This window comes from Hyla sarda, unplaced genomic scaffold (genome assembly GCF_029499605.1).
Source record: "Hyla sarda isolate aHylSar1 unplaced genomic scaffold, aHylSar1.hap1 scaffold_897, whole genome shotgun sequence".
Lineage (NCBI taxonomy): Eukaryota > Metazoa > Chordata > Amphibia > Anura > Hylidae > Hyla > Hyla sarda.
In genome coordinates, this window is record NW_026610926.1 from 83,516 (window position 1) to 147,082 (window position 63,567).

The following is a 63,567-nucleotide window of genomic DNA, read 5'->3' on the forward strand; positions in this document are numbered from 1 at the left end:
GCTCTTCCTCTATCATTGGGGCAGTCGGCTCCTCCTCTATCATTGATGCAGTCGGCTCGTCCTCTATCATTGGGGCAGTCGGCTCGTCCTCTATCATTGGGGCAGTCGTCTCGTCCTCTATCATTGATGCAGTCGGCTCGTCCTCTATCATTGATGCAGTTGGCTCGTCCTCTATCATTGGGGCAGTCGGCTCGTCCTCTATCATTGGGGCAGTCGGCTCGTCCTATATCATTGATGCAGTCGGCTCGTCCTATATCATTGATGCAGTCGGCTCGTCCTCTATCATTGATGTAGTCGGCTCCTCTATCATTGGGGCAGTCGGCTCGTCCTCTATCATTAGGACAGTCGGCTCGTCCTCTATCATTGGGGCAGTCGGCTCGTCCTCTATCATTGATGCAGTCGGCTCGTCCTCTATCTTTGGGGTAGTCGGCTCGTCCTCTATCATTGGGGCAGTCGGCTCGTCCTCTATCATTGAGGCAGTCGGCTCGTCCTCTATCATTGGGGCAGTCGGCTCGTCCTCTATCATTGGGGCAGTCGGCTCGTTCTCCATCATTGGGGCAGTCGGCTCCTCCTCTATCATTGGGGCAGTCGGCTCCTCCTCTATCATTGGGGCAGTCGGCTCGTTTTCCATCATTGGGGCAGTCGGTTCCTCCTCTATCATTGGGGCAGTCGGCTCCTCCTCTATCATTGGGGCAGTCGGCTCCTCCTCTATCATTGGGGCAGTCGGCTACTCCTCTATAATTGGGGCAGTCGGCTCGTTTTCCATCATTGGGGCAGTCGGTTCCTCCTCTATCATTGGGGCAGTCGGCTCCTCCTCTATCATTGGGGCAGTCGGCTCCTCCTCTATCATTGGGGCAGTCGGCTACTCCTCTATAATTGGGGCAGTCGGCTCCTCCTCTATCATGGGGCAGTCGGCTCGTTCTCTATCATTGGGGCAGTCGGCTCGTCCTCTATCATTGATGCAGTCGTCTCGTCCTCTATCATTGGGGCAGTCGGCTCGTCCTCTATCATTGGGGCAGTCGGCTCGTCCTCTATCATTGAGGCAGTCGGCTCGTCCTCTATCATTGAGGCAGTCGGCTCGTCCTCTATCATTGGGGCAGTCGGCTCGTCCTCTATCATTGGGGCAGTCGGCTCGTCCTCTATCATTGGGGCAGTCGGCTCGTCCTCTATCATTGGGGCAGTCGGCTCGTCCTCTATCATTGATGCAATCGGCTCGTCCTCTATCATTGGGGCACTCGGCTCGTCCTCTATCATTGATGTAGTCGGCTCGTCCTCTATCATAGGGGCAGTCGGCTCCTCTATCATTGGGGCAGTCGGCTCGTCCTCTATCATTAAGACAGTCGGCTCGTCCTCTATCATTGGGGCAGTCGGCTCATCCTCTATCATTGGGGCAGTCGGCTCGTCCTCTATCATTGATGCAGTCGGCTTGCCCTCTATCATTGGGGCAGTCGGCTCCTTCCTCTATCATTGGGGCAGTCGGCTCGTCCTCTATCATTGGGGCAGTCGGCTCGTCCTCTATCATTGGGGCAGTCGGCTCATCCTCTATCATTGATGAAGTCGGCTCGTCCTCTGTCATTGGGGCAGTCGGCTCGTCCTCTATCATTGGGGCAGTCGGCTCGTCCTCTATCATTGGGGATGTCGGCTCGTCCTCTATCATTGATGCAGTCGGCTCGTCCTCTGTCATTGGGGCAGTCGGCTTCTCCTCTATCATTGATGCAGTCAGTCGGCTCTTCCTCTATCATTGATGCAGTCGGCTCGTCCTCTATCATTGGGGCAGTCGGCTCGTCCTCTATCATTGGGGCACTCGGCTCGTCCTCTATCATTGATGCAGTGACTCGTCCTCTATCATTGGGGCAGTCGGTTCGTCCTCTATCATTGATGCAGTCGGCTCATCCTCTATCATTGGGGCAGTCGGCTCGTCCTCTATCATAGGGGCAGTCGGCTCCTCTATCATTGGGGCAGTCGGCTCGTTCTCCATCATTGGTGCAGTCGGCTCCTCCTCTATCATTGGGGCAGTCGGCTCGTCCTCTATTATTGGGGCAGTCTGCTCGTCCTCTATCATTGGGGCAGTCGGCTCGTCCTCTATTATTGGGGCAGTCGACTCGTCCTCTATCATTGGGGCAGTCGGCTCGTCCTTTATTATTGGGGCAGTCGGCTTGTCCTCTATCATTGATGCAGTCGGCTCGTCCTCTATCATTGGGGCACTCGGCTCGTCCTCTATCATTGATGTAGTCGGCTCGTCCTCTATCATTGATGTAGTCGACTCGTCCTCTATCATTGGGGCAGTCGGCTCGACCTCTATCATTGGGGCAGTGGCTCGTCCTCTATCATAGGGGCAGTCGGCTCCTCTATCATTGGGGCAGTCGGCTCGTTCTCCATCATTGGTGCAGTCGGCTCCTCCTCTATCATTGGGGCAGTCGGCTCGTCCTCTATTATTGGGGCAGTCTGCTCGTCCTCTATCATTGGGGCAGTCGGCTCGTCCTCTATTATTGGGGCAGTCGACTCGTCCTCTATCATTGGGGCAGTCGGCTCGTCCTTTATTATTGGGGCAGTCGGCTTGTCCTCTATCATTGATGCAGTCGGCTCGTCCTCTATCATTGGGGCACTCGGCTCGTCCTCTATCATTGATGTAGTCGGCTCGTCCTCTATCATTGATGTAGTCGACTCGTCCTCTATCATTGGGGCAGTCGGCTCGACCTCTATCATTGGGGCAGTGGCTCGTCCTCTATTATTGGGGCAGTCGGCTCGTCCTCTATCATTGGGGCAGTCGGCTCGTCCTCTATCATTGGGGCAGTCGGCTCGTCCTCTATCATTGGGGCAGTCGGCTCGTCCTCTATCATTGGGGCAGTCGGCTCGTCCTCTATTATTGGGGCAGTCTGCTCGTCCTCTATCATTGGGGCAGTCGGCTCGTCCTCTATTATTGGGGCAGTCGGCTCGTCCTCTATCATTGGGGCAGTCGGCTCGTCCTCTATCATTGGGGCAGTTGGCTCCTCCTCTATCATTGATGCAGTCGGCTCCTCCTTTATCATTGGGGCAGTCGGCTCGCCCTCTATCATTGGGGCAGTCGGCTCCTCCTCTATCATTGGGGCAGTCGGCTCCTCCTCTATCATTGGGGCAGTCGGCTCCTCCTCTATCATTGATGCAGTCGGCTCGTCCTCTATCATTGATGCAGTCGTCTCGTCCTCTATCATTGGGGCAGTCGGCTCCTCCTCTATCATTGGGGCAGTCGGCTCGTTTTCCATCATTGGGGCAGTCGGTTCCTCCTCTATCATTGGGGCAGTCGGCTCCTCCTCTATCATTGGGGCAGTCGGCTCCTCCTCTATTATTGGGGCAGTCGGCTCCTCTATCATTGGGGCAGTCGGCTCGTTCTCCATCATTGGTGCAGTCGGCTCCTCCTCTATCATTGGGGCAGTCGGCTCGTCCTCTATTATTGGGGCAGTCTGCTCGTCCTCTATCATTGGGGCAGTCGGCTCGTCCTCTATTATTGGGGCAGTCGACTCGTCCTCTATCATTGGGGCAGTCGGCTCGTCCTTTATTATTGGGGCAGTCGGCTTGTCCTCTATCATTGATGCAGTCGGCTCGTCCTCTATCATTGGGGCACTCGGCTCGTCCTCTATCATTGATGTAGTCGGCTCGTCCTCTATCATTGATGTAGTCGACTCGTCCTCTATCATTGGGGCAGTCGGCTCGACCTCTATCATTGGGGCAGTGGCTCGTCCTCTATCATAGGGGCAGTCGGCTCCTCTATCATTGGGGCAGTCGGCTCGTTCTCCATCATTGGTGCAGTCGGCTCCTCCTCTATCATTGGGGCAGTCGGCTCGTCCTCTATTATTGGGGCAGTCTGCTCGTCCTCTATCATTGGGGCAGTCGGCTCGTCCTCTATTATTGGGGCAGTCGACTCGTCCTCTATCATTGGGGCAGTCGGCTCGTCCTTTATTATTGGGGCAGTCGGCTTGTCCTCTATCATTGATGCAGTCGGCTCGTCCTCTATCATTGGGGCACTCGGCTCGTCCTCTATCATTGATGTAGTCGGCTCGTCCTCTATCATTGATGTAGTCGACTCGTCCTCTATCATTGGGGCAGTCGGCTCGACCTCTATCATTGGGGCAGTGGCTCGTCCTCTATTATTGGGGCAGTCGGCTCGTCCTCTATCATTGGGGCAGTCGGCTCGTCCTCTATCATTGGGGCAGTCGGCTCGTCCTCTATCATTGGGGCAGTCGGCTCGTCCTCTATCATTGGGGCAGTCGGCTCGTCCTCTATTATTGGGGCAGTCTGCTCGTCCTCTATCATTGGGGCAGTCGGCTCGTCCTCTATTATTGGGGCAGTCGGCTCGTCCTCTATCATTGGGGCAGTCGGCTCGTCCTCTATCATTGGGGCAGTTGGCTCCTCCTCTATCATTGATGCAGTCGGCTCCTCCTTTATCATTGGGGCAGTCGGCTCGCCCTCTATCATTGGGGCAGTCGGCTCCTCCTCTATCATTGGGGCAGTCGGCTCCTCCTCTATCATTGGGGCAGTCGGCTCCTCCTCTATCATTGATGCAGTCGGCTCGTCCTCTATCATTGATGCAGTCGTCTCGTCCTCTATCATTGGGGCAGTCGGCTCCTCCTCTATCATTGGGGCAGTCGGCTCGTTTTCCATCATTGGGGCAGTCGGTTCCTCCTCTATCATTGGGGCAGTCGGCTCCTCCTCTATCATTGGGGCAGTCGGCTCCTCCTCTATCATTGGGGCAGTCGGCTACTCCTCTATAATTGGGGCAGTCGGCTCCTCCTCTATCATGGGGCAGTCGGCTCGTTCTCTATCATTGGGGCAGTCGGCTCGTCCTCTATCATTGATGCAGTCGTCTCGTCCTCTATCATTGGGGCAGTCGGCTCGTCCTCTATCATTGGGGCAGTCGGCTCGTCCTCTATCATTGAGGCAGTCGGCTCGTCCTCTATCATTGAGGCAGTCGGCTCGTCCTCTATCATTGGGGCAGTCGGCTCGTCCTCTATCATTGGGGCAGTCGGCTCGTCCTCTATCATTGGGGCAGTCGGCTCGTCCTCTATCATTGGGGCACTCGGCTCGTCCTCTATCATTGATGTAGTCGGCTCGTCCTCTATCATAGGGGCAGTCGGCTCCTCTATCATTGGGGCAGTCGGCTCGTCCTCTATCATTAAGACAGTCGGCTCGTCCTCTATCATTGGGGCAGTCGGCTCATCCTCTATCATTGGGGCAGTCGGCTCGTCCTCTATCATTGATGCAGTCGGCTTGTCCTCTATCATTGGGGCAGTCGGCTCCTTCCTCTATCATTGGGGCAGTCGGCTCGTCCTCTATCATTGGGGCAGTCGGCTCGTCCTCTATCATTGGGGCAGTCGGCTCATCCTCTATCATTGATGAAGTCGGCTCGTCCTCTGTCATTGGGGCAGTCGGCTCGTCCTCTATCATTGCGGCAGTCGGCTCGTCCTCTATCATTGGGGATGTCGGCTCGTCCTCTATCATTGATGCAGTCGGCTCGTCCTCTGTCATTGGGGCAGTCGGCTTCTCCTCTATCATTGATGCAGTCAGTCGGCTCTTCCTCTATCATTGATGCAGTCGGCTCGTCCTCTATCATTGGGGCAGTCGGCTCGTCCTCTATCATTGGGGCACTCGGCTCGTCCTCTATCATTGATGCAGTGACTCGTCCTCTATCATTGGGGCAGTCGGTTCGTCCTCTATCATTGATGCAGTCGGCTCATCCTCTATCATTGGGGCAGTCGGCTCGTCCTCTATCATTGGGGCAGTCGGCTCCTCTATCATTGGGGCAGTCGGCTCGTTCTCCATCATTGGTGCAGTCGGCTCCTCCTCTATCATTGGGGCAGTCGGCTCGTCCTCTATTATTGGGGCAGTCTGCTCGTCCTCTATCATTGGGGCAGTCGGCTCGTCCTCTATTATTGGGGCAGTCGACTCGTCCTCTATCATTGGGGCAGTCGGCTCGTCCTTTATTATTGGGGCAGTCGGCTTGTCCTCTATCATTGATGCAGTCGGCTCGTCCTCTATCATTGGGGCACTCGGCTCGTCCTCTATCATTGATGTAGTCGGCTCGTCCTCTATCATTGATGCAGTCGGCTCGTCCTCTATCATTGATGCAGTTGGCTCGTCCTCTATCATTGGGGCAGTCGGCTCGTCCTCTATCATTGGGGCAGTCGGCTCGTCCTATATCATTGATGCAGTCGGCTCGTCCTATATCATTGATGCAGTCGGCTCGTCCTCTATCATTGATGTAGTCGGCTCCTCTATCATTGGGGCAGTCGGCTCGTCCTCTATCATTAGGACAGTCGGCTCGTCCTCTATCATTGGGGCAGTCGGCTCGTCCTCTATCATTGATGCAGTCGGCTCGTCCTCTATCTTTGGGGTAGTCGGCTCGTCCTCTATCATTGGGGCAGTCGGCTCGTCCTCTATCATTGAGGCAGTCGGCTCGTCCTCTATCATTGGGGCAGTCGGCTCGTCCTCTATCATTGGGGCAGTCGGCTCGTTCTCCATCATTGGGGCAGTCGGCTCCTCCTCTATCATTGGGGCAGTCGGCTCCTCCTCTATCATTGGGGCAGTCGGCTCGTTTTCCATCATTGGGGCAGTCGGTTCCTCCTCTATCATTGGGGCAGTCGGCTCCTCCTCTATCATTGGGGCAGTCGGCTCCTCCTCTATCATTGGGGCAGTCGGCTACTCCTCTATAATTGGGGCAGTCGGCTCGTTTTCCATCATTGGGGCAGTCGGTTCCTCCTCTATCATTGGGGCAGTCGGCTCCTCCTCTATCATTGGGGCAGTCGGCTCCTCCTCTATCATTGGGGCAGTCGGCTACTCCTCTATAATTGGGGCAGTCGGCTCCTCCTCTATCATGGGGCAGTCGGCTCGTTCTCTATCATTGGGGCAGTCGGCTCGTCCTCTATCATTGATGCAGTCGTCTCGTCCTCTATCATTGGGGCAGTCGGCTCGTCCTCTATCATTGGGGCAGTCGGCTCGTCCTCTATCATTGAGGCAGTCGGCTCGTCCTCTATCATTGAGGCAGTCGGCTCGTCCTCTATCATTGGGGCAGTCGGCTCGTCCTCTATCATTGGGGCAGTCGGCTCGTCCTCTATCATTGGGGCAGTCGGCTCGTCCTCTATCATTGGGGCAGTCGGCTCGTCCTCTATCATTGATGCAATCGGCTCGTCCTCTATCATTGGGGCACTCGGCTCGTCCTCTATCATTGATGTAGTCGGCTCGTCCTCTATCATAGGGGCAGTCGGCTCCTCTATCATTGGGGCAGTCGGCTCGTCCTCTATCATTAAGACAGTCGGCTCGTCCTCTATCATTGGGGCAGTCGGCTCATCCTCTATCATTGGGGCAGTCGGCTCGTCCTCTATCATTGATGCAGTCGGCTTGTCCTCTATCATTGGGGCAGTCGGCTCCTTCCTCTATCATTGGGGCAGTCGGCTCGTCCTCTATCATTGGGGCAGTCGGCTCGTCCTCTATCATTGGGGCAGTCGGCTCATCCTCTATCATTGATGAAGTCGGCTCGTCCTCTGTCATTGGGGCAGTCGGCTCGTCCTCTATCATTGGGGCAGTCGGCTCGTCCTCTATCATTGGGGATGTCGGCTCGTCCTCTATCATTGATGCAGTCGGCTCGTCCTCTGTCATTGGGGCAGTCGGCTTCTCCTCTATCATTGATGCAGTCAGTCGGCTCTTCCTCTATCATTGATGCAGTCGGCTCGTCCTCTATCATTGGGGCAGTCGGCTCGTCCTCTATCATTGGGGCACTCGGCTCGTCCTCTATCATTGATGCAGTGACTCGTCCTCTATCATTGGGGCAGTCGGTTCGTCCTCTATCATTGATGCAGTCGGCTCATCCTCTATCATTGGGGCAGTCGGCTCGTCCTCTATCATAGGGGCAGTCGGCTCCTCTATCATTGGGGCAGTCGGCTCGTTCTCCATCATTGGTGCAGTCGGCTCCTCCTCTATCATTGGGGCAGTCGGCTCGTCCTCTATTATTGGGGCAGTCTGCTCGTCCTCTATCATTGGGGCAGTCGGCTCGTCCTCTATTATTGGGGCAGTCGACTCGTCCTCTATCATTGGGGCAGTCGGCTCGTCCTTTATTATTGGGGCAGTCGGCTTGTCCTCTATCATTGATGCAGTCGGCTCGTCCTCTATCATTGGGGCACTCGGCTCGTCCTCTATCATTGATGTAGTCGGCTCGTCCTCTATCATTGATGTAGTCGACTCGTCCTCTATCATTGGGGCAGTCGGCTCGACCTCTATCATTGGGGCAGTGGCTCGTCCTCTATCATAGGGGCAGTCGGCTCCTCTATCATTGGGGCAGTCGGCTCGTTCTCCATCATTGGTGCAGTCGGCTCCTCCTCTATCATTGGGGCAGTCGGCTCGTCCTCTATTATTGGGGCAGTCTGCTCGTCCTCTATCATTGGGGCAGTCGGCTCGTCCTCTATTATTGGGGCAGTCGACTCGTCCTCTATCATTGGGGCAGTCGGCTCGTCCTTTATTATTGGGGCAGTCGGCTTGTCCTCTATCATTGATGCAGTCGGCTCGTCCTCTATCATTGGGGCACTCGGCTCGTCCTCTATCATTGATGTAGTCGGCTCGTCCTCTATCATTGATGTAGTCGACTCGTCCTCTATCATTGGGGCAGTCGGCTCGACCTCTATCATTGGGGCAGTGGCTCGTCCTCTATTATTGGGGCAGTCGGCTCGTCCTCTATCATTGGGGCAGTCGGCTCGTCCTCTATCATTGGGGCAGTCGGCTCGTCCTCTATCATTGGGGCAGTCGGCTCGTCCTCTATCATTGGGGCAGTCGGCTCGTCCTCTATTATTGGGGCAGTCTGCTCGTCCTCTATCATTGGGGCAGTCGGCTCGTCCTCTATTATTGGGGCAGTCGGCTCGTCCTCTATCATTGGGGCAGTCGGCTCGTCCTCTATCATTGGGGCAGTTGGCTCCTCCTCTATCATTGATGCAGTCGGCTCCTCCTTTATCATTGGGGCAGTCGGCTCGCCCTCTATCATTGGGGCAGTCGGCTCCTCCTCTATCATTGGGGCAGTCGGCTCCTCCTCTATCATTGGGGCAGTCGGCTCCTCCTCTATCATTGATGCAGTCGGCTCGTCCTCTATCATTGATGCAGTCGTCTCGTCCTCTATCATTGGGGCAGTCGGCTCCTCCTCTATCATTGGGGCAGTCGGCTCGTTTTCCATCATTGGGGCAGTCGGTTCCTCCTCTATCATTGGGGCAGTCGGCTCCTCCTCTATCATTGGGGCAGTCGGCTCCTCCTCTATCATTGGGGCAGTCGGCTACTCCTCTATAATTGGGGCAGTCGGCTCCTCCTCTATCATGGGGCAGTCGGCTCGTTCTCTATCATTGGGGCAGTCGGCTCGTCCTCTATCATTGATGCAGTCGTCTCGTCCTCTATCATTGGGGCAGTCGGCTCGTCCTCTATCATTGGGGCAGTCGGCTCGTCCTCTATCATTGAGGCAGTCGGCTCGTCCTCTATCATTGAGGCAGTCGGCTCGTCCTCTATCATTGGGGCAGTCGGCTCGTCCTCTATCATTGGGGCAGTCGGCTCGTCCTCTATCATTGGGGCAGTCGGCTCGTCCTCTATCATTGGGGCACTCGGCTCGTCCTCTATCATTGATGTAGTCGGCTCGTCCTCTATCATAGGGGCAGTCGGCTCCTCTATCATTGGGGCAGTCGGCTCGTCCTCTATCATTAAGACAGTCGGCTCGTCCTCTATCATTGGGGCAGTCGGCTCATCCTCTATCATTGGGGCAGTCGGCTCGTCCTCTATCATTGATGCAGTCGGCTTGTCCTCTATCATTGGGGCAGTCGGCTCCTTCCTCTATCATTGGGGCAGTCGGCTCGTCCTCTATCATTGGGGCAGTCGGCTCGTCCTCTATCATTGGGGCAGTCGGCTCATCCTCTATCATTGATGAAGTCGGCTCGTCCTCTGTCATTGGGGCAGTCGGCTCGTCCTCTATCATTGCGGCAGTCGGCTCGTCCTCTATCATTGGGGATGTCGGCTCGTCCTCTATCATTGATGCAGTCGGCTCGTCCTCTGTCATTGGGGCAGTCGGCTTCTCCTCTATCATTGATGCAGTCAGTCGGCTCTTCCTCTATCATTGATGCAGTCGGCTCGTCCTCTATCATTGGGGCAGTCGGCTCGTCCTCTATCATTGGGGCACTCGGCTCGTCCTCTATCATTGATGCAGTGACTCGTCCTCTATCATTGGGGCAGTCGGTTCGTCCTCTATCATTGATGCAGTCGGCTCATCCTCTATCATTGGGGCAGTCGGCTCGTCCTCTATCATTGGGGCAGTCGGCTCCTCTATCATTGGGGCAGTCGGCTCGTTCTCCATCATTGGTGCAGTCGGCTCCTCCTCTATCATTGGGGCAGTCGGCTCGTCCTCTATTATTGGGGCAGTCTGCTCGTCCTCTATCATTGGGGCAGTCGGCTCGTCCTCTATTATTGGGGCAGTCGACTCGTCCTCTATCATTGGGGCAGTCGGCTCGTCCTTTATTATTGGGGCAGTCGGCTTGTCCTCTATCATTGATGCAGTCGGCTCGTCCTCTATCATTGGGGCACTCGGCTCGTCCTCTATCATTGATGTAGTCGGCTCGTCCTCTATCATTGATGTAGTCGACTCGTCCTCTATCATTGGGGCAGTCGGCTCGACCTCTATCATTGGGGCAGTGGCTCGTCCTCTATTATTAGGGCAGTCGGCTCGTCCTCTATCATTGGGGCAGTCGGCTCGTCCTCTATCATTGGGGCAGTCGGCTCGTCCTCTATCATTGGGGCAGTCGGCTCGTCCTCTATCATTGGGGCAGTCGGCTCGTCCTCTATTATTGGGGCAGTCTGCTCGTCCTCTATCATTGGGGCAGTCGGCTCGTCCTCTATTATTGGGGCAGTCGGCTCGTCCTCTATCATTGGGGCAGTCGGCTCGTCCTCTATCATTGGGGCAGTTGGCTCCTCCTCTATCATTGATGCAGTCGGCTCCTCCTTTATCATTGGGGCAGTCGGCTCGCCCTCTATCATTGGGGCAGTCGGCTCCTCCTCTATCATTGGGGCAGTCGGCTCCTCCTCTATCATTGGGGCAGTCGGCTCCTCCTCTATCATTGATGCAGTCGGCTCGTCCTCTATCATTGATGTAGTCGGCTTGTCCTCTATCATTGGGGCAGTCGGCTCGTCCTCTATCATTGGGGCAGTCGGCTCGTCCTCCATCATTGATGCAGTTGGCTCGTCCTCTATCATTGGGGCACTCGGCTCGTCCTCTATCATTGATGTAGTCGGCTTGTCCTCTATCATTGATGCAGTCGGCTCGTCCTCTATCATTGATGTAGTCGGCTCGTCCTCTATCATTGGGGCAGTTGGCTCCTCCTCTATCATTGGGGCAGTTGGCTCGTCCTCTATCATAGGGGCAGTTGGCTCCTCCTCTATCATTGGGGCAGTTGGCTCGTCCTCTATCATAGGGGCAGTTGGCTCGTCCTCTATCATTGGGGCAGTTGGCTCGTCCTCTATCATAGGGGCAGTCGGCTCCTCCTCTATCATTGGGGCAGTCGGCTCGTTCTCCATCATTGGGGCAGTCGGCTCGTCCTCTATCATTGGGGCAGTTGGCTCGTCCTCTATCATTGGGGCAGTCGGCTCGTCCTCTATCATTGAGGCAGTCGGCTCGTCCTCTATCATTGAGGCAGTCGGCTCGTCCTCTATCATTGGGGCAGTCGGCTCGTCCTCTATCATTGGGGCAGTCGGCTCGTCCTCTATCATTGATGCAGTCGTCTCGTCCTCTATCATTGGGGCAGTCGGCTCGTCCTCTATCATTGATGCAGTCGGCTCGTCCTCTATTATTGGGACAGTCGGCTCGTCCTCTATCATTGGGGCAGTCGGCTCGTCCTCTATCATTGATGCAGTCGGCTCGTCCTCTATCATTGATGCAGTCGGCTCGTCCTCTATCATTGATGCAGTCGGCTCGTCCTCTATCATTGGGGCAGTCGGCTCGTCCTCTATCATTGGGGCAGTCGGCTCGTCCTCTATTATTGGGACAGTCGGCTCGTCCTCTATCATTGGGGCAGTCGGCCCGTCCTCTATTATTGGGGCAGTCGGCTCGTCCTCTATCATTGATGCAGTCGGCTAGTCCTCCATCATTGGGGCAGTCGGCTCCTCCTCTATCATTGGGGCAGTCGGCTCCTCCTCTATCATTGGGGCAGTCGGCTCCTCCTCTATCATTGGGGCAGTCGGCTCATTCTCCATCATTGGGGCAGTCGGCTCCTCCTCTATCATTGGGGCAGTCTGCTCGTCTTCTATCATTGGGGCAGTCGGCTCGTCCTCTATCATTAGGACAGTCGGCTCGTCCTCTATCATTGGGGCAGTCGGCTCGTCCTCTATCATTGATGCAGTCGGCTCGTCCTCTATCTTTGGGGTAGTCGGCTCGTCCTCTATCATTGGGGCAGTCGGCTCGTCCTCTATCATTGAGGCAGTCGGCTCGTCCTCTATCATTGGGGCAGTCGGCTCGTCCTCTATCATTGGGGCAGTCGGCTCGTTTTCCATCATTGGGGCAGTCGGTTCCTCCTCTATCATTGGGGCAGTCGGCTCCTCCTCTATCATTGGGGCAGTCGGCTCCTCCTCTATCATTGGGGCAGTCGGCTCCTCCTCTATCATGGGGCAGTCGGCTCGTTCTCTATCATTGGGGCAGTCGGCTCGTCCTCTATCATTGATGCAGTCGTCTCGTCCTCTATCATTGGGGCAGTCGGCTCGTCCTCTATCATTGGGGCAGTCGGCTCGTCCTCTATCATTGAGGCAGTCGGCTCGTCCTCTATCATTGAGGCAGTCGGCTCGTCCTCTATCATTGAGGCAGTCGGCTCGTCCTCTATCATTGGGGCAGTCGGCTCGTCCTCTATCATTGGGGCAGTCGGCTCGTCCTCTATCATTGGGGCAGTCGGCTCGTCCTCTATCATTGATGCAGTCGGCTCGTCCTCTATCATTGGGGCACTCGGCTCGTCCTCTATCATTGATGTAGTCGGCTCGTCCTCTATCATAGGGGCAGTCGGCTCCTCTATCATTGGGGCAGTCGGCTCGTCCTCTATCATTAAGACAGTCGGCTCGTCCTCTATCATTGGGGCAGTCGGCTCATCCTCTATCATTGGGGCAGTCGGCTCGTCCTCTATCATTGATGCAGTCGGCTCGTCCTCTATCATTGGGGCAGTCGGCTCCTTCCTCTATCATTGGGGCAGTCGGCTCGTCCTCTATCATTGGGGCAGTCGGCTCGTCCTCTATCATTGATGCAGTCGGCTCGTCCTCTATCTTTGGGGTAGTCGGCTCGTCCTCTATCATTGGGGCAGTCGGCTCGTCCTCTATCATTGAGGCAGTCGGCTCGTCCTCTATCATTGGGGCAGTCGGCTCGTCCTCTATCATTGGGGCAGTCGGCTCGTTTTCCATCATTGGGGCAGTCGGTTCCTCCTCTATCATTGGGGCAGTCGGCTCCTCCTCTATCATTGGGGCAGTCGGCTCCTCCTCTATCATTGGGGCAGTCGGCTCCTCCTCTATCATGGGGCAGTCGGCTCGTTCTCTATCATTGGGGCAGTCGGCTCGTCCTCTATCATTGATGCAGTCGTCTCGTCCTCTATCATTGGGGCAGTCGGCTCGTCCTCTATCATTGGGGCAGTCGGCTCGTCCTCTATCATTGAGGCAGTCGGCTCGTCCTCTATCATTGAGGCAGTCGGCTCGTCCTCTATCATTGAGGCAGTCGGCTCGTCCTCTATCATTGGGGCAGTCGGCTCGTCCTCTATCATTGGGGCAGTCGGCTCGTCCTCTATCATTGGGGCAGTCGGCTCGTCCTCTATCATTGATGCAGTCGGCTCGTCCTCTATCATTGGGGCACTCGGCTCGTCCTCTATCATTGATGTAGTCGGCTCGTCCTCTATCATAGGGGCAGTCGGCTCCTCTATCATTGGGGCAGTCGGCTCGTCCTCTATCATTAAGACAGTCGGCTCGTCCTCTATCATTGGGGCAGTCGGCTCATCCTCTATCATTGGGGCAGTCGGCTCGTCCTCTATCATTGATGCAGTCGGCTCGTCCTCTATCATTGGGGCAGTCGGCTCCTTCCTCTATCATTGGGGCAGTCGGCTCCTCCTCTATCATTGGGGCAGTCGGCTCCTCCTCTATCATTGGGGCAGTCGGCTCCTCCTCTATCATTGGGGCAGTCGGCTCCTCCTCTATCATGGGGCAGTCGGCTCGTTCTCTATCATTGGGGCAGTCGGCTCGTCCTCTATCATTGATGCAGTCGTCTCGTCCTCTATCATTGGGGCAGTCGGCTCGTCCTCTATCATTGGGGCAGTCGGCTCGTCCTCTATCATTGAGGCAGTCGGCTCGTCCTCTATCATTGAGGCAGTCGGCTCGTCCTCTATCATTGAGGCAGTCGGCTCGTCCTCTATCATTGGGGCAGTCGGCTCGTCCTCTATCATTGGGGCAGTCGGCTCGTCCTCTATCATTGGGGCAGTCGGCTCGTCCTCTATCATTGATGCAGTCGGCTCGTCCTCTATCATTGGGGCACTCGGCTCGTCCTCTATCATTGATGTAGTCGGCTCGTCCTCTATCATAGGGGCAGTCGGCTCCTCTATCATTGGGGCAGTCGGCTCGTCCTCTATCATTAAGACAGTCGGCTCGTCCTCTATCATTGGGGCAGTCGGCTCATCCTCTATCATTGGGGCAGTCGGCTCGTCCTCTATCATTGATGCAGTCGGCTCGTCCTCTATCATTGGGGCAGTCGGCTCCTTCCTCTATCATTGGGGCAGTCGGCTCGTCCTCTATCATTGGGGCAGTCGGCTCGTCCTCTATCATTGATGCAGTCGGCTCGTCCTCTATCTTTGGGGTAGTCGGCTCGTCCTCTATCATTGGGGCAGTCGGCTCGTCCTCTATCATTGAGGCAGTCGGCTCGTCCTCTATCATTGGGGCAGTCGGCTCGTCCTCTATCATTGGGGCAGTCGGCTCGTTTTCCATCATTGGGGCAGTCGGTTCCTCCTCTATCATTGGGGCAGTCGGCTCCTCCTCTATCATTGGGGCAGTCGGCTCCTCCTCTATCATTGGGGCAGTCGGCTCCTCCTCTATCATGGGGCAGTCGGCTCGTTCTCTATCATTGGGGCAGTCGGCTCGTCCTCTATCATTGATGCAGTCGTCTCGTCCTCTATCATTGGGGCAGTCGGCTCGTCCTCTATCATTGGGGCAGTCGGCTCGTCCTCTATCATTGAGGCAGTCGGCTCGTCCTCTATCATTGAGGCAGTCGGCTCGTCCTCTATCATTGAGGCAGTCGGCTCGTCCTCTATCATTGGGGCAGTCGGCTCGTCCTCTATCATTGGGGCAGTCGGCTCGTCCTCTATCATTGGGGCAGTCGGCTCGTCCTCTATCATTGATGCAGTCGGCTCGTCCTCTATCATTGGGGCACTCGGCTCGTCCTCTATCATTGATGTAGTCGGCTCGTCCTCTATCATAGGGGCAGTCGGCTCCTCTATCATTGGGGCAGTCGGCTCGTCCTCTATCATTAAGACAGTCGGCTCGTCCTCTATCATTGGGGCAGTCGGCTCATCCTCTATCATTGGGGCAGTCGGCTCGTCCTCTATCATTGATGCAGTCGGCTCGTCCTCTATCATTGGGGCAGTCGGCTCCTTCCTCTATCATTGGGGCAGTCGGCTCGTCCTCTATCATTGGGGCAGTCGGCTCGTCCTCTATCATTGGGGCAGTCGGCTCATCCTCTATCATTGATGAAGTCGGCTCGTCCTCTGTCATTGGGGCAGTCGGCTCGTCCTCTATCATTGGGGCAGTCGGCTCGTCCTCTATCATTGGGGATGTCGGCTCGTCCTCTATCATTGATGCAGTCGGCTCGTCCTCTGTCATTGGGGCAGTCGGCTTCTCCTCTATCATTGATGCAGTCAGTCGGCTCTTCCTCTATCATTGATGCAGTCGGCTCGTCCTCTATCATTGGGGCAGTCGGCTCGTCCTCTATCATTGGGGCACTCGGCTCGTCCTCTATCATTGATGCAGTGACTCGTCCTCTATCATTGGGGCAGTCGGTTCGTCCTCTATCATTGATGCAGTCGGCTCATCCTCTATCATTGGGGCAGTCGGCTCGTCCTCTATCATAGGGGCAGTCGGCTCCTCTATCATTGGGGCAGTCGGCTCGTTCTCCATCATTGGTGCAGTCGGCTCCTCCTCTATCATTGGGGCAGTCGGCTCGTCCTCTATTATTGGGGCAGTCTGCTCGTCCTCTATTATTGGGGCAGTCGGCTCGTTCTCCATCATTGGTGCAGTCGGCTCCTCCTCTATCATTGGGGCAGTCGGCTCGTCCTCTATTATTGGGGCAGTCGACTCGTCCTCTATCATTGGGGCAGTCGGCTCGTCCTTTATTATTGGGGCAGTCGGCTTGTCCTCTATCATTGATGCAGTCGGCTCGTCCTCTATCATTGGGGCACTCGGCTCGTCCTCTATCATTGATGTAGTCGGCTCGTCCTCTATCATTGATGTAGTCGACTCGTCCTCTATCATTGGGGCAGTCGGCTCGTCCTCTATCATTGGGGCAGTCGGCTCGACCTCTATCATTGGGGCAGTGGCTCGTCCTCTATTATTGGGGCAGTCGGCTCGTCCTCTATCATTGGGGCAGTCGGCTCGTCCTCTATCATTGGGGCAGTCGGCTCGTCCTCTATCATTGGGGCAGTCGGCTCGTCCTCTATCATTGGGGCAGTCGGCTCGTCCTCTATTATTGGGGCAGTCTGCTCGTCCTCTATCATTGGGGCAGTCGGCTCGTCCTCTATTATTGGGGCAGTCGGCTCGTCCTCTATCATTGGGGCAGTCGGCTCGTCCTCTATCATTGGGGCAGTTGGCTCCTCCTCTATCATTGATGCAGTCGGCTCCTCCTTTATCATTGGGGCAGTCGGCTCGCCCTCTATCATTGGGGCAGTCGGCTCCTCCTCTATCATTGGGGCTGTCGGCTCCTCCTCTATCATTGGGGCAGTCGGCTCCTCCTCTATCATTGATGCAGTCGGCTCGTCCTCTATCATTGATGTAGTCGGCTTGTCCTCTATCATTGGGGCAGTCGGCTCGTCCTCTATCATTGGGGCAGTCGGCTCGTCCTCCATCATTGATGCAGTTGGCTCGTCCTCTATCATTGGGGCACTCGGCTCGTCCTCTATCATTGATGTAGTCGGCTTGTCCTCTATCATTGATGCAGTCGGCTCGTCCTCTATCATTGATGTAGTCGGCTTGTCCTCTATCATTGGGGCAGTCGGCTCGTCCTCTATCATTGGGGCAGTTGGCTCCTCCTCTATCATTGGGGCAGTTGGCTCCTCCTCTATCATTGGGGCAGTTGGCTCGTCCTCTATCATAGGGGCAGTTGGCTCGTCCTCTATCATTGGGGCAGTTGGCTCGTCCTCTATCATAGGGGCAGTCGGCTCCTCCTCTATCATTGGGGCAGTCGGCTCGTTCTCCATCATTGGGGCAGTCGGCTCGTCCTCTATCATTGGGGCAGTTGGCTCGTCCTCTATCATTGGGGCAGTCGGCTCGTCCTCTATCATTGAGGCAGTCGGCTCGTCCTCTATCATTGGGGCAGTCGGCTCGTCCTCTATCATTGGGGCAGTCGGCTCGTCCTCTATCATTGATGCAGTCGTCTCGTCCTCTATCATTGGGGCAGTCGGCTCGTCCTCTATCATTGATGCAGTCGGCTCGTCCTCTATTATTGGGACAGTCGGCTCGTCCTCTATCATTGGGGCAGTCGGCTCGTCCTCTATCATTGATGCAGTCGGCTCGTCCTCTATCATTGATGCAGTCGGCTCGTCCTCTATCATTGATGCAGTCGGCTCGTCCTCTATCATTGGGGCAGTCGGCTCGTCCTCTATCATTGGGGCAGTCGGCTCGTCCTCTATTATTGGGACAGTCGGCTCGTCCTCTATCATTGGGGCAGTCGGCCCGTCCTCTATTATTGGGGCAGTCGGCTCGTCCTCTATCATTGATGCAGTCGGCTAGTCCTCCATCATTGGGGCAGTCGGCTCCTCCTCTATCATTGGGGCAGTCGGCTCCTCCTCTATCATTGGGGCAGTCGGCTCCTCCTCTATCATTGGGGCAGTCGGCTCATTCTCCATCATTGGGGCAGTCGGCTCCTCCTCTATCATTGGGGCAGTCTGCTCGTCTTCTATCATTGGGGCAGTCGGCTCGTCCTCTATCATTGGGGCAGTCGGCTCGTTCTCCATCATTGGGGCAGTCGGCTCGTCCTCTATCATTGGGGCAGTCGGTTGGTTCTCCATCATTGGGGTAGTCAGCTCCTCCTCTATCATTGGGGCAGTCTGCTCTTCCTCTATCATTGATGCGGTTGGTTCGTCCTCTATCATTGATGCAATTGGCTCGTTCTCTATCATTGGGGCAGTCGGCTCGTCCTCTATCATTGGGGCAGTCAGCTCATCATTGACGTAATTCATAGGCACGCCATCTATTGGCTGTCAGTGTTTTGTCCCTCTGCAGAACCCATCCCTCCTCAGAGAAGTGAAGCATCCTGGGAAAGAGAACTCCATTCACAAACTGTGCTAAGGGACTGCAACCTCCATTGTTCCATGTGGCTGTATCGCTGGTCGGCTCATGGTTCTCCCCTAATTATTCCCAGCCACAGAGACCACCGGCTCGTGTTCCGGAGAAGCTGCTAATTTTGTCCCTGGTTATGCCCACTTGTCATCCATGTTATTACAAGTTGTGTTTCAGCCATCTTGCATTATGCTATGCTGTTGTTTATTCACCGTGCCCACATTTCCTATAATTCCATAAATCTTCACTCCACCATACAGTCTTGTCTATTACATGTCAGGGTAACGTAAAGTGAGGACAGAACCATGGCTCAGAACAGACAATATCACTCTAGCTGAAGTCCTCTCCCAGTGAGACGTGTCTCCGTCTTCCTCTCTCCCAGTGAGATGTGTCCCAGTCTTCCTCTCCCCCAGTGAGACGTGGCCCCCTTGTTCCTCTCCCCCAGTGAGACGCGTCCCAGTCTTCCTCTCCCCCAGTGAGACGTGTCCCCTTCTTCCTCTCTTCCAGTGAGAAAAGTCCCCGTCTTTCTCTCGCTCAAAGTGAAACGTGTCCCAGTCTTCCTGTTGTGCCTCTCTCCCAGTGATGTGTCTGTCTTCCTCTCGTGCCTCTCTCCCAGTGAAACGTGTCCCCGTCTTCCTCTCATCCCGTCTTCCTCTCTCCCAGTGAGAAAAGTCCGTCTTCCTCTCGTGCCTCGCTCAAAGTGAAATGTGTCCCCGTCTTCCTCTTGTGCCTCTTTCCCAGTGAAACGTGTCCGTCTTCCTCTAGTGCCTCTCCCAGTGAAACGTGTCCGTCTTCCTCTCGTGCCTCTCTCCCCGTGAGACGTGTCCCAGTCTTCCTCATGCCGCTCTCCCATTGAGACGTGTCCCCGTCTTCCTCTCTCCCAGTGAGACGTGTCCCTTACATCTCGTGCCGCTTTCCCAGTGAGACATGTCCCCGTCTTCCTCTCATGCCTTTCTCCCAGTGAGACGTTTCCCCGTCTTCCTCCCTCCCAGTGAGATGTGTCCCCGTCTTCCTCTCGAGTGATTCAGATGAGTAGTAATATTGTGATCGTTCTCTTTTAGCCTCTCGGTTTCCTCTAAAAAATATCCAGAAGTCAACTCTGAAGAATTTCCGGACCTTCAAGGAAGACGTGTAATTCACCTACAGAAACTTAGTGACAATACCACAGCCTTCGGCCCCCTCTCTCTACACCACAGAAAATAGCCACCCCCTCTCTCTAAACCACAGCCTGCGGGCCCCCCTCTCTCTCTTAGTTTATAGTGAGGGGCAGCAGAGAGTTAGTGGGGGCTACACAATGATGGGAGGCGTCTGATGGGATGAGCACATAATAAAAATACACAAAGATATAAATGTCTGCACTAGTGGCCAGAGCGGCGTCCGGGAGATCAGCCAATAGTTATGGCTTCCCGGGCACTGTAGTGTTACATGACATCCATGACCCCCCCCCCCCCCCCCCACTATGATCCCCTCATGAAGGGCAAGAAACAGGTTTTCAAATATTTTATTTTCCTGAGATAAAATCCAAATGATGAAGAGCAAAGATCTACAGAAAACAACCCTAATCCCAGAAGGAGCAGCACTGTGAGCGCCCCCTGTGGAGGGAATGACAAGAGGCGACAGAAAGCACAAGAAGCGGAGCCGCCATGGCAGAATTATTGCAGCGCAGTCCAGGGGACGCGAATCTGTCCTCCGAGGAGTCATGCATGAGGACAGGGAACCGCGCACCAGGAACGATGGAGTCATCATTAATAAAGTGCTAATGACCCCAACAAACATCTCCCCAACAGCTTTACCACGACTCCGACCCCCCCAATGTCCAGTGTATAAAGGACCCCCAGAACTTCATCCATCCTGTGAGACGCTTCACCCCAAAGGCCACCACGGAGCAGAAACCCCGACCATGATGTCACCCGACAGGAAGGTGCAGTGATGGGGGCTCCAGTGTAGTGTTCATTCATTCCTCTAGGGGTTGCAGGGCATGATTATGAGGGCCATAATATTACTCAGGGTACACTGATGGGGCTGTAGTATATTGCAGGGTACAATGATGGGGGCTGTAGTGTTACTGCAGGGTACAATGATGGGGGCTGTAGTATATTGCAGGGTACAGTGATGGGGGCTGTAGTATATTGCAGGGTACAATGATGGGGGCTGTAGTGTATTGCAGGGTACAGTGATGGGGGCCGTAGTGTATTGCAGGGAACAGTGATGGGGGCTGTAGTGTATTGCAGGGTACAATGATGGGGGCTGTAGTATATTCCAGGGTACAATGATGGGGGCTGTAGTGTATTGCAGGGTACAATGATGGGGGCTGTAGTATATTGCAGGGTACAATGATGGGGACTATAGTGTATTGCAGGGTACAATGATGGGGGCTGTAGTGAATTGCAGGGTACAACAGTTATGGGGCTGTAGTGTATTGCAGGGTACAATGATGGGGGATAGAATGTCTTGGGGGGAGTCACCAGATTATGAGGCGTCCGTCCATCTTTGGGGGGTCTATAACACCATTGTCTGCCGGACCCCATAATCTGATCCGTGTTCACAGAGTCATGAGGGGCCATCGTGCCTGGTCTGGGTGAGAGTACGAGAAGTTGATTGTGGGAGTGCGATGAGTTCATTGTGGGGGTGCGGGGTCGCCCCATAGTCATTAGCTGTGGGAGGACAGATCAATGTTACTGGCGCTCAGTCCTCGTGATTCAGACAGTAGATTCTGAGAGACCTGAAAACAAGAAGAAATTACCAATAATAGATACAGACCACGGAAGGACACTGCCCACCGCCACAAGGGGCGTCATGCCATCACCAAAACACACGCCCCTCACCCACAACCAAAATGGACACGCTCTTCACCCACAGCTACAAGGGACATGCCCTTTACCCACCGCCATGGAGGACATGCCACTCAGCCACCGCCACAAGGGACACACACCTTCACCCACTGCCACGGAGGACACGCCATTCACCCACCGCCACAAAGGTCACTCCATTCAACACCACGTGGACACTTCCTACCTGGAAAGTCTCATCACTTGATTTGTTGAGATAGTTCAGGGAGGCAGCGCGCTTCATACTAAAAGAACAAAAACAGAGGACAAGAGCTGAGACCGGGAAACTACTACTATATATGTGTGTGTATATATAGGTGTATATGTGTGTATAGCTGTGTGCGTGTGTGTGTATATATATATATATATAGGTGTGTATGTATACATATATAGGTGTGTGTATATGTATACATAGGTGTGTGTGTGTATGTGCATATGCATATAGGCGTGTATGTGTATAGTTGTGTGTACATGTGAGTGTATATGTATGTAGGTGTGTGTGTGTATATGTATCTATATGCGTGTATGTACACAGTCATGGCGGTAAATGTTGGCACCCCTGAAATGTTTCTATATAATGAAGTATTTCTCACAGGAAAGGATTGCAGTAACACAGGTTTTGCTATACACATGTTTATTCCCTTTGTGTTTATTGGAACTAAATCAAAAAAGGAGGAAAAAAAAGCAAATTGGACCTAATGTCACCAAACTCCAAAAATGGTCCGGACACAATTATTGGCACCGTCAATATTTGGTTGCACACCCTTTGGGAAAAAAAAAAGTGAAATCCGTGTCTTCCTATAAGCATCAATAAGCTTCTTACACCTCTCAGCCAGAATGTTGGAGCACTCTTCCTATAACCATCAATAAGCTTCTTACACCTCTCAGCCGGAATGTTGGACCACTCTTCCTATAACCATCAATAAGCTTCTTACACCTCTCAGCCGGAATGTTGGACTCTTCCTTTACAAACTGCTCCAGATCTCTTATTGGAAGGCGCCTTTTTTCCCAACAGTAATTATAAGATCTCTCCACAGGTGATCAATGGGATTTAGATCTGGACTCATTGCTGACACTTCAGAACTCTCCAGCGCTTTGTTGTCTCCATTTCTGGGGCTTTTTGACGTATGTTTGGGGTCATTGTCCTGCTGGAAGACCCAAGATCTCAGACACAAACCCAGCTTTCTGACACTGGTCTGTACAGTGTGACCCAAAATCCATTGGTAATCCTCAGATTTCATGATGTCTTGTACACATTCAAGGCCCCCAGCGCCAGAGGCAGCAAAACAACCCAAAACATCACTGACCTCCCCCATATGTCACTGTAGGTACTGTGTTCTTTTCTTTGTAGGCCTCATTCCGTTTTCCATCTTTACCAAAAAGCTCTATGTTGGTCTCATTTGTCCAGAAGACGTTTTCCCAGAAGGATTTTGGTTACTCAAGTAAATTTTTCTAAAATGTAGTCTTGCTTTTTTATGTCACTGTGTCAGCAGTGGGGTCCTCCTGGGTCTCCTCCATAGCGTTTCATTTCATTTAAATGTGGACGGATAGTTCACACTGACACTGATGCTCCCTGAGCCTGCAGGACAACCTGAATATCTTTGGAACTTGTTTGGGGCTGCTTATCCACCATCCAGACTATCCTGTGTTGACACCTTTCATCAATTTTTCTCTTCCGTCCTCGCCCAGGGAGATTATCTACAGTGCCAGGGGTTGTAAACTTCTTGAAAATGTTGCGCACTGTGGACAAAGACAAAGCTAGATCTCTGGAGATGGACTTGAGAACCAAAATTGTGAAAAAATATCAACAATCTCAAGGTTACAAGTCCTCAGACGGTTCTCTTCTTTTTCTGTTGTCCATGCTTAGTGTGGCACACACAGACACACAATGCAAAGACTAAGTGAACTTATCCTGCTATAGGAACATAGACTAAATAGATAAGGATACTTATCTATTTAGTCTATCAAGAGTATGTGGGTATACACCGCTCACTTCCTCCGAATGGCAGTGCATCACCTGTGCACGGACACGCCGGTCCCGCACTCGGCTATGTGCACAACTGGAGAAAAGAAGGTTGTCCAGCACTCAGGAGATGCAGGTAAAATCAATGCTTGTTTTATTGACAATCTTCAGACAAGGATCAAAAACAGAGATAACTTAAGTGTTTCGCACCTAGGTGCTTACGACTAAGCACCTGGGTACAAAACGCGTCAGAAGTTCTCTCTGTTTTTGATCCTTGTCTGAAGATTGTCAATAAAACAAGCATTGATTTTACCTGCATATCCTGAGTGCTGGACAATCTTCTTTTCTCCTATTTAGTGATCATTTATGGCCTATCTTTAGTGTGAATTCTCCACCTCTATTGTCTTAACCCCTGTATATCTGTGAGATGTAACCTGTGTCTTCTTGTGCGATTAGATTTGCTTTGGACTTGATAAAGGGAGGAATCCCAAAAGCTTCTCTACAAAATTCTGTTAGTCCAATAAAAAAGGTCATTACAGGGTACTGCAACATTTTATGATTTGCATCTATATGTATTTATGTGTGTGTGTGTGTGTGTATACGTGTGTATGTATGTGTATATGTATGTGTGTGTATATGTGTGTGTATATATATATATATATATATATATATATATATATATTTGTACCAAGCCTTCCATACCCCCCTCCAGGTCCCTCCTCAGAATGCCTTTGTGTCATTGTGTGTTTTGTGGTAATTACTTTGTGTTCCGTGGTTCTGGAGGCGTGGTTCCTTGCAGCTTCTTCACCAGCATTTCACTGCTCCTCCGTAGGACATCGCGGATCTTACCCAGAGACCCGGAACGTCTGAGTGTTCCACTGCCATCCTGTAACACAACACACACACACCTGACACACAGTGTATCAGTGTCCTACTAACACAATACACACACCTGACACCAAGTGTATCACCATCCTACTAACACAATACACACACCTGACACCAAGTGTATCACCATCCTACTAACACAATACACACACCTGACACCAAGTGTATCACCGTCCTACTAACACAACACACACACCTGACACCAAGTATATCACCATCCTACTATCACAATACACACACCTGACACCAAGTGTATCACCATCCTACTAACACAATACACACACCTGACACCAAGTGTATCACCATCCTACTAACACAATACACACACCTGACACCAAGTGTATCACCGTCCTACTAACACAACACACACACCTGACACCAAGTGTATCACCGTCCTACTAACACAACACACACACCTGACACCAAGTGTATCACCATCCTACTAACACAATACACACACCTGACACCAAGTGTATCACTGTCCTACTGTAACACAATACACACACCTGACACCAAGTGTATCACTGTCCTACTGTAACACAATACACACACCTGACACCAAGTGTATCACTGTCCTACTGTCACACAACACACACACCTGACACCAAGTGTATCACTGTCCTACTGTCACACAACACACACACCTGACATCAAGTGTATCACTGTCCTACTAACACAACACAAACACCTGACACCATGTTTATCACCATCCTACTAACACAATACACACACCTGACACCATGTTTATCACCATCCTACTAACACAACACACATACACACCTGACACAAAGTGTATCACTATCCTACTAACACAATACACACACCTGACACCATGTGTATCACCATCATACTAACACAACACAAACACCTGACACCATGTGTATCACCATCCTACTAACAAAATACACACACCTGACACCAAGTGTATCCCTGTCCTACTAACACAATACACACACCTGACACCAAGTGTATCACTGTCCTACTGTAACATAATACACACACCTGACACCAAGTGTATCCCCATCCTACAAACACAACACACACCTGACACCCAGTGTATCACCATCCTACTAACACAATACACACACCTGACACCAAGTGTATCACATCCTACTGTAACACAATACACACACCTGACACCCAGTGTATCACCATCCTACTAACACAATACACACACCTGACACCAAGTGTATCACATCCTGCTGTAACACAATACACACACCTGACACCAAGTGTATCACCATCCTACGAACACAACACACACCTGAAACCCAGTGTATCCCTGTCCTACTAACACAATACACACACCTGACACCAAGTGTATCACCATCCTACTAACACAATACACACACCTGACACCAAGTGTATCACCATCCTACGAACACAACACACACCTGAAACCCAGTGTATCCCTGTCCTACTAACACAATACATACACCTGACACCAAGTGTATAACTGTCCTACTGTAACACACACTTAGTGTAGCTCTTCAGTACACTGCTCCAGGTGACGACGCCTCGGTGATCCGTTGCAACCGGAGTTGTAGGATTCCTCGCACACCTCATACACACGTACGTGCTCCATGTCACACACTATATACATAACAATCTGACTATTCACATAACGGGGAACTCCTATAGGATAGGGGATAACAAGCTAATCTGCAGGGGGCCAACCAACCGCTGGGACCCCTCCGATCCTGAGGTGGGGACAGAACTGTCCTGGTAATAACTGAAGCCCACCGCGCCATTCACACTCTACAGGGAGAACATTTCACCGAGTTCTCAGGTGAGATTGGGACCCCTTTAAATCTGGTCTCCTGTGAGACACAACCACATGTACACTGCCAGTGATGGAGGAGACCACCTGTAACACTGCCAGTGATGGAGGAGACCACCTGTAACACTGCCAGTGATGGAGGAGACCACCTGTTACACTGCCAGTGATGGAGGAGACCACCTGTTACACTGCCAGTGATGGAGGAGACCACCTGTTACACTGCCAGTGATGGAGGAGACCACCTGTTACACTGCCAGTGATGGAGGAGACCACCTGTTACACTGCCAGTGATGGAGGAGACCACCTGTAACACTGCCAGTGATGGAGGAGACCACCTGTAACACTGCCAGTGATGGAGGAGACCACCTGTAACACTGCCAGTGATGAAGGAGACCACCTGTTACACTGCCAGTGATGAAGACCACCTGTAACACTGCCAGTGATGAAGGAGACCACCTGTAACACTGCCAGTGATGGAGGAGACCACCTGTAACACTGCCAGTGATGGAGGAGACCACCTGTAACACTGCCAGTGATGGAGGAGACCACCTGTAACACTGCCAGTGATGGAGACAACCTGTAACACTGCCAGTGATGGAGGAGACCACCTGTACACTGCCAGTGATGGAGGAGACCACCTGTACACTGCCAGTGATGGAGGAGACCACCTGTACACTGCCAGTGATGGAGGAGACCACCTGTACACTGCCAGTGATGGAGGAGACCACCTGTACACTGCCAGTGATGGAGGAGACCACCTGTACACTGCCAGTGATGGAGGAGACCACCTGTACACTGCCAGTGATGGAGGAGACCACCTGTACACTGCCAGTGATGGAGGAGACCACCTGTACACTGCCAGTGATGGAGGAGACCACCTGTACACTGCCAGTGATGGAGGAGACCACCTGTACACTGCCAGTGATGGAGGAGACCACCTGTACACTGCCAGTGATGGAGGAGACCATCTGTACACTGCCAGTGATGGAGGAGACCACCTGTACACTGCCAGCGCCCCTACTATACAGGATGAAGAGAGGCACCCCCACTGATTGAGGACAATAAGAGACACCCCCACTAATGTAGGACGATGAGAGGCGCCCCCACTATACTGGACCACAAGAGGCACTCCACTGATGGAGGAGGGTGAGATGCGCTCTCACTGATGGAGGATAGTGAGAGGTGCCCCCCCACTGATGGAGGACAATGAGAGATGCCCCCATTATACTGGATGAGGAGAGGCATCTCCACTGATGGAGAACGATGAAAGGCGCCCCCAATAATTGAAGAAGTTCAGAGGTATCCCTATTGTGTCCATTTTTTTTTTTTATTGAAGCCATAATACAGCTGTATCTGAGGCCTTAGTGGTGGTGTATACGGTGCACTGCCAGCTGGATACAACGGTGGATGGTGCCAAGTGGTCAGAAGTGTTACTGTGTAGAGAAAACTGAAGGGGGCGCCGCGCTAAGGACCCATCATTTTTTAAGTTCTTTCGGGGTCCTAGTAAAGCATTAGCATTCATTCTTTTATTTTATAATGTGCGAGGCCTGAGATACGGACATGGCATGTGACCTGTCATGTGTCAACAAAACATGTCAACGTCTTCAGCCACCAGCCAAGTCCATCAGGGGATCGGCAGATTTACCTGCAGATCTGGAACCATGTGATGTCATGTTTAACGCCGAGATTCCAGATCAATATTACTGCGGAAGCCTCTTTGTCCTTCATCAGAACCATCGCCCCATTAGAGGGGACTTTATGACATATCTGCTGAGTGTTCCCAGAACTGGTGGATTGGGTTCTGGAGTAAATCACGCTCTGAACAGTAGAATAAGCCATCTCACTTGAATAACGCAAATGCATCCATAACAATGGAGACCAAAACAAAATTACTTAAATAATTCTGATTTAATATAAATATTCTGCTGCCGGGTATACCTGGAGAATGAGCCTGGAGAGAACAGAGGGGAGGGGGAGGAGAGAGGGAGAGGGAGGAGAGAGGGAGAGGGGGAGGAGAGAGGGAGAAGCGAGAGGGGAGGGGGAGAGAGAAGGGGGAGCAAGGGGGGAGGGGGAGAGAGAAGGGGGAGCAAAGGGGGAGCAGAGAGGGAGGAGCGAGAGGGAAGGGGGAGCAGAGAGGGAGGAGCGAGAGGGGAGGGGGAGCGAGAGATGAGCAGAGAAGGGAGGGGAAGCAGAAAGGGAGGAGCAAAGGGGGGGGGAGAGAGACGAGCAGAGAAGGGATGGGGAGCGGGGAGGGTTGAGAAGAGCGGGGAGGGGAAGCAGAGCACAGAGTCTAGACAAGACAGAATGTACGGGAGACCAGCACCGGAGTGAAGGAGAAAGGACAGGATAACCTAAGTGAGGCCAGGACCTCAGAACTACAAGGCACAAAATCATGGGGCCACAGAAGATATGTTACTTATTTCTATAAATGAACATACAGACAAATTTTATTCTCCAATCATTGTTCAGTATTTGTCCACGATACAAAGGCCACGACAAGCAGCACGTGGATGATACCCACCATTATCAGACCACGTCCCAAGATCACTCAATGATCAGATATGTTTGTCTACAGATGGCACATGGCTCCAGCCACTGAAAGGGAACAACCTATTTCTAGATTTTTGGCCACTAAACCCACCATGTTGTCCTGTTGGCAGGAGATTGGTGTCAGATCGGAGGACACCGCTTAATATCTGTAGAGGAGTGTTGGGAGGGAAATGTTCAGTGACCAGAATGTTTCCAGAAGGTTTGCATAATGTGTAGTTACTTGGTGTAATAACCAGATGAACTGGGTATATGGTAGGGATCGACCGATTATCGGTATGGGCGATATTATCGGCCGATAATCCCGATTTTGGGCATTATCGGTATCGGCAATTACCTTACCGATAATGCCCCGACCAGCCGCACCGCACCCCACCGCCCCCCCCGTCCCGCGTCACACCCCCCACCGCCCCGGCCCCATTGCCTCCCCGGTTTTATAATTACCTGTTCCCGGAGCCCACGCTACTTCTTGCTCCTGCTGCGTCACACTGTGCGCAATGACGAGTGACATGCGCGACGTGAAGTCACCGTCAGTGCGCACAGTGACAGCTCAGGACGACACCACCGGAGCCAGATGTAGAGTGGACCCCGGGAACAGGTAATTATAAAACCGGGGATGGGGGAGGCAATGGGGCCGGGGCGGTGTGGGGGGTCGGGAGGGCCGGTCGCGGGGGTCGGTCGCGGTGCGGTGGGTCGGGGGCGGGAGTCGGTCGTGGTGCGGTGGTGGGGGGAGCGGTGGCAGGTCTCAGGACCCCCGGACAGGCAGGAGGAGAGAAGCGGGCGGCGGCTTATGGCACCGCAAAAGCCACTGCAGTGCATTGATTTAAAGCGCCCGCTTTAAATCAATGATCTGCAGCGGTGTCGCGGGGGGATAAATAGCCGATAACTTATACCGATATTCCGGTATAAGTTATCGGCTATCGGCCCTAACCTCCACCGATTATCGGTATCGGTCCTAAAAAAACGATATCGTTCGATCCCTAGTATATGGGTCAGGAGTCCAGTGTATTCACCAGATGGCCGGGTATATGGTTCAGGAGTCCAGTGTATTCACCAGATGTATCGGGTATATGGTTCAGGAGTCTGGTGTTTTCACCAGATGTATCGGGTATATGGTTCAGGAGTCCAGTGTATTCACCAGATGTATCGGGTATATGGTTCAGGAGTCCAGTGTATTCACCAGATGTATCGGGTATATGGTTCAGGAGTCCAGTGTATTCACCAGATGTATCGGGTATATGGTTCAGGAGTCCAGTGTATTCACCAGATGTATCGGGTATATGGTTCAGGAGTCCAGTGTATTCACCAGATGTATCGGGTATATGGTTCAGGAGTCCAGTGTATTCACCAGATGTATCGGGTATATGGTTCAGGAGTCCAGTGTATTCACCAGATGTATCGGGTATATGGTTCAGGAGTCCAGTGTATTCACCAGATGTATCGGGTATATGGTTCAGGAGTCCAGTGTATTCACCAGATGTATCGGGTATATGGTTCAGGAGTCCAGTGTATTCACCAGATGTATCGGGTATATGGTTCAGGAGTCCAGTGTATTCACCAGATGGCCGGGTATATGGTTCAAGAGTCCGGTGTATTCACCAGATGTATCGGGTATATGGTTCAGGAGTCCAGTGTATTCACCAGATGTATCGGGTATATGGTTCAGGAGTCCGGTGTATTCACCAGATGTATCGGGTATATGATTCAGGAGTCCAGTGTATTCACCAGATGTATCGGGTATATGATTCAGGAGTCCAGTGTATTCACCAGATGGCCGGGTATATGGTTCAGGAGTCCAGTGTATTCACCAGATGTATCAGGTATATGGTTCAAGAGTCCGGTGTATTCACCAGATGTATCGGGTATATGATTCAAGAGTCCGGTGTATTCACCAGATGTATCGGGTATATGGTTCAGGAGTCCAGTGTATTCACCAGATGTATCGGGTATATGGTTCAGGAGTCCAGTGTATTCACCAGATGTATCGGGTATATGGTTCAGGAGTCCGGTGTATTCACCAGATGTATCAGGTATATGATTCAGGAGTCCAGTGTATTCACCAGATGGCCGGGTATATGGTTCAAGAGTCCGGTGTATTCACCAGTTGGCCGGGTATATGGTTTAGGAATCCGGTGTAATCACAGGGGTCAGTCTTGGGTCCTGTTCTATTTAATATATTCATTAATGACCTTGTAGAGGGGTTGAATAGTAAAGTAGCAATCTTTGCAGATGATACTAAACTCTGTAAAGCGGTAAACACTAGAGGACTGTGTATATTAGGGATCGACCGATATCTGTTTTTTAGGGCCGATACCGATAACTTATACTGGAATATTGGTATAAGTTATCGGCTATTTATCCCCCCGCGACACCGCTGCAGATCATTAATTTAAAGCGGGCGCTTTAAATCAATGCACTGCAGTGGCTTTTGCGGTGCCATAGGCCGACGCCACCACCCGCTACTCTCCCCCTGCCTGTCCGGGGGTCCCGAGTCCTATCGCGGTGATAGGATTCGGGACCCCCGGACAGGCAGGGGGAGAGTAGCGGGTGGCGGCACCACTTCCCCCACCGCCGCACCTCTCCCCCTACCGCCGCACCCCCCACAGCACCGCCCCCATCCCCGGTTTTATAATTGCCTGTGCCCGGGGTCCACTCTACATCTGGCTCCGGTGGTGTCCACCTGAGCTGTCACTGTGCGCACTGACGGTGACGTCATGTCGCGCACGACACTCGTCATTGCGCACAGCATAACGCAGGACGCAGCAGGAGCCAGAAGTAGCGTGGGCCCCAGGAACAAGTAATTATAAAATGGGAGATGCAAAGGGGCCGGGGCGGTGCAGTGGGGAGTGCGACGCGGTGCGGTGGGTCGCGGGCCATTATCGGCAAGGTAATTGCCGATACTGATAATACCCAAAATCGTATTTATCGGCCAATAATATCGGCCAAACCAATAATCGGTCGATCCCTAGTGTATAGTAGATAACACAATAGAGGACTGTGCACTGTGAATAGTAGATAACACAATAGAGGACAGTGCACTATTACAAATGGATATGGATAGGTTGGGGGCTTTGGCTGAGAAGTGGCAGAAGAGGCAACACTGATAAATGTAAGGTGATGCACACGGGGAAGAAAAATCCGGGCTGGGATTATGTATTAAAATGGGAGAACACTTGGGATGACTGACATGGAAAAGGACTTGGGAATTTTAGTTAATAGTAAATTCAGCTGTAGTGACCAGTGTCAGGCAGCTGCTGCCAAGGCAAATAAAATCATGGGGAGCATCAACAGGGGCATAGATGACCACGACAAGGAAATAATTATACCGCTGTACAAATCACTAGTCAGACCGCACATAGAATACTGTGTACATTACTGGTCAGACCACACATAGAATACTGTGTACAGTACTGGTCAGGCCCCCCACATGGAATACTGTGTACAGTACTGGTCAGACCCCCCACATGGAATACTGTGTACAGTACTGGTCAGACCCCCCACATGGAATACTGTGTACAGTACTGGTCAGACCCCCCCACATGGAATACTGTGTACAGTACTGGTCAGACCCCCCACATGGAATACTGTGTACAGTACTGGTCAGACCCCCCACATGGAATACTGTGTACAGTACTGGTCAGACCCCCCACATGGAATACTGTGTACAGTACTGGTCAGACCCCCCACATGGAATACTGTGTACAGTACTGGTCAGACCCCCCACATGGAATACTGTGTACAGTACTGGTCAGACCCCCCACATGGAATACTGTGTACAGTACTGGTCAGACCCCAACATGGAATACTGTGTACAGTACTGGTCAGACCCCAACATGAAATACTGTGTACAGTACTGGTCAGACCCCAACATGGAATACTGTGTACAGTACTGGTCAGACCCCAACATGGAATACTGTGTACAGTACTGGTCAGACCCCACATGGAATACTGTGTACAGTACTGGTCAGACCCCACATGGAATACTGTGTACAGTACTGGGCACCAGTGTACAAGAAAGATATAGTGGAGCTGGAGGGGGTTCAAAGACGGGCAACCAGAGTAATACGGGGAATGGGAGGACTACAGTACCCAGAAAGATTATCAGAATTAGGGTTATTTAGTTTAGAAAAAAGAAGGCTTAGGGGAGACCTAATAACTATGTATAAATATATCAGGGGACTGTACAGAGATCTCTCCATGATCTATTTATACCTAGGACTGTATATATAACAAGGAGGAGACCTAATAATATATATAATATATCAGGACAGTACAGAGATCTCTCCATGATCTATTTATACCCAGGACTGTATATATAACAAGGAGGTGACCTAATAATATATATATAATATATCAGGACAGTACAGAGATCTCTCCATGATCTATTTATACCCAGAACTGTATATATAACAAGGAGGTGACCTAATAATGTATATATTATATCAGGACAGTACAGAGATCTCTCCATGATCTATTTATACCAAGGACTGTATATATAACAAGGAGGAAACCTAATAATATATATAATATATCAGGACAGTACAGAGATCTCTCCATGACCTAGTTATACCCAGGACTGTATATATAACAAGGAGGAGACCTAATAATATATATAATATATCAGGACAGTACAGAGATCTCTCCATGATCTATTTATACCCAGGACTGTATATATAACAAGGAAGTGACCTAATAATAATATATATAATATATCAGGACAGTACAGAGATCTCTCCATGATCTATTTATACCCAAGACTGTGTATGTATATATATATATATATATATATATATATATAACAAGGAGGTGACCTAATAATATATATAATATATCAGGACTACACCGGACTCCTGAACCATATACCCGGTCCATCTGGTGAATACACTGGACTCCTGAACCATATACCCGGTCCATCTGGTGAATACACTGGACTCCTGAACCATATACCCGGTCCATCTGGTGAATACACTGGACTCCTGACCCATATACCCGGTCCATCTGGTGAATACACTGGACTCCTGAACCATATACCCGGTCCATCTGGTGAATACACTGGACTGCTGACCCATATACCCGGTCCATCTGGTGAATACACTGGACTCCTGACCCATATACCCGGTCCATCTGGTTAATACACCGGGTTCCTGAACCATATACCCGGTCCATCTGGTTAATACACCGGGTTCCTGAACCATATACCCGGTCCATGTGGTGAATACACCGGGTTCCTGAACCATATACCCGGTCCATCTGGTGAATACACCGGACTCCTGAACCATATACCCGGTCAATCTGGTGAATACACCGGGTTCCTGAACCATATACCCGGTCCATCTGGTGAATACACCGGACTCCTGAACCATATACCCGGTCCATGTGGTGAATACACCGGGTTCCTGAACCATATACCCGGTCCATCTGGTGAATACACCGGACTCCTGAACCATATATCCGGTCCATCTGGTGAATACACTGGACTCCTGAACCATATACCCGGTCCATGTGGTGAATACACTGGACTACTGAACCATATACCCGATCCATCGGATGAATACACTGGACTCCTGACCCATATACCCGGTCCATCTGGTGAATACACTGGACTCCTGACCCATATACCCGGTCCATGTGGTGAATAAACTGGACTCCTGAACCATATACCCGGTCCATGTGGTGAATACACTGGACTCCTGAACCATATACCCGGTCCATGTGGTGAATACACTGGACTCCTGACCCATATACCCGGTCCATGTGGTGAATACACTGGACCCCTGACCCATATACCCGGTCCATGTGGTGAATACACTGGACTCCTGAACCATATACCCGGTCCATCTGGTGAATACACTGGACTCCTGAACCATATACCCGGTCCATGTGGTGAATACACTGGACTCCTGACCCATATACCCGGTCCATGTGGTGAATACACTGGACTCCTGCTCATGATCACCAGGAACAGAACAGTTTAGGAAACCTCACTCTGACACAGTAAACACTGGAGTAATTGATCCTTTCCACCCCACACACCTACAGTGGTGTCCTCGGATCTGGTAACACTTTCCCTTGAAGGCATCAGCCTGGAGGATAGTCCACAACCAGTCGGCCGCTATATTCCCTCAGGTCTGGTGATTTTTGCTTCAATATCTTTTTCTGGTAGGACAGGATACACTTGGAGCTATAATATGTGACAAGGTCTAAGGGCTCCTCATTCAGACATAGATATCGCCCCCTTCTGTCCTAGTGCAGGAACTTCCAGCTGACTGACAGCCACTTACATGTTCATTCACTGACCACTTTATTAGGTACACCTCTCTAGTCCTGGGTTGGACCCCCTCTCTCTCATATTGTACGTGTGTGTATATGTGTGTATGTATATGTATATATATATATACATACACACACACACACATACTGGTGCCTGAGTGAATTGTGGCCTCAGTTTGTTTTTCTTAGCTGACAGGAGTGGCCGCCCCAGTTTGTTTTTTTGCTGCAGTAACCCATCTGCTTCACGGCTGGATGAACGTGTTGTACAGAGATAGTATTCTGAAGACCTTGGTTGTAACCAGTGGTTATTTGAGTTACTGTCATCTTGAAACAGTCTGCCTATTCTCCTCTGACACCAACATGGCATTTGCCTCCACACATCTGCCACTCACTGGATATTTCCTTTTTCGGACCGTTCTCTATAAACCCTAAAGATGGCTGTGCCTAAGAATCCCAGGTGATCAGCAGTTTGTGAAATCCTCAGCACAAACAACCATGACATGATCAGTCACCTAAATCACCTCTCTTTGGTTTGAACTTCAGCAGGTTGTCTTGACCACGTCTACATGCCTAAATGCATTGAGTATCTGCCATGTGATTGGCTGATTGGACAAGTACCTAAAAAAGTGGCCAGTGAGCGTACATCATTAGATCTGTCATGTACATGAGCAATCATTACCACTGGGACAATGGCAAAGACTTTCTAGATCATCATCCTCCTAAGGAAACAACCAACAATGACACATCCCCGTATTCTCAGAACCTGTAAGGCACCAGGTTATACGAGATGCCGTACTGCGGCAAAGTCAAGGTGAGGAAGTGACAATGTGGAGGGTCCATCGTGCATGGAGTCTACAGTCATGGAAGACTTCACAAGGCAGGATGGAGTTTCCATCGTACATGGAGTCAACAGTCATGGAAGACTTCACAAGGCAGGATGGAGGGTCCATCGTACATGGAGTTTACAGTCATGGGAGACGTCACAAGGCAGGATGGAGGGTGACATTGTGGAGGGTCCATCATACATGGAGTCTACAGTCATGGGAGACGTCACGAGGCAGGATGGAGGGTGACAACGTGGAGAGTCCATCGTTCATGGAGTCTACAGCAATGGGGGACTTCACGAGGCAGGATGGAGGGTCCATTGTACATGGAGTCTACAGTCATGGAAGATGTCACGAGGCAGGATGGAGGGTCCATCGTACATGGAGTCTACAGTCATGGGAGACGTCACAAGGCAGGATGGAGGGTCCATCGTATATGGAGTCTATAGTCATGGAAAAGGTCATGAAGCAGGATGGAGGGTCCATTGTACATTGAGTCTACAGTCATGGAAGATGTCACAAGGCAGAATGGAGGGTCCATCGTACATCGAGTCTACAGTCATGGAAGATGTCATGAGGCAAGCGGTGGGTGACAAGAGACGGATCCCTGACCAGCCACATGTCACCCCAGAGAACGCCCACAGCAGACAGAGTCTTTCCTGAAGAAAACAGTTTATATAAATTAACCATAATCGGGGTTAGGTGACCGCATGGTTATATGGTTAGAGGGTTGGCGCGTCACACCACAGAACCTAAGCGGTGCCCTAAAACTCATCATAGAAACAGTTTTTTGGAATCTAGACCGTGTGGCTGGAAGACTAAACTAGCACGGTCCATATGTAACACTGTATACTCTGCCCTACGTGCATCTGTATAGCCATGAGAGGGTACAGGTGGCACTGTTTTTGTCTGCTGGCACGTAAACCCTTAGTGCCCAATGTGCCAGAGTGGTGATGGAGAGGGTCCTGGGAGAGGGCCCAGAAATTACTAATAGACCATCGGGGTCAGGGATGGTTCTGTCCATGTGGATTATAAGTGGACGATGATGGCCATTATGGTGGTTAGAGCCTTGTGGTTGCGTGGTAACAATGTTAGTGGGATTGTATCTCGCAGTGATGTGTGGACAGAGCCGGGTTCTGTCCTCTCAGCGTATGACTGCAGCCGACTGCTGGGGAAGGAACAATGGCAGACGTGTCCATTAATTAGGCCTAAAAAAGTACAGAAATAAAAAAAAGATCTTACAGTAACTGTGCTGAGCGACACCTGCCCGGGAGAAGGACAGAAGAGGACGGCAGAATAAAGGGCTGGGGGGGGGGGGACAAAGATGTAACCACGGATCACGGGTGAGGAACCTCAAAAGTCTACAATGAGATATCAGGTACTGACAGAGGAGAAGCTGAAAGACCCCAAACACATGGAGAAGCACAACCCACCATCAAGATGCCAGGAGAGAGACAGGACCAATCAGAAGGGGGGAAATGTCCCCACAGGACTGGGACATCATGGTCCTCCACAATGGCAGATAATGGTCAGGAGAAACATGGAAGCTACAAAGAGGGGATATCTAATAGAGGGAACAACAGAAAGGGGTTAACATGGCACGAAAAGGGGAAACCGTGACAAGTCAGGGGGGTGAGAAGTGGAAGCCTGAGGTCAGGAGGGAGGGAAGGGTTAACAGAGATGCAGGGAGCAATGGAGGTTACAAGAGGAGGCTCTGGAGATTAGACAGAGGAAGTCAGAAGAGAGGTTAGGGGGTCTCCATACCTACAAAGTGTCAATAATGGTTTACAGACCCTGTGTACACATAACCAGTAAGACATCCATCCGGTGGACATTCAACCACAGACCAGCAAGATCCCTTTATCCTCACCGTTACATCACTGCCAGGAGGAACAACTACAGCCCCTCCACCTAATGTCCTACAACGAACCTCCTCACCATGAAGATCCCATGTCTATATATCCTCACCGTTACATCACTGCCAGGAGGAACAACTACAGCCCCTCCACCTAATGTCCTACAACGAACCTCCTCACCATGAAGATCCCATGTCTATATATCCTCACCGTTATATCACTGCCAGGAGGAACAACTACAGCCCCTCCACCTAATGTCCTACACCGAACCTCCTCACCATGAAGATCCCATGTCTATATATCCTCACCGTTATATCACTGCCAGGAGGAACAACTACAGCCCCTCCACCTAATGTCCTACACCGAACCTCCTCACCATGAAGATCCCATGTCTATATATCCTCACCGTTATATCACTGCCAGGAGGAACAACTACAGCCCCTCCACCTAATGTCCTACACCGAACCTCCTCACCATGAAGATCCCATGTCTATATATCCTCACCGTTACATCACTGCCAGGAGGAACATCTACAGCCCCTCCACCTAATGTCCTACACATACCTCCTCACCATGAAGATCCCATGTCTATATATCCTCACCGTTACATCACTGCCAGGAGGAACAACTACAGCCCCTCCACCTAATGTCCTACACATACCTCCTCACCATGAAGATCCCATGTCTATATATCCTCACCGTTACATCACTGCCAGGAGGAACAACTACAGCCCCTCCACCTAATGTCCTACACATACCTCCTCACCATGAAGATCCCATGTCTATATATCCTCACCGTTACATCACTGCCAGGAGGAACAACTACAGCCCCTCCACCTAATGTCCTACACATACCTCCTCACCATGAAGATCCCATGTCTATATATCCTCACTGTTACATCACTGCCAGGAGGAACAACTACAGACCCTCCACCTAATGTCCTACACCGAACCTCCTCACCATGAAGATCCCATGTCTATATATCCTCACCGTTACATCACTGCCAGGAGGAACAACTACAGCCCCTCCACCTAATGTCCTACACATACCTCCTCACCATGAAGATCCCATGTCTATATATCCTCACTGTTACATCACTGCCAGGAGGAACAACTACAGACCCTCCACCTAATGTACTACACCAAGGCTCCACAAAGTATACTTCCCTCTAGTGCTCCCTAACCCCTACACAACCCATGTCTTCCTAGTGCTATCCCTGCCCTAGAGAGCACACCCCTGGGTTATATGATGACCCAACTGTACCCATGGTCTGACACCTCCACCCTACATAACCAATCTGTAACCTATGAGCATCACTCTGTACACCCATTCCCATCCTACAATATCATCCTACACAACCCATTTCCATCCTATGATATCATCATCATCATCATCTTACACAACCCATTCCCATCCTATGATATCATCATCATCATCATCTTACACAACCCATTCCCATCCTATGATATCATCATCCTACACAACCCATTCCCATCCTATGATATCATCATCCTACACAACCCATTCCCATCCTATGATATCATCATCCTACACAACCCATTCCCATCCTATGATATCATCACCCTACACAACCCATTCCCATCCTATGATATCATCACCCTACACAACCCATTCCCATCCTATGATATCATCATCCTACACAACCCATTCCCATCCTATGATATCATCAACCTACACAACCCATTCCCATCCTATGATATCATCACCCTACACAACCCATTCCCATCCTATGATATCATCCTCCTACACAACCCATTCCCATCCTATGATATCATCCTCCTACACAACCCATTCCCATCCTATGATATCATCATCATCATCATCATCATCATCATCATCATCATCATCATCTTACACAACCCATTCCCATCCTATGATATCATCCTCCTACACAACCCATTCCCATCCTATGATATCATCACCCTACACAACCCATTCCCATCCTATGATATCATCACCCTACACAACCCATTCCCATCCTATGATATCATCCTCCTACACAACCCATTCCCATCCTATGATATCATCATCATCTTCTTACACAACCCATTCCCATCCTATGATATCATCACCCTACACAACCCATTCCCATCCTATGATATCATCCTCCTACACAACCCATTCCCATCCTATGATATCTTTATCATCATCATCTTACACAACCCATTCCCATCCTATGATATCATCACCCTACACAACCCATTCCCATCCTATGATATCTTCCTCCTACACAACCCATTCCCATCCTATGATATCATCATCATCATCTTCTTACACAACCCATTCCCATCCTATGATATCATCATCCTACACAACCCATTCCCATCCTATGATATCATCACCCTACACAACCCATTCCCATCCTATGATATCATCATCATCCTACACAACCCATTCCCATCCTATGATATCATCCTCCTACACAACCCATTCCCATCCTATGATATCATCCTCCTACACAACCCATTCCCATCCTATGATATCACCCTACACAACCCATTCCCATCCTAGGATATCATCATCATCATCTTCTTACACAACCCATTCCCATCCTATGATATCATCATCCTACACAACCCATTCCCATCCTATGATATCATCATCATCCTACACAACCCATTCCCATCCTATGATATCATCATCATCCTACACAACCCATTCCCATCCTATGATATCATCATCATCCTACACAACCCATTCCCATCCTATGATATCATCACCCTACACAACCCATTCCCATCCTATGATATCATCACCCTACACAACCCATTCCCATCCTATGATATCATCCTCCTACACAACCCATTCCCATCCTATGATATCATCCTCCTACACAACCCATTCCCATCCTATGATATCATCATCATCATCATCTTACACAACCCATTCCCATCCTATGATATCATCACCCTACACAACCCATTCCCATCCTATGATATTATCCTCCTACACAACCCATTCCCATCCTATGATATCATCATCATCATCATCATCATCTTCTTACACAACCCATTCCCATCCTATGATATCATCATCCTACACAACCCATTCCCATCCTATGATATCATCCTCCTACACAACCCATTCCCATCCTATGATATCATCATCATCATCATCATCATCTTCTTACACAACCCATTCCCATCCTATGATATCATCCTCCTACACAACCCATTCCCATCCTATGATATCATCACCCTACACAACCCATTCCCATCCTATGATATCATCCTCCTACACAACCCATTCCCATCCTATGATATCATCATCCTACACAACCCATTCCCATCCTATGATATCATCATCATCCTACACAACCCATTCCCATCCTATGATATCATCATCTTCCTACACAACCCATTCCCATCCTATGATATCATCATCCTACACAACCCATTCCCATCCTATGATATCATCATCCTACACAACCCATTCCCATCCTATGATATCATCATCCTACACAACCCATTCCCATCCTATGATATCATCATCCTACACAACCCATTCCCATCCTATGATATCATCACCCTACACAACCCATTCCCATCCTATGATATCATCACCCTACACAACCCATTCCCATCCTATGATATCATCACCCTACACAACCCATTCCCATCCTATGATATCATCACCCTACACAACCCATTCCCATCCTATGATATCATCACCCTACACAACCCATTCCCATCCTATGATATCATCACCCTACACAACCCATTCCCATCCTATGATATCATCACCCTACACAACCCATTCCCATCCTATGATATCATCACCCTACACAACCCATTCCCATCCTATGATATCATCACCCTACACAACCCATTCCCATCCTATGATATCATCACCCTACACAACCCATTCCCATCCTATGATATCATCACCCTACACAACCCATTCCCATCCTATGATATCATCACCCTACACAACCCATTCCCATCCTATGATATCATCACCCTACACAACCCATTCCCATCCTATGATATCATCACCCTACACAACCCATTCCCATCCTATGATATCATCACCCTACACAACCCATTCCCATCCTATGATATCATCACCCTACACAACCCATTCCCATCCTATGATATCATCACCCTACACAACCCATTCCCATCCTATGATATCATCACCCTACACAACCCATTCCCATCCTATGATATCATCACCCTACACAACCAATTCCCTTCACCCCACACTGTAGATTGCCCCGTCTACTCCCAGCACACGTCATGACTAAAATACATAAGACAAGAAATAAATATAGATTTCACAGTTTATCGGCCCCATCAGAGGGTAAGTGCCATCATCTGTAGTCTTTGACTTATTTTATTAATTTAGTGCTGACATACGCCATAGCCCTGTATGGAGCTTGTCCTTGCTCAGCCCTTGTCCCCATTGGGGCTCGCAGAGTTTTACTTTTAGAATGTGGAAGAAAAGCAAAGACCATGGGGAGACCATACAAACTCTATACAATCTGATTCTAAGACATGACCAGAGAGCACTGCATGGGAGCCAGACAACCTTATTTCATGGTCATTGTCTGACCAGTGCCCTAGCTCAACAGGGTCCCCGCCGAGTTCTTAGGAGGGCAGAAGGGCAGAATTTCTTTTACATGGCTTTCCTTCCTTTTATTTGTTCAGCTTCTGCAGTACCCAAGTTGCATGGTATGGACCAGCGCGATGTCCAAGTGTGACGTTCACAAATATTGGGACATTAGTACAAGATGTGGCCGAGATACCCCTGATTGTGTTCACACCCACTTAATGAAATATACCAACTGAGAGCTGGGAAGTGTATAAGCCTCTCTGAGCATAAATCCTGGCCTTATACACAGTAAGGGTGCATTCACACCAAGATTATTTAATACGGTGACCGGATCCAGCCTGGAGAAAACCGGGCGCTCCCGTATCCCAGACGGACCCGGCCCACATCACATTTATTTGAATAAGCCGGAGTCAGATAGTGACAGCGATCTGCTCATTTTTGCCCAGTATAGGGCTTTCTGGATGGACCATAGCATACCAGGGTTTTCAGTCCAGCTAGAAAACCGTATACGGGGCAAAAATGAGCCGACCGGAGATGTGGGCCGGGTCCGTCTGGGATATGGGAGCGCCCGGTTTTCTCACAGGCAGATCCGTTCACCGTATTAACGAATCATGGTGTGAATGCACCCTAACTGAGATGGTAATCAACACAGAGCCCAAGACTACGCAATCTGTAAGCACCATCCCGGACGAGCCCCCAACATGCCTAAATAGATTGTATAAAGAAGGGGATTACATGAATCCTCCACAATCTTCCCCACACTCAGATTTACACCTGTATATAAGAATAACTAAGATGGCTATAATAATAAACAAAGTCTAAGACTACGCAATTTGTAGGCACCATCCCGGACGAGCCCCCAACATGTCTGATGGGAGTGTATAAAGAGAATTACATGAATCCTCCACAATCTCCCCCACACTCAGATTTACACTGGTGATATTTAAAATTTACCTGTACTGACAACCCGGATCTGTTGGGCATGCATTGTTTATTACCGTGCCAGAAGGTAGGGCAGAGACAAAAATATGGTTTAGAGTGTGTGCGGTTAACCCCTAAATGTCCACAAATGTCACCTTACTGTGCCTTGCTCCATTTTTACATCATCCAAAAAAAGTCATGACACTCGATCCCAGATCATCACACTCGCACATATAATGAACATATTAAATACACACTACACACGCAGAGCGCAGACTAGAATCATGACATGGCGGGTGACATGCAGGAGAGGTTATGGGGTGAGCTCACAGGAAATATGCATGCAGTCATCAGGGGTGACCACCAGCTGCCATGATGGACGAGGTGGGTTAACACTCAATGAGAGGTCACCAGGAGAGGATTCTAGAATCACCAATGATTGAAGTGACCATGTGATGGGGATAATGAGCGCACTACTGCCCCCTATCAGGAGGTTCCTGTAATAACTATGATAAGTAGGAGGATGATAGAGAAAGCAGAATTCTCTAATATTTTTCCATCTTTTCTGAGGTTTAAAAAAAACAAGTATCAAAAATTACTAACTTTGTACAGGTTATACAGGAGCACAATAGGGGCTTCCTGTCCTGTAATAGGGGACAGATGGGCTCCCCATCTTTATGATTGCCATGCTCCTGGAGGTCATGATGGCGGATGTGTACTTACCCCACTCCACTCCACGCTGCCCATACTCACTTCTTCTGTGCCCTCTGTACCACTCTCATACTTCACACTACTACGGGCACTGTCCCGTCCCTTCTTCCTTTGCTCTTGGGTCTCGCCATCTTTTAGAAGTTGGGCAACTTTTTGGTTGACGGGATCCAGTCCCTGGAGAAAGGAATAGGCAGAAGGCTGAGCTGTGTATACTGGGTCAGAATAATATAACATTCATGAGGAATGGATGAGGGCTGAGCTGTGTATACTGGGGCTGTATACTATCACATTCATGAGGAATGGAGGAGGGCTGAGCTGGGTATACTGGGGCTGTATATTATTACATTCATGAGGAATGGAGGAGGGCTGAGCTGGGTATACTGGGGCTGTATACTATCACATACATGAGGAATGGAGGAGGGCTGAGCTGTGTATACTGGGGCTGTATACTAATCACATACATGAGGAATGGAGGAGGGCTGAGCTGTGTATACTGGGGCTGTATACTATCACATTCATGAGGAATGGAGGAGGGCTGAGCAGTGTATACTGGGGCTGTATACTATCACATTCATGAGGAATGGAGGAGGGTCTGAGCTGTGTATACTGGGGCTGTATATTATCACATTCATGAGGAATGGAGGAGGGCTGAGCTGGGTATACTGGGGCTGTATACTATCACATACATGAGGAATGGAGGAGGGCTGAGCTGGGTATACTGGGGCTGTATACTATCACATTCATGAGGAATGGAGGAGGGCTGAGCAGTGTATACTGGGGCTGTATACTATCACATTCATGAGGAATGGAGGAGGGTCTGAGCTGTGTATACTGGGGCTGTATATTATCACATTCATGAGGAATGGAGGAGGGCTGAGCTGGGTATACTGGGGCTGTATACTATCACATTCATGAGGAATGGAGGAGGAGGCTGAGCAGTAGGGATGTAAGAAAAAAAATCGATTCCTGCGATTATCGCGATTTTTCACTTGCCGATACTGAATCGATTCAAAAATATTTTGAATCGATTCAGTATCGGCAAGTAAAAAATCGCTTTAGTGATGTGGAATTTGTATCTCCTGATGCACAGAAAGCATGTCCCGGGCATCAGGAGATACAAGTTCCACATTTTGTCAGCCGGATCTGACACGGCGGCGGCGCTCTGGATGTATGGAGCGGGCTCCGACTCGTGCCCGCTCCATACTCTGCGGCCCCCGGCTGATTTCAGTATCCGGGGGCCGCTGATGCATCACCGCCGCTAATAGCCAGCATGCGGCGCTCAGCAGTCTGTATGGAGCGGGCTCCGGACTCGTGCCCGCTCCATACTCTGCAGCCCCCGGCTGTTCTCAGTAGCCAGGGGCCGCCGCTAATAGCCAGCATGCGGCGATCACCGCGGCTGGCTATTAACCCTTTAGATCGCCGCTGTCAAAGCTGACAGCGGCGTCTAAAGGGAGATGTGTATGCTCTCCGTGGCTCTGTCATTGATAGATTCTGGCTGGACCAGACTATATCAATGGATCGCAGATAAATGGAGTTCAATAGAACTCTATTCATCTGTCTGAGGAATCTAATGATTCCTAAAAGACTAATAAAGTGTACAAAAAAAAAAAAAAAATAAAGTTTTAATAAAAGCGTAAAAGACATTGTTTTTTAAACAGAATCGGGATATATAACGATGTATCGTCACCTAGACGGTATCGCGATATATCGAATCGCACACTGGTATCGCGATTCGAATCGAATCGCCAAATTCTTGGCGATTCACACCCCTACTGAGCAGTGTATACTGGGGCTGTATACTATCACATTCATGAGGAATGGAGGAGGGCTGAGCAGTGTATACTGGGGCTGTATACTATCACATTCATGAGGAATGGAGGAGGGCTGAGCAGTGTATACTGGGGCTGTATACTATCACATTCATGAGGAATGGAGGAGGGCTGAGCAGCGTATACTGGGGCTGTATATTATCACATTCATGAGGAATGGAGGAGGGCTGAGCAGTGTATACTGGGGCTCTATACTATCACATACATGAGAATTAGAGGAGGGTCTGAGCAGTGTATACTGGGGCTGTATACTATCACATTCATGAGGAATGGAGGAGGGCTGAGCAGTGTATACTGGGGCTGTATACTATCACATTCATGAGGAATGGAGGAGGGCTGAGCAGTGTATACTGGGGCTGTATACTATCACATACATGAGGAATGGAGGAGGGCTGAGCTGTGTATACTGGGGCTGTATACTATCACATACATGAGGAATGGAGGAGGGCTGAGCTGTGTATACTGGGGCTGTATACTATCACATACATGAGGAATGGAGGAGGGCTGAGCTGTGTATACTGGGGCTGTATATTATCACATTCATGAGGAATGGAGGAGGGCTGAGCTGGGTATACTGGGGCTGTATACTATCACATACATGAGGAATGGAGGAGGGCTGAGCTGTGTATACTGGGGCTGTATACTATCACATACATGAGAAATGGAGGAGGCTGAGCTGGGTATACTGGGGCTGTATACTATCACATACATGAGGAATGGAGGAGGCTGAGCTGTGTATACTGGGGCTTTATACTATCACATACATGAGAATTAGAGGAGGGTCTCAGCAGTGTATACTGGGGCTGTATACTATCACATACATGAGGAATGGAGGAGGGCTGAGCTGTGTATACTGGGGCTGTATACTATCACATTCATGAGGAATGGAGGAGGGCTGAGCTGGGTATACTGGGGCTGTATACTATCACATACATGAGGAATGGAGGAGGGCTGAGCTGTGTATACTGGGGCTGTATACTATCACATACATGAGGAATGGAGGAGGGCTGAGCTGTGTATACTGGGGCTGTATACTATCACATACATGAGGAATGGAGGAGGGCTGAGCTGTGTATACTGGGGCTGTATACTATCACATACATGAGAAATGGAGGAGGCTGAGCTGGGTATACTGGGGCTGTATACTATCACATACATGAGGAATGGAGGAGGCTGAGCTGTGTATACTGGGGCTTTATACTATCACATACATGAGAATTAGAGGAGGGTCTCAGCAGTGTATACTGGGGCTGTATACTATCACATACATGAGGAATGGAGGAGGGCTGAGCTGTGTATACTGGGGCTGTATACTATCACATTCATGAGGAATGGAGGAGGGCTGAGCTGTGTATACCGGGGCTTTATACTATCACATACATGAGAATTAGAGGAGGGTCTGAGCTGTGTATACTGGGGCTGTATACTATCACATACATGAGAATTAGAGGAGGGTCTGAGCAGTGTATACTGGGGCTGTATACTATCACATTCGTGAGGAATGGAGGAGGAGGCTGAGCTGGGTATACTGGGGCTGTATACTATCACATACATGAGAATTAGAGGAGGGTCTGAGCAGTGTATACTGGGGCTGTATACTATCACATACATGAGGAATGGAGGAGGAGGCTGAGCTGGGTATACTGGGGCTGTATACTATCACATACATGAGAATTAGAGGAGGGTCTGAGCAGTGTATACTGGGGCTGTATACTATCACATACATGAGGAATGGAGGAGAGCTGAGCTGTGTATACTGGGGCTCTATATTATCACATACATGAGGAATGGAGGAGGGCTGAGCTGGGTATACTCGGGCTGTATACTATCACATTCATGAGGAATGGAGGAGGGCTGAGCTGTGTATACCGGGGCTTTATACTATCACGTACATGAGAATTAGAGGAGGGTTTGAGCTGTGTATACTGGGGCTGTATACTATCACATACATGAGGAATGGAGGAGGGCTGAGCAGTGTATACTGGGGCTGTAAACTATCACATACATGAGGAATGGAGGAGGGCTGAGCTGTGTATACTGGGGCTGTATATTATTACATTCATGAGGAATGGAGGAGGGCTGAGCTGTGTATACTGGGGCTGTATACTATCACATTCATGAGGAATGGAGGAGGGCTGAGCTGTGTATACTGGGGCTGTATATTATTACATTCATGAGGAATGGAGGAGGGCTGAGCTGTGTATACTGGGGCTGTATACTATCACATACATGAGGAATGGAGGAGGGCTGAGCAGTGTATACTGGGGCTGTATACTATCACATTCATGAGGAATGGAGGAGGGCTGAGCTGTGTATACCGGGGCTTTATACTATCACGTACATGAGAATTAGAGGAGGGTCTGAGCTGTGTATACTGGGGCTGTATACTATCACATACATGAGGAATGGAGGAGGGCTGAGCAGTGTATACTGGGGCTGTAAACTATCACATACATGAGGAATGGAGGAGGGCTGAGCTGTGTATACTGGGGCTCTATACTATCACATACATGAGAATTAGAGGAGGGTCTGAGCAGTGTATACTGGGGCTGTATACTATCACATACATGAGGAATGGAGGAGGGCTGAGCAGTGTATACTGGGGCTGTATACTAATCACATACATGAGAATTAGAGGAGGGTCTGAGCTGTGTATACTGGGGCTCTATACTATCACATACATGAGGAAAGGAGGAGGGCTGAGAAGTGTATACTGGGGCTGTATATTATCATATTCATGAGGAATGAAGAAGGGCTGAGCAGTGTATACTGGGGCTGTAAACTATCACATATATAAGGAATGGAGGAGGGCTGAGCTGGGTATACTGGGGCTGTATATTATCACATTCATGAGGAATGGAGGAGGGCTGAGCAGTGTATACTCGGGCTGTATACTATCACATACATGAGAATTAGAGGAGGGTCTGAGCAGTGTATACTGGGGCTGTATACTATCACATACATGAGGAATGGAGGAGGGCTGAGCTGTGTATACTGGGGCTGTATACTATCACATTCATGAGGAATGGAGGAGGGCTGAGCTGGGTATACTGGGGCTTTATACTATCACATACATGAGGAATGGAGGAAGGCTGAGCTGTGTATACTGGGGCTTTATACTATCACATTCATGAGGAATGGAGGAGGGCTGAGCTGTGTATACTGGGGCTGTATACTATCACATACATGAGGAATGGAGGAGGGCTGAGCTGGGTATACTGGGGCTTTATACTATCACATACATGAGGAATGGAGGAGGCTGAGCTGGGTATACTGGGGCTGTATATTATCACATTCTTGAGGAATGGAGGAGGGCTGAGCAGTGTATACTGGGGCTGTATATTATCACATTCATGAGGAATGGAGGAGGGCTGAGCAGTGTATACTGGGGCTGTATATTATCACATTCATGAGGAATGGAGGAGGGCTGAGCTGTGTATACTGGGGCTGTATATTATCACATTCATGAGGAATGGAGGAGGGCTGAGCAGTGTATACTGGGGCTGTATATTATCACATTCATGAGGAATGGAGGAGGGCTGAGCAGTGTATACTGGGGCTGTATATTATCACATTCATGAGGAATGGAGGAGGGCTGAGCTGTGTATACTGGGGCTGTATATTATCACATACATGAGGAATGGAGGAGGCTGAGTTGGGTATACTGGGGCTGTATACTATCACATTCATGAGGAATGGAGGAGGGCTGAGTTGGGTATACTCGGGCTGTATACTATCACATTCATGAGGAATGGAGGAGGCTGAGCTGGGTATACTGGGGCTGTATACTATCACATTCATGAGGAATGGAGGAGGGCTGAGCAGTGTATACTGGGGCTGTATACTATCACATATATAAGGAATGGAGGAGGGCTGAGCTGTGTATACTGGGGCTCTATACTATCACATACATGAGAATTAGAGGAGGGTCTGAGCAGTGTATACTGGGGCTGTATACTATGACATACATGAGGAATGGAGGAGGGCTGAGCTGTGTATACTGGGGCTGTATACTATCACATTCTTGAGGAATGGAGGAGGGCTGAGCTGGGTATACTGGGGCTGTATACTATCACATTCATGAGGAATGGAGGAGGGCTGAGAAGTGTATACTGGGGCTGTATATTATCATATTCATGAGGAATGGAGGAGGGCTGAGCTGGGTATACTGGGGCTGTATACTATCACATTCATGAGGAATGGAGGAGGGTCTGAGCTGTGTATACTGGGGCTGTATATTATCACATTCATGAGGAATGGAGGAGGGCTGAGCTGGGTATACTGGGGCTGTATACTATCACATACATGAGGAATGGAGGAGGGCTGAGCTGTGTATACTGGGGCTGTATACTATCACATTCATGAGGAATGGAGGAGGGCTGAGCTGGGTATACTGGGGCTGTATATTATTACATTCATGAGGAATGGAGGAGGGCTGAGCAGTGTATACTGGGGCTGTATATTATCACATTCATGAGGAATGGAGGAGGGTCTGAGCTGTGTATACTGGGGCTGTATATTATCACATACATGAGGAATGGAGGAGGGCTGAGCTGGGTATACTGGGGCTGTATATTATCACATACATGAGGAATGGAGGAGGGCTGAGCTGGGTATACTGGGGCTTTATACTATCACATACATGAGGAATGGAGGAGGCTGAGCTGGGTATACTGGGGCTGTATATTATCACATTCTTGAGGAATGGAGGAGGGCTGAGCAGTGTATACTGGGGCTGTATATTATCACATTCTTGAGGAATGGAGGAGGGCTGAGCAGTGTATACTGGGGCTGTATATTATCACATTCATGAGGAATGGAGGAGGGCTGAGCTGTGTATACTGGGGCTGTATATTATCACATTCATGAGGAATGGAGGAGGGCTGAGCAGTGTATACTGGGGCTGTATATTATCACATTCATGAGGAATGGAGGAGGGCTGAGCAGTGTATACTGGGGCTGTATATTATCACATTCATGAGGAATGGAGGAGGGCTGAGCTGTGTATACTGGGGCTGTATATTATCACATACATGAGGAATGGAGGAGGGCTGAGCTGGGTATACTGGGGCTGTATACTATCACATTCATGAGGAATGGAGGAGGGCTGAGTTGGGTATACTCGGGCTGTATACTATCACATTCATGAGGAATGGAGGAGGCTGAGCTGGGTATACTGGGGCTGTATACTATCACATTCATGAGGAATGGAGGAGGGCTGAGCAGTGTATACTGGGGCTGTATACTATCACATATATAAGGAATGGAGGAGGGCTGAGCTGTGTATACTGGGGCTCTATACTATCACATACATGAGAATTAGAGGAGGGTCTGAGCAGTGTATACTGGGGCTGTATACTATGACATACATGAGGAATGGAGGAGGGCTGAGCTGTGTATACTGGGGCTGTATACTATCACATTCTTGAGGAATGGAGGAGGGCTGAGCTGGGTATACTGGGGCTGTATACTATCACATTCATGAGGAATGGAGGAGGGCTGAGAAGTGTATACTGGGGCTGTATATTATCATATTCATGAGGAATGGAGGAGGGCTGAGCTGGGTATACTGGGGCTGTATACTATCACATTCATGAGGAATGGAGGAGGGTCTGAGCTGTGTATACTGGGGCTGTATACTATCACATTCATGAGGAATGGAGGAGGGCTGAGCAGTGTATACTGGGGCTTTATACTATCACATACATGAGGAATGGAGTAGGGCTGAGCTGGGTATACTGGGGCTGTATACTATCACATATATAAGGAATGGAGGAGGGCTGAGCTGGGTATACTGGGGCTGTATACTAATCACATATGTAAGGAATGGAGGAGGGCTGAGCTGGGTATACTGGGGCTGTATACTATCACATACATGAGGAATGGAGGAGGGCTGAGCTGTGTATACTGGGGCTGTATACTATCACATTCATGAGGAATGGAGGAGGGCTGAGCTGGGTATACTGGGGCTGTATATTATTACATTCATGAGGAATGGAGGAGGGCTGAGCAGTGTATACTGGGGCTGTATATTATCACATTCATGAGGAATGGAGGAGGGTCTGAGCTGTGTATACTGGGGCTGTATATTATCACATACATGAGGAATGGAGGAGGGCTGAGCAGTGTATACTGGGGCTGTATACTATCACATACATGAGGAATGGAGGAGGGCTGAGCTGTGTATACTGGGGCTGTATATTATCACATTCATGAGGAATGGAGGAGGGTCTGAGCTGTGTATACTGGGGCTGTATATTATCACATACATGAGGAATGGAGGAGGGCTGAGCTGGGTATACTGGGGCTGTATATTATCACATTCATGAGGAATGGAGGAGGGTCTGAGCTGTGTATACTGGGGCTGTATATTATCACATACATGAGGAATGGAGGAGGGCTGAGCAGCGTATACTGGGGCTGTATATTATCACATTCATGAGGAATGGAGGAGGGCTGAGCAGTGTATACTGGGGCTGTATATTATCATATTCATGAGGAATGAAGAAGGGCTGAGCAGTGTATACTGGGGCTGTATATTATCATATTCATGAGGAATGGAGGAGGGCTGAGCAGTGTATACTGGGGCTGTATATTATCACATTCATGAGGAATGGAGGAGGGTCTGAGCTGTGTATACTGGGGCTGTATATTATCACATACATGAGGAATGGAGGAGGGCTGAGCAGCGTATACTGGGGCTGTATATTATCACATTCATGAGGAATGGAGGAGGGCTGAGCTGTGTATACTGGGGCTGTATATTATCATATTCATGAGGAATGGAGGAGGGCTGAGCAGCGTATACTGGGGCTGTATATTATCACATTCATGAGGAATGGAGGAGGGCTGAGCTGTGTATACTGGGGCTCTATACTATCACATACATGAGAATTAGAGGAGGGTCTGAGCAGTGTATACTGGGGCTGTATACTATCACATACATGAAGAATGGAGGAGGGCTGAGCTGTGTATACTGGGGCTCTATACTATCACATACATGAGGAATGGAGGAGGGCTGAGCTGTGTATACAGGGGCTTTATACTATCACATACATGAGAATTAGAGGAGGGTCTGAGCAGTGTATACTGGGGCTGTATACTATCACATACATGAAGAATGGAGGAGGGCTGAGCAGTGTATACTGGGGCTGTATACTATCACATACATGAGGAATGGAGGAGGGCTGAGCTGTGTATACTGGGGCTGTATACTATCACATTCATGAGGAATGGAGGAGGGCTGAGCTGGGTATACTGGGGCTTTATACTATCACATACATGAGGAATGGAGGAGGGCTGAGCTGTGTATACTGGGGCTGTATACTATCACATACATGAGAATTAGAGGAGGGTCTGAGCAGTGTATACGGGGGCTGTATACTATCACATATATAAGGAATGGAGGAGGGCTGAGCAGTGTATACTGGGGCTTTATACTATCACATACATGAGGAATGGAGGAGGGCTGAGCTGTGTATACTGGGGCTGTATACTATCACATACATGAGGAATGGAGGAGGGCTGAGCTGTGTATACTGGGGCTGTATACTATCACATACATGAGGAATGGAGGAGGGTCTGAGCTGTGTATACTGGGGCTTTATACTATCACATACATGAGGAATGGAGGAGGGCTGAGCTATGTATACCGGGGCTTTATACTATCACATACATGAGGAATGGAGGAGGGTCTGAGCAGTGTATACTGGGGCTCTATACTATCACATACATGAGGAATGGAGGAGGGTCTGAGCAGTGTATACTGGGGCTCTATACTATCACATACATGAGAATTAGAGGAGGGTCTGAGCAGTGTATACTGGGGCTTTATACTATCACGTACATGAGGAATGGAGGAGGGCTGAGCTGTGTATACTGGGGCTGTATACTATCACATACATGAGGAATGGAGGAGGGCTGAGCTGTGTATACTGGGGCTGTATACTATCACATACATGAGAATTAGAGGAGGGTCTGAGCAGTGTATACTGGGGCTGTATACTATCACATACATGAGAATTAGAGGAGGGTCTGAGCAGTGTATACTGGGGCTGTATACTATCACATTCATGAGGAATGGAGGAGGGCTGAGCTGTGTATACTGGGGCTGTATACTATCACATACATGAGAATTAGAGGAGGGTCTGAGCAGTGTATACTGGGGCTGCATACTATCACATACATGAGAATTAGAGGAGGGCTGAGCTGTGTATACTGGGGCTGTATACTATCACATACATGAGAATTAGAGGAGGGTCTGAGCAGTGTATACTGGGGCTGTATACTATCACATTCATGAGGAATGGAGGAGGGCTGAGCTGTGTATACTGGGGCTGTATACTATCACATACATGAGAATTAGAGGAGGGTCTGAGCAGTGTATACTGGGGCTCTATACTATCATATATGAGGAATGGAGGAGGGCTGAGCAGTGTATACTGGGGCTGTATACTATCACATACATGAGAATTAGAGGAGGGTCTGAGCAGTGTATACTGGGGCTCTATACTATCACATACATGAGAATTAGAGGAGGGTCTGAGCAGTGTATACTGGGGCTGTATACTATCACATACATGAGGAATGGAGGAGGGCTGAGCTGTGTATACTGGGGCTGTATAATATCACATACATGAGAATTAGAGGAGGGTCTGAGCAGTGTATACTGGGGCTGTATACTATCACATACATGAGGAATGGAGGAGGGCTGAGCTGTGTATACTGGGGCTGTATACTATCACATACATGAGAATTAGAGGAGGGTCTGAGCTGTGTATACTGGGGCTGTATACTATCACATACATGAGGAATGGAGGAGGGCTGAGCTGTGTATACCGGGGCTGTATACTATCACATACATGAGGAATGGAGGAGGGCTGAGCTGTGTATACCGGGGCTTAATACTATCACATACATGAGAATTAGAGGAGGGTCTGAGCAGTGTATACTGGGGCTGTATACTATCACATACATGAGGAATGGAGGAGGGCTGAGCTGTGTATACCGGGGCTTAATACTATCACATACATGAGGAATGGAGGAGGGCTGAGCAGTGTATACTGGGGCTGTATACTATCACATACATGAGAATTAGAGGAGGGTCTGAGCAGTGTATACTGGGGTTGTATACTATCACATACATGAGAATTAGAGGAGGGTCTGAGCAGTGTATACTGGGGTTGTATACTATCACATACATGAGAATTAGAGGAGGGTCTGAGCAGTGTATACTGGGGCTGTATACTATCACATTCATGAGGAATGAAGGAGGGCTGAGCTGTGTATACTGGGGCTGTATACTATCACATACATGAGAATTAGAGGAGGGTCTGAGCAGTGTATACTGGGGCTCTATACTATCACATACATGAGGAATGGAGGAGGGATAAGCTTTTTATACCACTGTATACAAGCACCAACATAACTGGCAAACACCTTTAGGGTATGTTCACACTACGGATTTGTAGCTGAATCTCCACTCACGGAATTCAGCGAGCGGAGATTCAGCCTGGCAGCCGGGAGCGGCGGTAGGACCGCATGGCACAGCGCTGTCACCATTGATGGCTATGCAGTGCTTGTGGACTTCTGCACAAAGAATGAACATTCTTTGCGCTGAATTATTTCAGCGGCGGAATTGTCCGGCGCTGAAATTCCGCAGTGTGAACGGGTCTCGCGGAAGACCCATTCACACAGATGCTAACGTTCACTGTGCGGAATTTCACTTGCGGAATTCCGCAGTGTGAACATACCCTTAGCCTCCCGCTAGTATAGCCCACCACACATGACCCCTCTGTCTAGATCTCACCTGTTTTCGTGATCGTATGGCGCACTCCTCCAGGGTCTCAGCAGCCTCCAATTTTCCCTGTCGTCGGTATAAAGCGCCCAGGTTGCGGAGGGTGGTATTTACTGTGGGACTGGATATAAAAAAAAACACAGATGACTAAGGGCCCCCGCCAGAGCAGACATTAGTAAGGAGACCCCCACATCCACAGAGGACGGAACACACTCACCTGTTCACCCTACAGGCCTTGTACCAGCCCCCATACTCTGAGTATGGCGTCCCGTCATTGTTAGGGGTCTGCAAAGAGAAGGTAAAGTTCAGGAGGACAACAGAAGCAGCGGGTACCTGCCCCCAGCAGCACCAGGCACCCGGGAGGAGAATAGTTCCAGCAGACTAACAGGCACTTGGGAGGAGGATAGCCCCCAGCAGCATCAGGCACTCGGGAGGAGGATAGCCCCAGCAGACTAACAGGCACCTGGGAGGAGAATAGCCCCAGCAGACTACCAGGCACCCGGGAGGAGAATAGCCCCAGCAGACTACTAGGCACCCGGGAGGAGAATAGCCCCAGCAGACTAACAGGCACTTGGGAGGAGGATAGCCCCAGCAGCCTAACAGGCACCTGGGAGAATAGCCCCAGCAGACTACCAGGCACCCGGGAGGAGAATAGCCCCAACAGACTACCAGGCACCCGGGAGGAGAATAGCCCCAGCAGACTAACAGGCACTTGGGAGGAGGATAGCCCTCAGCAGCATCAGGCACCCGGGAGGAGAATAGCCCCAGCAGCACCAGGCACCCGGGAGGAGAATAGCCCCAGCAGACTAACAGGCACCTGGTAGGAGAATAGCCCCAGCAGACTACCAGGCACCCGGGAGGAGAATAGCCCCAGCAGACTAACAGGCACTTGGGATGAGGATAGCCCCAGCAGACTAACAGGCACTTGGGATGAGGATAGCCCCAGCAGACTACCAGGCACCGGGAGGAGAATAGCCCCAGCAGACTAAAAGCACTTGGGAGGAGGATAGCCCCCAGCAGACTAACAGGCACTTGGGAGGAGGATAGCCCCCAGCAGCAGCAGGCACCGGGAGGAGAATAGCCCCAGCAGCACCAGGCACCCGGGAGGAGAATAGCCCCAGCAGCACCAGGCACCCGGGAGGAGAATAGCCCCAGCAGACTACCAGGCACACAGGAGGAGGATAGCGCCAGAAGCACCAGGCACCCGGGAGGATAGCCCCAGCAGACTAAAAGCTATGGGTAGAACACAGTGTACAGAACAGCTGCCTTCCATATCATGTCCTGTGTCCCCCTCGCAACCCCTTAACACTGATCTAAAATCAGAGATCCAGCTCAGACAGAAGCCCCTGTGATTGTCTATGTGTAATGTAAATTACCCCCCTCATCCTTTGAATCAGCCCCCCCCTCTCATCCTCCATCCTCTGAATCAGCCCCCCCCCCTCTCATCCTTTGAATCCTTTGAATCAGCCCCCCCCCCTCTCATCCTCTGGATCCGCCCCCATGATCCCCCCCCCCCGATCCTCTGAATCAGCCCAATGATCCCCCCCGAATCAGCCTCGATTACACCCCCACACCTAGGATCTGACTACTCCCTGCACCCAGGCCATCACCTTGCTCATCTCCTCCCGCTCCTCAGCATGCATCCAGATGGGCTTGTGGTCGTCTGCAGGACAGAAAAAGCATAATAAGGAACTGTAAAACAAATCATGTACAAGATGTCATGTGGGCCAGAACTCACCATCCACAGAGCCAAACTCCTTGACGTGGGCCTGTGTGAGGATGTCCTTGTACAGCTGCTCTGCTGCCTTGTACTTCGCTTGCTTCAGGTAACACGAGGCCTGGGGAGGAGAGGCCAAAGGGTATTTGTGGGGCCCAACATCATTACTGGGGCCCCGCACCTCAGGAGGACAAGAACTCATCCCTCACCCACCCCTCAGAAGGGCACATGACCCCTGTGCCCCCCTTCATAACAAGGTGACTCCGCTCCTCCCCTATACTGACAGGCGGCCCCGCTCCTCCCCCATACTGACAGGCGGCCCCGCTCCTCCCCCATACTGACAGGCGGCCCCGCTCCTCCCCCATACTGACAGGCGGCCCCGCTCCTCCCCTATACTGACAGGCGGCCCCGCTCCTCCCCTATACTGACAGGCGGCCCCGCTCCTCCCTATACTGACAGGCGGCCCCGCTCCTCCCCTATACTGACAGGCGGCCCGCTCCTCCCTCACACTGACAGGCGGCTCCGCTCCTCCCTCACACTGACAGGCGGCTCCGCTCCTCCCTCACACTGACAGGCGGCTCCGCTCCTCCCTCACACTGACAGGCGGCCCCGCTCCTCCCCTATACTGACAGGCGGCTCCGCTCCTCCCCTATACTGACAGGCGGCCCCGCTCCTCCCTATACTGACAGGCGGCCCGCTCCTCCCCTGATACTGACAGGCGGCCCCGCTCCTCCCTATACTGACAGGCGGCCCCGCTCCTCCCCTATACTGACAGGCGGCCCCGCTCCTCCCCTATACTGACAGGCGGCCCCGCTCCTCCCTTATACTGACAGGCGGCCCCGCTCTTCCCTTATACTGACAGGCGGCCCCGCTCCTCCCTTATACTGACAGGCGGCCCCCGCTCCTCCCTTATACTGACAGGCGGCCCCGCTCCTCCCTTATACTGACAGGCGGCCCCGCTCCTCCCTTATACTGACAGGCGGCCCCGCTCCTCCCTTATACTGACAGGCGGCCCCGCTCCTCCCTTATACTGACAGGCGGCCCCGCTCCTCCCCTATACTGACAGGCGGCCCCGCTCCTCCCTTATACTGACAGGCGGCCCCGCTCCTCCCTTATACTGACAGGCGGCCCCGCTCCTCCCTTATACTGACAGGCGGCCCCGCTCCTCCCTTATACTGACAGGCGGCTCCGCTCCTCCCTTATACTGACAGGCGGCCCCGCTCCTCCCTTATACTGACAGGCGGCCCCGCTCCTCCCTATACTGACAGGCGGCCCGCTCCTCCCTTATACTGACAGGCGGCCCCGCTCCTCCCTTATACTGACAGGCGGCCCCGCCCCTCCCTTATACTGACAGGCGGCCCCGCCCCTCCCTTATACTGACAGGCGGCCCCGCCCCTCCCTTATACTGACAGGCGGCCCCGCTCCTCCCTTATACTGACAGGCGGCCCCGCTCCTCCCTTATACTGACAGGCGGCCCCGCTCCTCCCTTATACTGACAGGCGGCCCCGCTCCTCCCTTATACTGACAGGCGGCCCCGCTCCTCCCTTATACTGACAGGCGGCTCCGCTCCTCCCTCACACTGACAGGCGTCCCCGCTCCTCCCCTATACTGCCAGGCGGCCCCCCTCACAAGGGTACACGGTCCTGTATCCCATCATAAATATCAATAGGGGCCAATCCTCTTTCTCATACCAAATTGTTCTTGGTTTTGGCAACATTTGGATCATCAGGTCCTAGCCGGGCTTGGTAGATCTCCAGTGCACGACAATAGTAATATTCTACTTCGTCGTATTTCCCCTGATTCTGACACAGCAGCGCCAAATTATTCAGCTGCTTCGCAACATCAGGATGATCCTTCCCAAGAACCTAATGAGAAATATTATAAGTGGGTCATCTGAGACAGAAGAGGTGGGCGGGAGGAAGATGAGGAGGAGAAGGAGGGATGGAGGAGAAAGATGGGGAGGAGAAGGAGGGATGGAGGAGAAAGATGAGGAGGAGAAGGAGGGATGGAGGAGAAAGAGGAGGAGGAGGAGGAGGAGGTGAAAGAGGAGGAGGAGGAGGAGGAGGAGAAAGAGGAGGAGAAAGGAGGAGGAGAAAGGAGGAGGAGAAAGAGGAGGAGAAAGAGGAGGAGAAAGAGGAGGAGAAAGAGGAGGAGAAAGAGGAGGAGAAAGAGGAGGAGAAAGAGGAGGAGAAAGAGGAGGAGAAAGAGGAGGAGGAGATGAAAGAGGAGGAGGAGGTGAAAGAGGAGGAGGAGGTGAAAGAGGAGGAGGAGGAGGAGAAAGAGGAGGAGAAAGAGGAGGAGAAAGAGGAGGAGAAAGAGGAGGAGAAAGGAGGAGGAGAAAGGAGGAGGAGAAAGAGGAGGAGAAAGAGGAGGAGAAAGAGGAGGAGAAAGAGGAGGAGAAAGAGGAGGAGAAAGAGGAGGAGAAAGAGGAGGAGAAAGAGGAGGAGAAAGAGGAGGAGAAAGAGGAGGAGAAAGAGGAGGAGAAAGAGGAGGAGAAAGAGGAGGAGAAAGAGGAGAAAGAGGAAGAGGAGAAAGAGGAGGAGGAGGAGGAGGAGGAAGAGGAGAAAGAGGAGGAGGAGGAGGAGGAGGAGGAGGAGGAGAAGGAGGAGAAAGAGGAGGAGGAGGAGAAGAGGAGAAAGAGGAGGAGGAGGAGAAGGAGGAGAAAGAGGAGGAGGAGGAGGAGGAGGAGGAGGAGGAGGAGGAGGAGGAGGAGAAAGAGGAGGAGGAGAAGGAGGAGGAGGAGAAGGAGGAGGAGGAGAAAGAGGAGGAGGAGAAAGAGGAGGAGGAGAAAGAGGAGGAGGAGAAAGAGGAGAAAGAGGAGGAGAAGAAAGAGGAGAAAGAGGAGGAGAAAGAGGAGAGAGGAGGAGAAAGAGGAGAAAGAGGAGGAGATAGAGGAGGAGAAAGAGGAGGAGGAGGAGGAGGAGAAAGAGGGAGGAGAAAGAGGAGGAGGAGGAGAAAGAGGAGGGGGAGGAGGAGGAGAAAGAGGAGGAGGAGGAAGAGGAGAAAGAGGAGGAAAGAGGAGGAGGAGGAAGAGGAGAAAGAGGAGAAAGAGGAGGAGGAAGAGAGAAAGGAGGAAAGAGGAGGAGGAAGAGGAGAAAGGAGAAAGAGGAGGAGGAGAAAGAGGAGGAGGAGAAAGAGGAGGAGGAGAAAGAGGAGGAGAAAGAGGAGAAAGAGGAGAAAGGAGAAAGAGGAGAAGAGGAGAAAGAGGAGAAAGAGGAGGAGGAGAAGGAGGAGAAAGAGGAGGAGGAGAAAGAGGAGAAAGAGGAGGAGAAGAGGAGAAAGAGGAGGAGATAGAGGAGGAGATAGAGGAGGAGATAGAGGAGGAGATAGAGGAGGAGATAGAGGAGGAGATAGAGGAGGAGATAGAGGAGGAGATAGAGGAGGAGATAGAGGAGGAGATAGAGGAGGAGATAGAGGAGGAGATAGAGGAGGAGATAGAGGAGGAGAAAGAGGAGGAGAAAGAGGAGGAGAAAGAGGAGGAGAAAGAGGAGGAGAAAGAGGAGGAGAAAGAGGAGAAAGAGGAGGAGGAGGAGAAAGAGGAGGAGGAGGAGAAAGAGGAGGAGGAGGAGAAAGAGGAGGAGGAGGAGAAAGAGGAGGAGGGAGAAGAGATGAGGAGGAGACAGAGGAGGAGAAAGAGGAGGAGAAAGAGGAGGAGAAGAGGAAAAGAGGAGGTGAGAAAGAGGAGGAGAAAGAGGAGGAGAAAGAGGAGGAGGAGGAGGAGAGGAAGAAAGATGAGGAGGAGAAGGAGGAAGATGAGGAGGAGAAGGTGGCAGGAGAAAGATGAGGAGAAGAAGGAGGAAGATGAGGAGGAGAAGGTGAGCAGGAGAAAGATGAGGAGAAGAAGGAGGAAGATGAGGAGGAGAAGGTGGGCAGGAGAAAGATGAGGAGAAGAAGGAGGAAGATGAGGAGGAGAAGGAGGAGGAAGATGAGGAGGAGAAGGAGGAGGAAGATGAGGAGGAGAAGGAGGAGGAAGATGAGGAGGAGAAGGAGGAGGAAGATGAGGAGGAGAAGGAGGAGGAGAAGGAGGAGGAAGATGAGGAGGAGAAGGAGGAGGAAGATGAGGAGGAGGAGGAAGATGAGGAGGAGGAGGAAGAGGAGGAGGAAGAGGAGGAGGAGGAGGAGGAGAAGGAGGAGGAAGATGGAGGAGGAAGGCAGAACATCAGAGAAGAAGAAGAAGAGGAGGAAGACAGGAAATCAGAGAAAGAAGAGGAGGACATGATGTAGACAGCCGTATACAGACAGGACGGAGGACATGATGTAGACAGCCGTATACAGACAGGATGGAGGGCATTATGTAGACAGCCGTATACAGACAGGATGGAGGGCATTATGTAGACAGCCGTATACAGACAGGATGGAGGGCATGATGTAGACAGCCGTATACAGACAGGACGGAGGACATGATGTAGACAGCCGTATACAGACAGGACGGAGTACATGATGTAGACAGCCGTATACAGACAGGACGGAGGACATGATGTAGACAGCCGTATACAGACAGGACGGAGGACATGATGTAGACAGCCGTATACAGACAGGACGGAGGACATGATGTAGACAGCCGTATACAGACAGGACGGAGGACATGATGTAGACAGCCGTATACAGACAGGACGGAGGGCATTATGTAGACAGCCGTATACAGACAGGACGGAGGACATGATGTAGACAGCCGTATACAGACAGGACGGAGGACATGATGTAGACAGCCGTATACAGACAGGACGGAGGGCATTATGTAGACAGCCGTATACAGACAGGATGGAGGGCATGATGTAGACAGCCGTATACAGACAGGATGGAGGGCATGATGTAGACAGCAGTATACAGACAGGATGGAGGGCATTATGTAGACAGCCGTATACAGACAGGATGGAGGGCATGATGTAGACAGCAGTATACAGACAGGATGGAGGACATGATGTAGACAGCCGTATACAGACAGGATGGAGGGCATTGATGTAGACAGCCGTATACAGACAGGATGGAGGGCATGATGTAGACAGCAGTATACAGACAGGACGGAGGGCATGATGTAGACAGCCGTATACAGACAGGATGGAGGACATGATGTAGACAGCCGTATACAGACAGGATGGAGGACATGATGTAGACAGCCGTATACAGACAGGATGGAGGACATGATGTAGACAGCCGTATACAGACAGGACGGAGGACATGATGTAGACAGCCGTATACAGACAGGACGGAGGGCATGATGTAGACAGCAGTATACAGACAGGACGGAGGACATGATGTAGACAGCCGTATACAGACAGGACGGAGGACATGATGTAGACAGCCGTATACAGACAGGACGGAGGACATGATGTAGACAGCAGTATACAGACAGGACGGAGGACATGATGTAGACAGCCGTATACAGACAGGACGGAGGACATGATGTAGACAGCAGTATACAGACAGGACGGAGGACATGATGTAGACAGCCGTATACAGACAGGATGGAGGACATGATGTAGACAGCAGTATACAGACAGGACGGAGGACATGATGTAGACAGCCGTATACAGACAGGATGGAGGGCATTATGTAGACAGCAGTATACAGACAGGACGGAGTACATGATGTAGACAGCAGTATACAGACAGGACGGAGGACATGATGTAGACAGCCGTATACAGACAGGACGGAGGACATGATGTAGACAGCAGTATACAGACAGGACGGAGGCATGATGTAGACAGCCGTATACAGACAGGACGGAGGACATGATGTAGACAGCCGTATACAGACAGGACGGAGGACATGATGTAGACAGCAGTATACAGACAGGACGGAGGACATGATGTAGACAGCCGTATACAGACAGGATGGAGGACATGATGTAGACAGCCGTATACAGACAGGACGGAGGACATGATGTAGACAGCCGTATACAGACAGGATGGAGGACATGATGTAGACAGCCGTATACAGACAGGACGGAGGACATGATGTAGACAGCAGTATACAGACAGGACGGAGGACATGATGTAGACAGCCGTATACAGACAGGACGGAGGACATGATGTAGACAGCCGTATACAGACAGGACGGAGGACATGATGTAGACAGCCGTATACAGACAGGACGGAGGACATGATGTAGACAGCCGTATACAGACAGGACGGAGGACATGATGTAGACAGCCAGTATACAGACAGGACGGAGGACATGATGTAGACAGCCGTATACAGACAGGACGGAGGACATGATGTAGACAGCCGTATACAGACAGGATGGAGGGCATGATGTAGACAGCAGTATACAGACAGGACGGAGTACATGATGTAGACAGCCGTATACAGACAGGACGGCAGGACATGATGTAGACAGCCGTATACAGACAGGACGGAGGACATGATGTAGACAGCCGTATACAGACAGGACGGAGGACATGATGTAGACAGCAGTATACAGACAGGACGGATGGTACATGATGTAGACAGCAGTATACAGACAGGACGGAGGACATGATGTAGACAGCAGTATACAGACAGGATGGAGGGCATTTATGTA

At 50.7% G+C, this 63,567-nt stretch overlaps 1 protein-coding gene across 4 annotated transcripts; it reads right to left on the reverse strand.

Moving 5' to 3' along the window:
* Window positions 1-20,025: 20,025 nt before the first annotated feature.
* Window positions 20,026-58,910, reverse strand: LOC130348978 (kinesin light chain 1-like; the record flags this gene model as incomplete). 4 transcript variants are annotated; one of them, XM_056554785.1, is given in 9 exon segments in its annotated part: window positions 20,026-21,262; window positions 21,556-21,613; window positions 24,093-24,217; window positions 43,746-43,877; window positions 55,341-55,449; window positions 55,546-55,613; window positions 56,939-56,991; window positions 57,067-57,166; window positions 58,737-58,910. In XM_056554785.1, coding segments are annotated over 9 exon segments (891 nt in total), but the record flags the coding sequence as incomplete, so codon positions are not given.
* Between the last annotated feature and the right edge of the window lie 4,657 nt (window positions 58,911-63,567).